The sequence below is a fragment of the Oryza glaberrima genome, chromosome 8 (assembly GCF_000147395.1).
Source record: "Oryza glaberrima chromosome 8, OglaRS2, whole genome shotgun sequence".
NCBI classification, from domain to species: Eukaryota; Viridiplantae; Streptophyta; class Magnoliopsida; order Poales; family Poaceae; genus Oryza; species Oryza glaberrima.
The window spans coordinates 16,758,327-16,813,808 of record NC_068333.1 but is presented as its reverse complement, the minus strand read 5'-3'; the positions used below and the strand labels follow the sequence as shown (position 1 = coordinate 16,813,808).

At 43.1% G+C, this 55,482-nt stretch overlaps 5 protein-coding genes and 1 long non-coding RNA gene across 7 annotated transcripts in view; 3 read left to right on the top strand and 3 right to left on the bottom strand.

Annotated features, from left to right (window-relative positions):
• Nucleotides 1-4,410: 4,410 nt before the first annotated feature.
• Nucleotides 4,411-6,127, bottom strand: LOC127782733 (uncharacterized). Its single transcript, XM_052310000.1, has one exon. The coding sequence runs from the start codon at nt 6,018-6,020 to the stop codon at nt 4,671-4,673; it is 1,350 nt and encodes a 449-aa protein (XP_052165960.1). The 5' UTR covers nt 6,021-6,127; the 3' UTR covers nt 4,411-4,670.
• A 4,377-nt stretch (nt 6,128-10,504) lies between these two features.
• Nucleotides 10,505-11,396, top strand: LOC127783006 (uncharacterized). The gene has a single exon (XM_052310301.1). The coding sequence runs from the start codon at nt 10,565-10,567 to the stop codon at nt 11,216-11,218; it is 654 nt and encodes a 217-aa protein (XP_052166261.1). The 5' UTR covers nt 10,505-10,564; the 3' UTR covers nt 11,219-11,396.
• A 4,451-nt stretch (nt 11,397-15,847) lies between these two features.
• Nucleotides 15,848-23,631, top strand: LOC127781439 (phospholipase D alpha 1-like). The gene is made up of 4 exons (XM_052308392.1): nt 15,848-16,079; nt 20,139-20,207; nt 20,719-22,570; nt 22,818-23,631. Exons 1-4 carry the CDS (start codon nt 15,957-15,959, stop codon nt 23,270-23,272), a joined length of 2,499 nt encoding a protein of 832 aa, XP_052164352.1. The 5' UTR covers nt 15,848-15,956; the 3' UTR covers nt 23,273-23,631.
• Nucleotides 23,632-25,489: 1,858 nt separating this feature from the next.
• LOC127782767 (uncharacterized) lies at nt 25,490-35,873 on the bottom strand. Of its 2 annotated transcripts, XR_008019226.1 has the most exons (4): nt 35,749-35,873; nt 35,624-35,661; nt 30,154-31,063; nt 25,490-25,719 (listed from the first exon to the last, which is right to left on the bottom strand). It is a non-coding gene; the product is annotated as an uncharacterized LOC127782767 (long non-coding RNA). The 2 variants fall into 2 exon arrangements; XR_008019225.1 differs by lacking the exon at nt 25,490-25,719 and having other exon boundaries at nt 28,977-31,063.
• Nucleotides 34,689-39,606, top strand: LOC127782766 (protein HOTHEAD-like). Its single transcript, XM_052310037.1, has 6 exons — nt 34,689-35,240; nt 35,796-36,150; nt 37,363-37,676; nt 37,765-38,153; nt 38,631-39,202; nt 39,299-39,606. The coding sequence occupies exons 1-6, from the start codon at nt 35,171-35,173 to the stop codon at nt 39,351-39,353; spliced, it is 1,755 nt and encodes a 584-aa protein (XP_052165997.1). The 5' UTR covers nt 34,689-35,170; the 3' UTR covers nt 39,354-39,606.
• A 14,420-nt stretch (nt 39,607-54,026) lies between these two features.
• Nucleotides 54,027-55,482, bottom strand: part of LOC127781354 (protein ACCELERATED CELL DEATH 6-like) — a 3,123-nt gene continuing 1,667 nt past the window's right edge. Inside the window, exons 2-3 of the mRNA XM_052308302.1 lie at nt 55,007-55,482; nt 54,027-54,903 (exon numbers count right to left, since the gene is read on the bottom strand). The exon at nt 55,007-55,482 is cut by the window's right edge and continues 156 nt beyond it. Coding sequence (XP_052164262.1) covers nt 54,202-54,903; nt 55,007-55,482 — 1,178 coding nt within the window. The 3' untranslated portion in view covers nt 54,027-54,201. The remainder of the gene's footprint in view (nt 54,904-55,006) is intronic.

Genomic DNA, 55,482 nt, shown 5'->3' with positions numbered 1-55,482 from the left:
AATCTGGGCGTGACAGGCACAGGCCTTTTGTAGAGAACTTTCCTTTCAAAGAGAGAGGTTTCTAGTGATCCTTGGATCCAAACGTTTTGTCCCTTGTGGCTTTGCCCATCTCTTGTGTTCTGATCGGAGTCTTGGGTAGTTACGAGGATTTAAAATCCATTGCTAGTGTTTCCAGGAACACAAAGTATATGATACTTGGATCTGAACGTTTTGTTCTGTTTCTTGGAAAGGCTTTCTCTGTTTTCAGGAACGCACATTCACCTCGCGACATCAGATCCTTTCAAAGAAAACTTTACAAAGACATTGGATGAGAGCATGTTAGACCTGAAAACACAAACTTTACAAAGACATTGGATGATAGCTAGGGTTTCCCTTACCGTAAACCACGCGGTAACCATTGGATGATAACTTCACTCCCCCGCGGTAAGACAGAACCGCGTGGTAACCGTCGGAAACCACGTGAAATTCGTTCTCAAATATTTGAATTAAAAAATCGATGGTTTCAGCGTGGTTACTGTGCAGTTTGGCGTGGTAACCATGAATATCGCGCGATTACCGCTAATTGTGTAGCAGAACAGAGAAGCTGTTAGAAAAAATTGAAAAAACATTTAAATTCATGTAGAAATTGGGAATAATTAGAAGAATATAGAGGAAACTTGCAAACCTAACTTTTGGGGTGTAAAATACAAAAAATCAATATGACCTTTTTCTATATTATGGACTTCAACGCAATTCAACATTTCGTAGCATAATAATTCGACAACAATAATTCAACAACCTCACATTTGAAAGCATTATGATGTCCACATGAAGCTGAAATAATAGAGTCCACAATAGAGAGAGCAATAGAGAGAGATGAGAGGACCCAGGAGATATTTTCTCCACTTATAGGCCTTAATGGACTGGACAGTAGTTCAAGATAAGACCTTATTATTTTTTTCATTTCTAATGTACTTTCGGTTTTTCCCTCAAAATTGAATTTATCTAATTCTTTTTCAAAAAAATTTCTTCACCATCCGCCACTAAAAATCAAGAACTATATCCACGATTTTTTTTCAGTTTTTTCAGAATTTTGAATGTGGGCAAAATTCACCAAACCCTACCACCGGTAACCCCTACCGTACCCCGCGATAAACGCGCAGTTATCGGCATTAAGAGAAACCCTGATGAGAGCATGTTTAGCCTTCTCCGTTTTGTAGAAGGAAATAATATAAAAATAGCTCCTATATAAAGATATTCATTTGTTTGTAATCCAATTGTGCACCACCACCGACAAACCCTAGAATAGGTGTAGAATAGGTGATATTTACTGGACCGGCGGCGTCTCCTCGAGTAAAGGCTTCCACCCAAATTGCATGATTAACACTGACAAACCCTATAATAGGTGATATATACTAGACCGGCGGCGTCTCCTCGAGTAAAGGCTTCCACCCAAATTGCATGACTAACAGGTCTTACGTGTAAAGGATCATGTACCCATGATTCAAAATTTCCTTGCCAAGCGACATAAAACAGATTACCCGAAAAGGCAAAAATGTTATAATAAAGACATTCCTCACTAATATCATCATGTCATTGGAAATTAACTAATATCATCATGACATTGGAAATTAATCTCGAAATCATGTGCGGTAGCGATACCAAACCAACAAAATAAAACCAGTAGCTAGTGGGGGTCCTTAGCTATGCCTTGCACTACTAGAAAACAGCTTTTCACAGGCGGCCTAAACAGGTTTTTGCAGGCGGACAAGTTGTCCGCCTGCAACTGAACGATTGTGAAAATAGTTACTTTTCACAGGTGGACAACTGGCCCGCCTGTGAAAATAGCACCTGGCATTAAAAAAAAATGGGCAGCCACCGCCCACCGCCGTTCCAGCCGATAGCAGTAGCTTTCCATTCTCCTCCCATTCCCCCATCCAGATTCAACATCAAACCAAATCAAATACACAAAAACATAACAGATTAACAGACATCGTAGTGGTTCACAATCAAATCAAATCACAAATTTTCCATGGATGTCGTCATCGCCGTCGCACGGACGCACCCCGCCGCCATCTGCCCCGAAGTCGCCGGCCGGTCCACCCGCCCGCCGGCCTCCCCCCTCCCCCCTTCGGCCAGATCTGGGAGGGAGGGAGGGAGGGGAGCCGCCGCCAGCCGCCTCGCGCCGTCCCGCGCCGCCGGCCTCCCCCCACCCCCCTCCGGCCAGATCTGGAGGGTAGGGAGGGAGAGAAGCCGCCGCCGGCCACCCCACGCCCGACGCCGTTCGCCCTTCACCCGACACCGTCCGCCCCTCGCCCGACGGCATCCGTCCTTCACCGCCGTCCGCCGGCCTCCCCCACCCCCCTCCGGCCAGATCTGGAGGGGAGGGAGGGAGGGGAGCCACCGCCGGCCGCCCTGCGCCCGGCCGCCGGTCCGCGCTTTGCCCGACGCCGTCCGCCCTTCCCCACCGGCTGCCGGCCTCCCCCCTCCCCCCTCCGGCCAGATCTGGAGGGGAGGGAGGGAGGGGAGCCGCCGCCGACCGCCCCTTCCGCCGACGGGGAGGTGAAGGGGAGGGGAGAGGATAAGAGGAGAAGGGGAGAGGAAAGACACTTAGAAAAATATCAGCCCACGTGCCACATATATATACCACGCTAATTTTCACAAGCATACTTTATGTGGTCCGCCTGCGAAAATAGCAGACACCGCTTAAGTGGTCCGCAGCGCCCTTCACCCCGATTTGCATTTTTGTAGGCGGCTATTTAGCTCTAAGGATCATGTCCGTCTGTAAAAATAAATACCTAATATTGGCGAAAATGCTTTTTCAGTAGTGTGGCTAAACCTGGGAAACACACAACTCATCTAGTTAAATAACATGTGCACTAACCCTCTTCCTAGCTTCAAAATGGGATTAATCGGTGCTACTCTAGTTAGCTAAGCGAGGTGGTATTATTGCCGCTACAGGTGTTACTGCTTTCTACCTTGCCGAGCTGCTATGCAGCTGCAACTACTGTTGCTCAACACTAGTTGGACAAAGGCCCAAAGCCTCTGTTGCTGCTGAAGGCGAGCTAAGCAGCCCACTACCTCAACATACCCTCATCCTTTTTTCTCTTTTTTTTTTCATCAATTGTTTTTGGGGCACACCACGGTTTTACTTTTTTTCAAGTGCAAGCGGTAAAAGTATTGCCGAATATATTAGAAAGATAGAGTTGATCCTATTTATAAACAAAATCGGGCCTAAAAACCATATAACTGCACGGTTTGTAGAAGTGAAACCTGCGAAAATCTTACACAGAAGACACAAAAAGCATGAGGCAAAACAATTACGAACCACAGAATGCCGAGGGAAAAGCAAGACCCTAAGACGAAGCCTTCAAGAATGTCAACACGACGAAGCCTTCAAGAATGTGAACAACGACATAAGCCATTGTCGACGCCCGCCTAGAATGGGTTTTCACCTAGGTGGGAGAGAGTCCATAAGGCAACACCTCCAAGGAGGAATCGGCACCCGCAGACGTCGATATTGCCAATCCTGGAAGAGCATGCAGGGCTTGAGCAAAAGCTCTCGCACCATGGAGGTAAGCACACTGCTCCAACCTCAGCACCACAACAAGCTCAGAAAGCCACAGTGCACGTGAAGCACCGGTGAGGCCTAAGAGCCCTATCTACGTACAAACAGAACCAACACCACGGACGAACAAACTCCTCAAGCACCGAAAGAGACCACGGCCAGATCTGGAGGTAGACAGCCAAGGGAAGGGGAGGCACCAAAGAGGCATGGTCGGCCCGGAGAGGAACTAAGAGCTGAACATAGGGCTGTGGCGACCACTTGCAACTTCACCACCAGTGCAGAGAGGGGAGCGCTGCGGGGGAGTGGGGAGAGGATGGTCTCCCCCAACAGTTTGTGCCGAGAGGCGGCATAGAGAGGAAGAGCAAGGAGGTAGAGAGAAAGGAAGGGTGATCAGAGGGGGTGGGGTGGGGGGGGGTGGGGGTAGCCAGCCAGCGCACACCCCCAGCAGGCCGACATGCCGTCGACCCGGAGCCGGTTGCCGCCGCCTGCTGCCTCACGAGTCGCCTCGCGCCACGACACGCCGCGAGCGCCGGTCACCGCCGGCCACCTCACGAGTCGCAACCGCCACGCCACCTCGCGCCCGCGAGCAGCGACGCCTCGCGGGCGCCAGCCATGCATCCCACGAGTCACAACCACCACGCCGCCTCGCGCCGCAGCGGCCTCCGCCGGCCGCACCGCCTCCACAACACGCTTCCAGACATCGCCGTCATAGATCTGGCGACAGCGGGGCCGGATCTACAGCAGCCCAATTAACCTGAAGGCCTCGCCGCCGCCGGCGAACGATGCATCCCCGCGCTGAGAAGGGGCACCACCGCGAGAAGGCCCCCCGCCGCCATCCTTACACAATGGATGCCACTGCCAGGAGTAACATCTCTTTCCCAAATGAATGGAACCAAGATACATTAATTATTATTTGGCAGTAGGATAATTACAATGCCAGATATATTCACACCTGTACCATATTATTATTAGCAAAAATACAAAAAGAATCTAATCCTGATATCAAATTGTTCCCTTGAACACTCGACTGAATTTTCAAAATTCTCTACATCATCTCCAAGAAAATTCCGAATGCATACCTCCTTCACATATGCATACGGACGAGACGATGATGACGGAACAATTAGAACGAAGAAACACCTAATCCTAGTCTGCAATGCGACGACTCGGCCATTTGAGTCGCATCACCTGCTATGATCTTGCCATTTTCCAGCTCCGGCAGCTCCTCTTTAACACCAATGTCGCCGTTCACGTCCACCACCGTCTTGACAACGTCGACGATGTCGGCGTTCACGTCAACCATTGTCTTGATAATGTCGATGTTGCTGTTCTCGTCCACCATTGTCTTGACATCGATGTCGGCGTTCATATCCACCATTTCCTTGACCTCGATGTCCGTGTTCACGTCCACCGTCTGCACTTGCTCCTCCTCCTGCCGAAGGTCGAACACATCGACGAGTGACGGTCCCGACTTTATCTCGAACCCCTTATCATCAATCTGGTTGTGCTCATCCACCCCTACCGGCATTTGGTGATCGGATGTGAGCTCAACCTTGTGTTCAGCATCATAGTTGGTGTCGAAATCAAAATGCTGCATTCCATCGACATTGATGTCGAGATTCGGCTTGCTACTGACGTCGTCACCGGCGGTCGAGTCGTAGTAGAAGTAATCGTAAAGCTGCTGTGGTTGACCGTGATGGTGTTCACGCTGACTCTCGTCCTGATTATGATGGCCGTCGGCGTGTAGGATCGCAGCATCGGCTTCTTGATTGGCATAGAGCGCATCAACGACCTCATGCTCCGCACTGAGTAGGAGAGGCTGGTTTGACGAGGTGACATCGAGATCGGCGCACGCGTCTTCCAACACGCCTGCCGGCAGCGTGGCGGCGACGCTACCGGACGCGCCAGCGGCATCCGCCTGACGACACATCGCCAGATGGTGGAGTACGGTGTTGAGTTCGGCCGTGTCGAGCTCGAGCTGGCGCTCGAGATCGCAGATGACGCGGCAACACCCGCCGACGGGGTCGTGGGCCCGCATCTCGGCCTGGTAGATGAGCGTGCGCATGGCGTCGTCGCACAGCTCGGGCTTGAGGTGGCGGAGCGTCTTGAGGATGTTGCTGACGCCGAAGAGGCGGTGCGCGTTGAGGAAGCGGCGCTGCTGGTCGGCGGGGAAGTAGGGCGCCATCGGGCAGTCCGGGTTGCACTTGCGCCGCTGGTACTTGCACGCCGCGCATGCCTGATTCGTCCCTCCCCCTCCACCTCCACCACCACCACCTCCTCCGCTCCCTCCGCAGCTGGCGCCGCGATGCGAGCCGCCGCTGCCGCTGCCGCTGCCGCTGGAGTGCGGAGGACGGGCGGCGACGGGAAGGCTCTGGCGTTGGTGGGAGGCAGTGGTGGTGGTGGTGGTGGAGACGGGGTTGTTGTTGTTGTTGGTGGTGGTGGTGGTGGTGGTGTTGGTGGTGGTGGAGGTCATGGCGGCAGCCGCGGCGGCAGCGGCGACGGGGGCTCTCTGGCTCGCCAGGTCGCGAGGTCGGAGGCGACGGTGGAGGGCTGGCCCTGGCGTCGTCGTAGGAATAGGAGAGGCCCTCAGCAGCTGTCCATGTCATCCGCCATTTTCTCCACCACTCGTCTCCATCGATCGCCGGATGCCTATTAAAAGTAAAACGGATTTTCGATCGAGCCTAGCATCGATCCATGCATGGTGCAGTTGCCAACAGCTGGTGCTTAACTGTGTGCAAGCTGTCAAGAGAGCACTGATATGATCGACTCAAAAGAGCTGCATGAAAAGCCATGAAAAGGGATATGATCGGAGAGGGAGGTCGATCGGTTTGGTGGCTGGTAGGCCTAGCTAGGAGATGGAGTTGCTTGATCGATTCAGAATTTCCATGGATCTCGAATGTGTTCGAGCATTGCGGGGATGTCACACTCGAGAGTTTGTTGCTACATAAAAAGGTTTGATGTGTCAAACTGCTACTACCATTAGAATTAGAATAGCTAAGACTGCAGCTAAAGATGTTAAGCTAGAAGTTTAGCTAGACTTTTCCTTAAAGATTTAACAGTGTACTCTCTCCGTGTTGAAAAATAGTTGTTATTTTGGACGAGACTATGTTAAACTTATTTGAATTTTGATTACGAATAATTTCTAAAACTAGAAAGATAGCCTGCGTATGCGCGGGCATCTTATTTAACTGTGCTAGAAATTTGATTAGGAATGTTTATGATTACTCTATTTTAAACATGTTTAATTTTTCAATAATTTGTGTGGTGTTTCTCTGAATGCTAGTAACCATCGCTGGTGTATAAATTCTAAACTAAAATTATTTAAAACCATGCAAATTAGGTTTTATAAGAAAAATATATATGTGAAACTATATATCACTTCTACAAAATGCACTTCTTTTTTTTAATATTTAGCATATCTTATTTTTGCACATTCTAAACTATGAGTAACAATTTTTCTTTTGTATACTATATATGTTTTTATGAATTTTAGGATATATTAATTGAAGATATTTTCTATTAAAAATATGGCTAATACGACTACATCATCTAACTAAATGAACTAAATATGTTGAAATATTGATTTAATTGTAAGTATATAGTATTGCAGTATGAATTTATGGTTTAGCAGTAAAAGTTTTTCTAAATCAGAAACAGAAAATATATTAGAAAATGAGACTTTTATTGTTCTCAAGTTATAGTTTAGGGTTGTATACTTCGAACTAATATTATGTTAGATTTTATTTCCAACATAATGCCCAAAATGTCAAATTTTATATTATATTTTATTTAGAATTTTAATTATTTTCATTGTATCAGTACTCCTAAATATTTGAACATTGCTATATTGCTATTTAGAATGGGTTTTAGATTAAAAAAAATCTTAAATTTAGAAAAACAAAGTTCAGTCTTCAATTATTTTTATCATGTTATTTTTTTTTCTAGATTTCTATTTCATCAAGCATCCCTTAAATGTTTTGGTCTCTGCAATTTGGTATAGAAATATAAGTGGGTTAAGGCCATACAACTTGGCATGGGATAAAGTTATCGCTTAATTGTTTTCAATCTATTGTCTATAACAAATAGATCCTAGACAGGGTACACGTTATGACATAAAAAAATGATATAATTAAAAGCTTTTTCTCTAATCCATTAGTGACATCAGATATCATAGGTATAATTTAGATGTTATGATCATCTTAGGAACATTTATTTATCTCTAAAAAGATCATTTATTCATAAAAGCGCATCTAGGATGAAGTATAAGAGAAATTAACTACTTCCATTGTTGAGGAAAGTATATCAATATTTACATCATCAAATTATTTTTATTGAATTCAGAATTGAATATGTTTTTTATAATATAATTGTTTTGTGTTGAAAATGTTACTATGTTTTTATAAACTAATTCAAGTAACTTGACATAGACAAAATTTAAAATGACTTGTAATCTGAAATAGAAGGAGTTGGAAGAAGGTCATTAGATATTTAGCATGGTATAAATAATAGGTTGACTGTTTATTAAAAACATAAGGTGGGATTTTTTTATTTTTTAATTAGAAATTTTAGTATTTTATTTTATTTATTGGAGGCTTCAAGGTAGATAGATGTGGTCCACAATGTACTGAATTATTGATTTAATTGAAAATTGTAATAGTTTAGAAATGTCATCAATTGAATATAAGATTTAAAAATTTATGATTATTTTATAGTCTAATTTATGTTGTTTCTATAAGTGCTAGCTTGAGAAGAAAGAGAAGAGAAGCACATGATAGAGTAAAAGGTTGCTAGATTTGTTAGGCGGAGTCTATTTGTAGGTGTTTTTTTTTCTTTTCAATATAATTTTGGATTTAGTTGCTATGTAGATAAAGAACAGAGAATGAATGGTAGGGAAAGAGGAACGGGAGAAACGGGAGGGAGGGAGTTTTTGGATTTTCGTTTAAAGATAGATCTAACTATATAAGATAGGATCCATTGGTTCAAGTGGAAACCAATGGTTGGATATTTTGTTTTCATTTGTCACACTTATAGATTTTTTCAATTTATTAGAGTGACACGTGGTGATCAATTTAGAAACATTTATGGGTGTACCATTAGGCCTAGACATTTGTAGTTAGAGGAGAGGAGGAGGAGGAAGAGGAAGAGATGGGGGTGAATGAGGAGGAAGAGATAAAGGGAGGAGGAGATAGAACTTATTAACTGATCCTGTGCGCCTCCTCCTCCTCGATCTCGCGCGCACGCCTCGCCCTCTCCACGTATGGCGATCATTTTTCCCGGTTGGTAACACCAACCGTCACTAAAGATAATAGAGGAGTCTGACACTGCCTGCCTTTTTTTAACCGGGACTAAAAATAATCTTTAGTCCCGATTGTTGTTACCAAATGGGACTAAAGATCAAAAAGTAGCTCTAAACTTTTGAACCGGGACTAAACATAATCTTATATTTAGTCTGGTTTTATTGCAACCGGGACTATTAATTGTGAAATTTGGTCGACCGATCAAAGATGGTTTTTGCATCTTTTTCCAGAAGTGCATTGATCACCCTACTAATTAGACTAAATATAACCCAACCTAACATGGCTAACTAAATAAATAATTTTTAAGACGTCATCTTTCCGACTGAATGAAATAAAATAATAAAATAATAATTAATACAAGCTAACTCCAAACCTAACCGCTACATGCAAATGTCCAATCCTAACACTTTGCTAATAAAATATTAATCCATCTGCTAAGAGCAAGGTTAATAGAGAAAGCTTATTGTCGGCACCAAAGAAGTCCAGCTCTGCTTTATAGCTAACCATATACATGTAGTGCGTATATTAGTAATATCCTCATATTATCTCTAAAAGCTATTTTATCTTTTACCGGACCCACAATTCTAATTTGATAGGCTCATACACAGAAATTATCTCTTGGCAGGCACGTGTTAACTAGCCGTTTGCTTTCTTCACCTAGGCGCTTGTGCTCAGCCGGCGCTTGTGCAATCGCTCACTTGCCTCTCTCTCATCTCATCTCCCTCATCCACGTAGGACTTATTTGACGTGGCTTGGCTATTAGCCAGCAGAGCTGGACTTATTATACCTGCTCTAATATTCACCATGCTTCCCACACAATGCGAGATTGTTATCTGATTCAAACCATGCTTCCCACACAATGCGAGACAGGGATTGTGTCATATTCAGACTACGCTTGATGCATAATGTAAGACAACCGGTGGATATATTGCCTTCTATTGTGTTTCTGAAATTTACAGCTTATGATTTTCTGAAAAAAAGCATGCTAGCTAGAAAACTTTTACACAATGTATTTGACCACTTCCATACCTTTAATAATGACACCCATGCATATAGACAGCGAGTATGTATAATTAAAATAATCTTTACACATTCCAACGCACGGGCATTTGTTTCTAGTATGCATATTAATTTTAAAATATACTTCAATAAAATCGAATTTCTATAATATAGAAAAAGAGTGATGAAATTTATTTTTTTAAATGTGGTTTTCTGTAAAACGACAATTATTTTCAAACAGAACGGAGAGTAATAGTTTAGCCCTCCGTCCATGAACAATCACAGTTCCAAAATTTTTTTTAGATAATATCAGAGTTGCTAATTTAATCATCGTTAACCGTTGTTGGGAATCTTCTCGTAGGTTACTGCCCGGCCGGCCGTGATTAAACTAAACACGGTCCAAATAAAAATTAATTCTCACCCACTTGCATGAATTACACATGCTTAAGCTTAATTAACAACCACGTACAGCTTAGTCCGTGTACGCTGAGAGAGAGAAGTGGAGATCCAATGCGATTTTCCACTCCAGATGATCAGCATGTCACGTGTCTCACGCGCCCGCGCGCACTGCTTCTTCTCGATCTTTCATTTGTTTATTGTTCGACACCAACCAAACCATCTCTCACAGATTCTTAATATACAGAGGTTTCGAGGACGAGCAGATCGCTGCAACTGCAAGAAAGCAAAGACCGGGGTGTAGTGAGAGTGTGTGACAAGATCGATGGCCGCGGTTGAGTCGTCGTCGTCGCCGTCGTTGTGGTGGTGGCCGCTGCCGCCGTGGCTCAGCCCGGGCGCCGCGTGGTTCGTCCTGTTCACCGTCGTTGTCGGCGCCGTCGCTGTGTCGTCCCGGGCGCATGAGCAGGCGCCGCCGCCGCCGCCGTCGTCGACCAGGCGCAGGCTCACTCGCAGCGCGTCGTCCATGGTCATGGAGCGGCTACGGTCCTTCTCCGCCTTCTCCTTCGTCCACGCGATCTCCGGCGTGCAAGAGGACGACATCACCGTAGGTCCACCGACGTCGCCGGCGGCGTCAGGGAATGCAGAGGCGGCGGAGGAGAATCCCATTGGATTGGACGAGGCGCACGCGCATCCAGCGGTGGCCGCCGTTCGGCCGCCGCCGCCACAAGCTGCTGCTGCTGCTGCTGCCACCGCCGGCGAGGTGGCTGCTGCTGCTACGGCGGAGGAGAGGCCGAGGAAGAGGAGGGAGGCGGCGAAGGGGAGGCGCGCGTTCGCGGAGGTGGAAGGGAAGGCGGAGGTGAACGCGAGGGCGGAGCGGTTCATCCGGCAGTTCAGGGAGGATCTCAGGCTGCAGCGCCTCATGTCCGTCCTCAACCGCACCCATGCGCTCGCCGGCGCCGCCTCGTCGTCCGCACCGTAGCGGCGTATAGTAGACGGTGGCGTGGCGGCCGGCCGGCCAGCTAGCTGCCTGCCACGCCGCGGCAACACCATTGTACTGCTCCATATATATTCCATTTTGCTTTGCTTAATTAGGATATCTAATTTAACCTTCGTCACATGCGAAAAGCAAGAGTTATGGTATATAGTTGTTTTTTCTTGTCGAGGTCAGCAGGGATGAAGCTAGCGCTCCTCAAATTTTCTTTTCTGGAATGACTAGTACAAGACGGTACGAAATTATAGTGATAGAGTAGAAAAAAATTATAATATTACATCCTGTAGGTCGTAACCAGAAAAAACTAAAAAATGTACTGCTGCCCACACATCGACAGCGCCAAACCACAAGTCCTGGAGAAGAGTAGCACCGGACTGGCCGCTGCTAAGCTAACAACAGAAACAACCGAGATCGCCCAAAACCCTACCCTTACAAACAACACAAAATCCAACTTTATCCACTTCTTTAGGATTTAGCGAGAGAGGGTGAGAGAGAAGATGGAACACCTCTCCCCCTAGGCCCTCCGCCGTGGCCAACTTGTAGTATTTAGGACGCCGCCACGAGAGGAAGAAATTTAGAGCGTGCTTGCGCCAAAAGTTTGGGTGGTTTTGGCAAGGGGATGCCTAGATGACGTCTCCAAGGAGAGAAGCGATGGAAACACCGCCGCCGCCGTCTGTCAAGGTCTCAAGAGAGCCGAGACTGGGCTTTCGCCTGGCAACAACCGTTGAGGGGTGAGACGGCACGACAACACCCTCAGGAGGGGAATGACACTTGAACGCCATCGATTGTCGGTCCGGCCGAGGCCGGGCTGGGTTTTCACCCGCCGTCCACCACCTGCCAATCTACCACAGAAACTCCATTGCTCCACCGCCATCAAAAACCTCTGCCGGCGCGTCGGTACACTGCACCGGCGCCCCCCACCGGCTAGTATCCGCGTGCAGCCACCTCACCGGGCTCCGCCTCCATGACATCACCTCCCGCTGTGTAGCCATCACGCGTCGGCCGTCCTCGATGCCGCCGACCAAGCCTACACGCGCTGCATGGCTACCGGCCGCAACTCCTTCGGTGAGCTGGCGCCACCTCCACCGTCACGGAGTCGAACCTCGCCCGCCGCCGCGCCACCGGGCACCGCCGTCGATCGCCAGCAGTAGACCCCGCCACCGGTCACTTCCCCGCCATTTCTAGGCGCGGATCTAGCGGTCACTTCCACCGCCGCCATCACCTCCAAACGCCGCCACCACCCCTGCCAAATGGCACCGCCCCACGGCACTACCCCGCCGCCAACTTCCTTCCCACCAGATCCGGCCGGACGGCACAAATCTGGGCGGTTCCACCGTTCCAAATGCCGAGCAGCCCCCTACCCCTACGTGGTGAGAGAAGCGAAGCCCCGCCGCCCCCATCCTTGCGGCCACGCAGCTTTGCCGACGGCCACTCAGGCGGCGGCGAGGCGGAGGAGGAGGGAAGGAGAGGCCGGCGACGGCGGCCAAGTCGCCTCCCGTGTCGCCCGAGGGGGATGGCGACGCGAGGGCCGTTCGCTCCTCAAATTTAACGGAGATCCATGGGTGGATGTCCACTCAACCAAATATCTATGAGAAAACTTTAAAAAAATTGATAAGATAAATTAATGTGTAATATATCACTTCATAAGTATGCAAATTCAAATTCAACTTCTAGTGTAAAAAAAATAAGAAATTTAATACAACCTTTACAAGTTGAATTTGAGGTTACTTTGTGGAGTGATATATTACCCATTAATCTATCGTGTCAAATTTTTTGAATTTTTTTTATTTCGTGGAGGCAATTGAAGGGATTGCCGATTTGTTAAGCGGTGTACACATTAGTAGAGGCCTGTGGATGAAATCATCACGGCAATGCCGCAACTCTCTAATCGATCGATTTCATCTATTATTGCTGCATGGGTATCCGAAAGATTACTTTCTCAGCAACCTTTACCTTCTAAAAGGATTGTTTTATGTATCTCTCTGACTTGTATCAGTTTAAAGCAACGTACATGGGAATTTATATTTCCCTACTCTTATTAATATATATAAGTCGAATATTCAAAAAAGCCCGCATGCCATCCAAAAACCTCATAAAAAATTAGTCATGTAATTTAAATTCGAGCTATTCAAATAAAAATATCATTGTTTTTATTCGTATATGCTTTTACTTGTATAGCATGTGACATCAGCGATCCAGAAGTTTCATAGGGCATGTCTTATACTCCCTCCATTAGTTTTTTAATAGATAATGTTGTTGACTTTTAAATACATGTTTGATCATTTGTCTTATTCAAAAGTTTTGAAGCATCCATGCCTAGATCCAGTAGCTTGAAAACTGGTCGGCGTCGGATGCAGCCCCAAGAGTGAAGGTTTGCCAGATCTGGGGCATCCGTGACTAGATCCGGCATCTTGTCGGCTCAGTTGGTGATGATGGGTGATGATGGACGCTCCATTTTTTTTTTGAGGGTGTCGGTGGCTGCGGTGCAGGAAAGTAGGTCACCTTGACACACTACGTTGGGCTAGGGCAGCTGTAAACACACCTGTGAGCAAGCACAACTGACAGTGGGACTGCTTTAACATTGGCAGCTCGGTGGAGGCCATGGTGAAAGCCTGGACGGCAATGCCTATGGGCGCTGTTCTCTTCTTGGAGGTGACATTTTTGTCTCCTCGTCATGCTGTGTTTCGATTCTTCGAATGAAAACCTAGCTAAGGCCAGCAATGAAGACGTGGTTTGGCATGGTGTCCTTCTTGAAGGCATCATCGAGAAAATCCTTCATATCTTTGCTAGTGTGGGAGTCTTGCTTTCTTCTAGCTTGTTGCATGGCCTTGCCGTTCATGTGTTGAGCATCGTTTGTTGACTGTCCTTTTCCGTTGCTATGTTGTTTAGGTTAGTTGAAGACTTTGTTGGAGTTGTGATTTTCACTCAGTTTTTTCTAATTAACTATGTGCTGTAAAATTCAGTTCCCTTTTTTTCTTAAAATAGGATACATTCTTCTTTATTTAAAACATCGGGAATGGGTTGACCGTTCGAAAAAGAATTTATAATCGATGATCAGGAAGGTGCAGATTGAAGACGTATTTCATTATCCCCTATCCCACAAAAGCTTGATGAGGCACGATCCTAAACATGCATATATGTTGTCATATCCCTATTATCATAAATATATGTTTCCTTTCACTAGGGTTATGGGCTTGTGTCAAAGCAGACCTTAGGAAGATTCAAATACATTATTGTTCTCGTCTCTCCCAACTAAGACTCAATACCTAACGAGATCTCATTTTAATTAGGTTCCTTTTGTAGTTTCCCAGAGAAGTTGGTATATAGAATTGTTCTTGCCATTCCTAATATTTTACCTGATTTTTTATTGTAAATTTGCGTACAGATATATTGAAAAGTACAATTGAATTTGATATGCAATTTTTGCTATGTGTAATTATATTTTGTTCACACAGCTATATGGCTATTTGCTCCATTATAATCTTGATACACCACAATATAACGGTGCCCATATTTCTATTTTTTAACGAAAAATATTTTTCTTATTTTACACCTCTAAGCTATTTCATTGGAGCACTTAACCTCTATAAATAATTTTCTCACTCATTTTATACCCCAGACTACTGAAAGTCATTCAACTTACTCACTAATGTTATTTCTTCTTTTTTTTCTCTCTCTCTATACAAGTCGAATTTTGCATTAAAATTTGGTGTGATTGATAGATGCACTATATAATATTTTTTTTGGAATTTTTATTTAAAAACTAGAACTCATTTAAACATTGAGGCTTTAAATTTCAAGTCAACAATCATGAAAATTTCGAAAAATATTTTACAATTTTAATAATGATGTCATCTATAGCTCTAAAAATTTTTAGCTTAAAATAAAAATCATATGAAGAAAAGAAAAGGAGAGATATCATTAAGAAGTAAAGTGGCCCATGTTTAATAGTTTATGAGGTATAAAGTGAGCCTAGAAAATAGTTTAGGATATTAAATGCTTTGGTGATATAGTTTGGGAGAGGAAAGTAGATTTTTTTTTAATTAACATGTTAAATTTTAGGACGCATATTAGGCTTTTAGAAACTCAAACTTTGCATATCTTGACCAATAATTAGTTGCAGCTAATAAAAGTCATCTGTAGCCTATAGGTTCATATTTTAGAGAGTTTTACAAAAGAACAACTTTTTACGAGTAATTGTAAATCAACACCTAATGCCATTGTTACTCTACCGTAGTAGTATATGTTGTTTGCATTAATTCATACCTAGGAAGTTTTTTTTAACGCAAAAGGTAGAGAGACTCTACCTTATAACCATTGTATTAATAGCTAGGAAGTACTACAACATAGATGCCTGTTTCTTCGCTTAAGATGGAGAAAAGCACAAAGCCAGTTCGAAAGAACACTGTCACTTATCCTTGGCTTTCCTTGTACGCCTCAGTATCCCTTGCTGCCAGATCACTTAATTCTGCAACCTGGTAATATATATAGGTATCTCTGTAATCGCTGGCTGGCGACTTTGTCCTCTGATTAATTGTGCTTCACGGAAGGAAGGAAGGAGACTGCAGATCACAACCCTGCACTGGCTAGCTATATATACACATACGCGCGCAAATCATTAAGTTCAGGACAGATACTAACAATAACAGAGAGAGAGAGAGAGAGAGAGAGAGACAGAGAGAGAGAGAGATCAGGATTAAGGTAAGCTGAGGGAGAGGTTGCAACCATGGCACAGCGGTTGCTGCACGGGGTGATGGAGGCCAAGGTCCTGGAGGCCAAGCTGTCGTCAGTGTCCTCAGAGGCATCAGATTATGGCCATGGGCAGCCCAAGCTGGCTGCCTATAGCAAGGTATACATATAAGATTCGGAGAGATCTGATAACTTGTCGCTGTTTGTTTGACATCCCGATCTAGATCTCACATACTATTCTAGCTCACAAGTATCAATTAAAGCAAATTGGCAACAGGAAATTGTCAAATTATCAAATTTTTCTAAGAGACATTGTTTCGCTTGGAGCTGACTGTAAGACGAAATTGCTTATTAAGGACCAATAAATAATTTATGAATAAAATTTAAATATATATGCATTCTTAGTGAATCAAAAGCTTATATAAAAATAACAAAATCAATTATAAAATTAAGATTCAAAATTTAAATTTTGGATATGGCTAATAAGCTCAACAGCAAATGAATAGCTTGTACGATGGCACTTATGTATAATAACAATTATAGCTAGCCAACGAAACTACCTGCTAGACAATTTCACTGATGTGAAAGAGGGAGTATAGAGATAGGAGGGGATTGCTAAACATTTGCCTGCTAGACGAAGTAATCCCTCCGTCCTAAAATATAAGTGAGATAGGAGGGGATTGCTAAACATGCTCCCTGTCCTGATTCGTAGCACTTAAAAAATGTCACATCCATTCAAAATCCCTTATATTTAGGGACGGAGGGAGTATATTTCAAGAATTTAAGATTGTATCAGAAATATTGTATTTTTAGAATATTAGGTGTCACATCAATCATCTCTTGTTTGAAATTATCTTCATTTTACCCCTAACTACCTCCCACATCCAATTCATTATTTAATGAAGAGCATATATGTCATTTTTCTTCCTAATACTTTACCTTCCAAGTGTTAGAAATGCACTTGTAACATAATAACAGATATAGTACTATATGAAACACAATTTTCGAGGGAAACCCAGTTTCAGCAGAAAACATGTCTATCAATGTAGCTAAAAATAACCATAGAGCCCATTGAAATAAATAAAGTGTACTCTTATTGGTGACAGTAAGTGCATTTCCAGTGGATAGTTTTATTTTGTGGTTTCCAATATTGCAACATAATCCATTGAGGCTTGTAATTATGAATAAAATTAAATATCTCCAATACACTGTTTCATTTCGTGGTTTCCAATGATTTAGTCACAATGGACTTTCATTCTATTTCCAAGACATAGTTAAGTGCGTAAGGTGGTGTTTGGATCTAAGGACTAAACTTTACTCCCTGTCATATCGGATGAATTTGGAGTATTAAACATAGACTACTTATAAAACTAATTACATAAATGAGAGCTAATTCGCGTGACAAAATTTTTAAGCCTAATTAATCCATAATTAGCGCATGTTTACTGTAGCATCACATAGGCTAATCATGGATTAATTAGGCTCAATAGATTCGTCTCGCGAATTAGTCTAGGATTATAGAATGAGTTTTATTAATAGTGTATATTTAATATTTATAATTAGTGTCCAAACATCTTATGTGATAGGGACTTAAAAAGTTTTAGTCCCATCTAAACAAGGTCTAAACCAAGTTTCATCTAGATGAAACCCACTTCTTGTTTCTCTTCATAAATTTCTTGAGTTTAGTTTATATGGCATTGGCATCTCATTTAATAAGATTGAAAACTCTTATGAAACTTGCACCGGGAATGGCCTAATATCCATTGAGCCAACTCTTGTGTGTTATTTTAGGAAGTGGACTCTCTTAATGAGATGGAAGACTTAAGGCTGACTTTGGAAGTGAGTTTGGAATATGATTTTTCAGGGTGCGCAAAATGTATCAAGCCATTAGTGTATAACTAATTGAGTATATATTATATTATTAGAACAGGTTTGAAAAGAGGCAACGCGTTCGGCATGGACGCTAGAAACTCCCACATTAATCAGAGAAAAAACAAGTTAAGTATGAATACATTTACAAATAGCTAAAATTAGAAATATTGAACAAAGAGTCCATATAGAACACTACTAGAGATTAATTAAAATTCAAAATAAAAAAATAAAAAATTGAAATTAGAAAAATAAAAATAAGAGTTCAAGTAGAAATATAATTTAGAAATAACTAAAATTCGGAATAAAAAATAAAGAATGTTGAGAGAATAGTCCAATTCAGAATAAAAATAAAATAAATTTCAAAATATAAAAATAATAATAAGAGTTCAAATAAAAATACAATTTATAAATAACTAAAATTAAGGATAAAAAATAAGGACTATTGAAAGAAGACCATCTACAACACAACATTATTTAAATTTTGGACAAAAGAATAAATTCTAAAATTAGATAAGTGAAAATGAGAGTTCAAGTAGCAATACAATTTAGAAATAACTGAAATTCTGAAAAATAAATAGTGCAAGAACAGTGCATATAAAATACAGTATGAGGCTAAATAAAATTCAAAATAAATAATAAAATAAATCATGGAATTCGAATTAAAAATAAAATAAATTCTGGAATAAGAAAAAGTAATATAACAGTTGAAGTAAATACAATTTATAAATAAAAATGAGAGTAAAAAATAGAGTTTTAAAAAACAATAGTTCATCTAGAAAATAACGATGACAAATGATAATAAAGATGAAGGAGTAATGGGCTCATAAAGAAATAGAGTAGTGATGGTCGACGGGACATCTAAAAAATATAAAATAAACCCCAAAAATGATTAGGTTTGATTTTTAGAATCCCAAACGATTAAAAATAGGACCGATGGGTAAGCCATTAAGCGACATGTATGCGACGGTTGGTGGGACTTCTAAAAGTAAAAAAATAAACCCTAACAATAATTATGTTCGATTTTAAAATGACAATAAAGAGGGGATGCCATAGAGGAATACAATGACGATGTTTGACGTGACTTCTAAATATAAAAAGGAGGCCAATGAGACAACGAATTCTAAAAGCTATAAGGTCCAATTTTTAAATGTTACAAGATAATGAATGTATATCCATTATATATATGTATGTGTGTATGTGAATCAAATTAATAGGTAATAAAGGAGTAAGGGATAGTGACTGGTGTGACTATTAAAAACTACTACCTCCGTTTCAGGTTATAAGACTTTCTAACATTGCCCACATTCACATAGATGTTAATGAATCTAGGCACGCATATATGTCTAAATTCATTAGCATATATATGAATGTAGGCAATGCTAGAAAATTTTATAATATGAAACGGAAAAAGTATTAAATTAGAAACCCGAGATGATAACATACGATTTTTTAAAGTCCTAAGGCAACATTACAGCTATTTAACAAATTGTAAGTAAAATCGTTTGTAAAAAATAGATAACTTCGTATAGGTGCTAGCCACGCAATTGCGTGAGCAACCCAGTTAGTTAATTATTATAAGTTAAAAATAAGTTGATTTGATTCTTAAAAGAAACATCTATATTAAAAAAAGAGCAAATTTCACGAAACTATATGTATTTTGATCAATCTATCATAAATAGATTTAAGATATTGTATAAAAAGAAACTACAAATTAACATCAGTTTTACCACAAAAGTACAATTTTTGTTACCTCAATAATGCTATGGATATAAACTCTAAAATTTGTAGTTCTTTAATAACTTCATCACAAATTAAAGTTGTAGACTTGTGATACAATGCTTTAGATATGTGGTTGTATCATAAATTCGACAACAAATTTGTAGTTTAAATCTACAATTTTACGATAGTTTGGTTAAAGTTCCTATAGCTTTCTAAAATTTACTTAAGAGAAACATTGTTTAGCATTTTGGGAAGCGTGTGTGCTAACGAAAATCAAGCAAGCTGCCAATACGGGACCTTAGTTTTGGTTGGGCTGAACTAAATGAATATGCCCTTATAAATTGATAGTTGTTTATTCTCTCACTGTGCCATATAATTAATGGATATCTCAATTATTTCAAGTCCTTAAATTAATAGCTGATCTATGGTGTATTCTGTTCCTCTTATCTCCTTAAGCTACATCATAATTAATCTAAGGAACAAAATTGAATAGAACACGTAAAGCCAAACCCATTCACCACGTTTACCATTTTGTCATTTAACTTAAGTCACACGCATAGGATTTCGATCTAGTGACATATTATAACCGTGCAATTTGAGAAAAGAAATCGACTTGTGCTTGTACCAGAGTCAGAAGCTGCCGAGGACAAAGCTCTTGTCACTAATCATGAAACTGCCGTTCATCTTCACCTGCCAGGTTCGAAAACTCTCCTGTCACTGGTCATGAAGTAGCCACATACGCCATCTAATTGTCCATAATTAAATTAATATTGTACTTAATTATGCAGTAATGCTTCTGTAACTAATTCCAGCTGATACTTGCCAGTACTATCTTCCTTCAATTCGTTGTTTAATAGATATATAGCATCGTTAATTTTTAAAGTTACCTCCTTCATTCCAAGATAAATTAATCTAATATAAAATATGACACATCTTAATTTACGAATTTGGACACATATAATAGTAAGTTAATTTATTTTAAGAGGAGGAAGTACATCAACCATTAATATTATTAAAATTGTCCAAATACAAAAGAAATGTGCTTTAAACATATTTAATGATAAACCAAGTTAATAAATAGTACGTACTATTTTAAATCAGACGAACAGTAGTTGTACATAAAGGTCGAAGGTATTTATGTATTGAAAAAACGGAGTAACTTCCTTGTAAAAGAAAATAATGATACTGGTTAACTGATGCACTCGCAGAGGTTCGACAAGTCCACTGACCAAGCGCACCACGGCGACGGCAAGCGCCTCGTCTACGCCACCATTGGCATGGACGCGGCGCGCGTCGCCCGGACGCGCGCCACCGACCAGCCGCAGTGGACTGAGGAGCCGCTCCACGTCTACTGCGCGCACGACGCCAGCGACATCGTCTTCACCATCGTGACGACCGGCGGCCACCGCGACGGCGATCCTGAAGACGGCACCGCCGAGGAGGTCGTCGGCCAAGCCTACCTGCCCGCGGACGACGTCGGCGGCGGCAAGGAGATCGACCGGTGGCTCCCGCTCTGCGACGAGAAGAGGAAGCCACTCGAAGGCCTTGACAAGGTTCATGTCCAGCTCCGGTTCACCGACGTGATGTCCGACGTCACGTCGCGGTGGGGCAAGGGCGTCGATGGTCCCGTGCCGCCGCCGCCGTACACCGGGCTGCCCCGCGCTTTCTTCGGGCAGCACCGCGGATGCAAGGTGACCCTGTACCAGGACGCGCACGTCGCGCCGCCGCTCGCCGGCAGCAGGTGCTGGGAGGACGTGTTCGACGCCGTCGCCAACGCCCGGAGTCTGGTCTACATCGCCGGCTGGTCGGTGAGCACCGACGTCGCGCTGGTGCGCGACCCGAGGCGGCCCGCGCAGACGCTGGGGCACCTGCTCAAGTCGAAGGCCGGGGAGCGCGTCGCCGTGCTGCTTCTGGTGTGGGACGATCGGGCGGCCACCGGCCTCGGCGCGGCGCGGCGGGACGGGAGGATGGGCGCGGCGCGCGGCGAGGACACGGCGAGCTACTTCCGCGGCACGGGCGTGCACTGCGTCGTGTGCCCCCGGGACGCCGTGTTCACGCACCACCAGAAGGCGGTGGTCGCCGACGGCCCGCGCGGCCTCGTCGCGTTCCTCGGCGGCATTGACCTCTGCGGCGGAAGGTACGACACGCAGGAGCACCCGCTGTTCCGGACGCTCGCCACCGCGCACCGCGACGACTTCCACCAGCCCAGCTTCCCCGGCGCGTCCGTCGCCAAGGGCGGTCCGAGGGAGCCGTGGCACGACGTGCACTGCCGCATCGAGGGCCCGGCGGCGTGGGACGTGCTCGACAACTTCGAGCAGAGGTGGCGGGGGCAGGGCGGCGCCGGCGGCGAGGCCCTCCTCGCCCGCCTCCCAAGGAGCTCCGCCGCGCGCGAGGCGGTGGAGCAGGACAACCAGGAGTGGCACGTGCAGGTGTTCCGGTCCATCGACAGCCGCGCGGTGGACCGGTTCCCGGACACCGCCGGCGAGGCCGCGCGGTGCGGCCTCGTCACCGGCGCCACCGGCGACACCGTGGAGCGCAGCATCCAGGACGGCTACATCCACGCCATCCGCCGCGCCAAGTACTTCATCTACATCGAGAGCCAGTGCTTCCTAGGGAGCTCCTACGGGTGGAACCGTGACGTCGCCGGCGGCGCCGCCACCGCCAAGAACGCCGCCGCCGCCGCCGTGGCGCCGCACACCATCCCCAAGGAGCTGTCGCTGAAGCTCGCAAGCAAGATCAGGTCCGGGGACTCGTTCAGGGTGTACGTGGTGCTCCCGATGTGGCCGGAGGGCGTGCCGGAGAGCGCCACCGTGCAGGCCGTCCTGGACTGGCAGCGGCGTACCATGGAGATGATGTACAAGGACGTGGCGGCGGCGCTCGCCGCGAGGGGCTCGACGCAGAACCCCAGGGAGTACCTCAGCTTCTTCTGCTTGGGCAACCGGGAGCCGTACGTCCCCGGCGAGCACGCGCCGCCGGAGCGGCCGGAGCTCGACAGCGACTACATGAGGGCGCAGCAGGCCAGGCGCTTCAAGATCAACGTCAACGCCAACATCATGATAGGTACTCCCCTCTGTCCCAATCTATATTACGTCGTTTAGTTTCCATTAACGTCTTCGTATGATAAACTTTTGAATAAAAAGAATGGTTAAATACTTAAATGTTATCTAAAAAATCAATGGCGTCATAAATTTTAGGACGAAGAGAGTACATTGTATGGACCAGGGACATTGACAAGATATGGACATTGACAAGAACACGATGATCAAAACGAAACCGTTGACAATCGATCGCCATGATTTTTTTGCAGTGGACGACGAGTACATCATCGTGGGGTCGGCGAACGTGAACCAGCGATCCATGGACGGCGGCAGGGACACGGAGATGGCGATGGGCGCGTACCAGCCGCGGCACCTGGACACCCCGAACTCGTGGCCGAGGGGGCAAGTGCACCAGTTCCGGCTCGCGCTGTGGCGGGAGCACCTCGGCCAGGCGGCGTTCCAGGCCGCCGCCGCCGCCGGCGACGACATGATCTACCCGTCGCGCCATGGGTGCATGAGCCGGGTGAACCAGGCCGCGCGGCAGCACTGGGACATGTACGCGAGCGACAAGTTCCAGGGGAGCCTCCCCGGCCACCTCATGGCGTACCCCGTCGGCGTCGGCGACCGCGGCGAGCTCTGGGAGGCCGTCCCTTTCTTCCCGGACACCAACGCCAAGGTGTTCGGCTGCAGCTCCGACGAGCTTCCACCGGTCCTCACCACATGAACTTGTGCTAGCCTCCAATCACAATAATTAATATATATATATATATATATATATATATATATATATATATATATATATATATATATATATATGCAGCGAAAATGTATTGCTTGTTGTACGAAAATATATGAGGTGGTGATTTGTGAATAAAACCATGGTGTATGAAAATGCATAAAATGCTTCTGCTGCAGTTGTAAACATGAACTGTACTAATTTATGGATTTGTGATATGAGCTATGAATTCGGATCTGGCGCCTCTGTGACTGATCTGGCTGCGGTCAACCGGCAGCGTGAAGATGTCCTTGGAGGGCGACACGATCTGAGCTGGTGGAGGCTACAACAGCAGGAAAACCGACGTAGGTGATGGCAGCGGGCGGCCGGTGTGGTTGACGGCAGCGAGAGACCTGTGCAGGCAATGGAGGCTGGTGGAGGCCGCGCGGTGTCTTGGCGATGGCCGGTGACACCAGCTGCTGGCATCGACGGCGGGCGCAGTTGCGACTCCAACAGTGGCGGCGACACCGATGGTGGGCGCGACAGTTGGTGGTTGCCATATGCACCAACGGTAGGCCATGGACTTCGATGGCGAGCACGGTGCACTAAAGGTGTGGGAGCAGCGGCTGGAGCCTGGGAACGGCTGGTGCAACAGCTGCCTAGCTAAGCTGATGGCGGTGGGTGACTTTCTATACTTAGTGTTTCTATAGGGTGGCATGTTTGTTAGAATCATATGGTAATTGGACCACCTATACATTTGTCGACAAATTTTCTCCTAAAAATTTGATAGATGTAATTATAATATAATCGTAGTGTAATTACACTGTAACTTGTATGTAATTACACTGTAATTTACATGTAGTACTACAGTATAACTTGTATGTAAGTTTCACGTAATTTTGAATCGTTAGATCTATTACAAGATTTGTTATAGTGAGGAAGAAAAAAACACAGCACACACATATGTGAAAAGATTTGTTCCCACGACCTCCATTTTACCGAAATAACATGTTACGGAGAGATTTTTGAAAGTTACATTATAGTTACAATGTAATTACATGCAAATTACAGTGTAATTACACTACGATTGTACTGTAGTTACATCTGTCAAATTTTTGGAAGAAAATTTATCGATAAATATATAGCAAAATCGTATTTACTAAGCAAGGGCCTAAATTATGTAGAGAAGGACTTCGTAATAATACTGTATTTTTACAAGAAAGCTAATTGGCACGCGCTAGCTGGCGGCACGGTCCCACCCCCGCACGGCGTTTTTTTTTCCCTTTTTTCATGATTTTTTTCTTTTGTTTTTGCTCTTTTTTCTGATTATTTTTTAAACATTTTTAGCACACGTATTTTTAAATAGTTTGTGTTAAAAGTATTTAAATCATGACTTGAAAATTTTTCAAATCTTAACTTAAAAATTTTCAAATCTCGAGTTGAAAGTTTTTGAATCTCAAGTTGAAAGTTTTTAAATCTGGGTTGAATATTTTCAAAGTTGAGTTAAAAGTTTTTCAAATTTGAGATGAAAAGTTGAAAGTTTTCAAAATTTGACTTTAAAAATTCAAAATTTAAGTTGAAAGTTTTAAAATCTGGGTTTAAAATTTTGAAAATTTGACTTCATATATAGATTTTCTTTTCAATTTGTTATTTAAAAAAATCTCGCGGGAAAAAGAAAATCTTATTATCTACTACCGTCATTATCTCAAACGGTTATTATCTAAGACTAATAGATTAGTCTAACTACCTTATCCCAAAGAAACACGCGCCGGCAGACACGCCAACTAGCGATCCCCGTATTTTTATCTCTTTTACCTAGTGAGCAGATTACCATTTTATTGTGTTCAAAAACAAAATTGTTCCTTAGCGGTGAGGGAGTAATTTCTTGGGTTATGGAAAGAAATAGATTGATAAATAGTGAAATGCACATGTACTTACATATAGTTACATAGATTAACAACTATATTTTGGGAGGGAACTATTGGGTGTGGAAAATAGAGTTGGGCTTATGACTATATTGTTGAAGATCAGGCCCAAAACATCTATATTGGCGGGCTCAATAAGAAGACAACATAAAAGGCTTCCCAGCCTTCTCTTTTTGAAATTTCAAGTTAAAAGGAAAAAAAAAGTTTATAGAAACCTCTCTTTTTCTGAGGATGCTCTATGCTACTACTTCCTATCAAGTAGATACCAAAAGTTGGTGTTAATATTGAGCACTCCCTGGAAAATGGGAACTAATACTTATAATAGTGATTAGTACAAAAGCATCAGTACCAGACTCTCAGTTGTCAATAGCACAGTATTCATGATCATTCTAGGAAAGAATCATATCGATCTTGTTTGAATTAATGATTCTGATTCATGATAGGCAGGTGCAGAGGTGCTGGCGTTCCCTGCAGGATATTGCAATGTTTTGTAGCTGCCAAATATCATCACACAGCATGACAACCTTGTCGCTGCCCCAAAAAAAAAAGCACATACTATTAGCATATACTCCATATAATATAAGACTGACTGGTGAACCTATTTGCTATAAATACCCTACTAAACTTCGAAGACTTTTCCATCAAAATACCCTTCGAAGCCTTAAATCTTCAGCCACTACTACGAAAACCTTTTTCATGGCGGCCATTTTAGATTTTCGCTAGCGGAATTTGGAGCCGCCACAAAGCAAAGGCCAGTGAAGATCACGATTTTCGCTAGCGGTTATCGACCGCCAGCAATAATTAAGACGACCGCCAGCAAAAATGGATCTTTGCTGGCTGTCGTCTTACACAGGCCGCCAGCAAAAATTCACTTTCGCTGGCGGCTGTGTTAAATCAGCCACCAGGGAAAATATATTTTGGGAAAAAAAATTCGCATGCAGCTGCCCAGCCGCCAGCGAAGATTTGGAGAAAAGCCCATTGATTCATTTTCAAAATTCAAATCCACATCTAGAGATGTAGATTCTAATTCATATACATATGGCTGCTCATTTCCAAATTCAAACACAATACAAAATCATCATTAGCACAAAATCATCATTAGCACAGATGTACACAGATCAAACATCACAACATGCACAAAACATTTGCATCATCTGGATCATCAGGAAACATGCAAAAAAAAAAATCCTAACTGAGCTCGTCAGATCTGTGCCGCTGCCGGTCTCTCGTCGTCGCCACCTCACCGCCGCCGGTGGGGAGGAAGGAGGCGTAGGATCCGCTCCCCGTCGCCTCCTCCCCCGCGCCGCTGACGCCGAGAGCCGCTGCCGCCGCCGCCCCCTTCCCCACGCTACTGCTGAGGCCTCATCGGCGTCGGCAGCAGATCCAGGGATCCGGCCTCCCCCGTCGTCGCGGCGGCGGATCCGGCCACCCCCGTCGTCGTGGTGGCGGATCCGACCTCCCCCGTCGTGGCGGTGACGGCTCCGGCCTCCCCCATCGATGTGGCTGCGGATTCGGCCACCCCCGTCGTCGCAGCGACGGATCCAGCCACCCCCATCGATGTGGTGGCTGGATCCGGCCCCAAGCCTACGGTGGAGAGGCGACGGCAGCCCCTAGCGGCAGTGGAGGACGGAGAGGGAGAAGGAGAGAACGCGAGTGAGAAGGAGAGAAGGAGAGACTGAGGTAGGGGTGGTAGGTGGTAGGTGCGGTGGGTTTATATATTCGCCTTAAAACTTTTTCCTAGCGGTCCCCTTTACCTACCGCCAGCGAAAACGCGAATTTTGCTGGCGGACACTTAAAGGTCCGCCTTAAAAAATAGAGTTATTTTTTATGGCGGACCTCTTAGCATGGCCGCCAGCAAAAATCGGTTTTCGCTGGCGGTCCGTAACCCCCCCTCCCCTTGTTACATTTTTGCTGACGGTTTTTGCGTATGGCCGCTAGCGAGAATTATAGGGTAACGCCATGAAAAATTATTTTTCTAGTAGTGAGCCACATCTTGAGCAAATTGAAGCTAAGAGCATTGGTTGTCCTTAATACCGATTTTGGACAGTTGTTACAAAGAGTTTGATAGGTTTGCCTTTTGAAATTGGACAAGATAAAGCTTGAGTGAAATAACAACGAAAGTATTGGCTGGATTGTTGCCATTTCGCATGATTTTCAAGTATCCGTAGCGGAATGCTAGACTCCGGGTATTGGCTGGATTGTTGCCATTTCGCATGATTTTCAAGTATCCATAGTGTATATTTTAGCGGAATTCTAGATTCCGGGATACCATTATTAGCGTTCATGACGGGGTCCTCTCCCAATCTCGCGTGGCTATGAACAAAAAATGACACTGAGAACACAAGATTTCATGGCGGCCATTACGGCGCAGAGACAACCGGATTCCGCGCGAGGTAGCGGTGTGATGGCGCGGTGGCGGACACCACCGTCGCACTGCGCAGCTGCCCGCGCCGGCCGAGGACAGCGGCGCTGCACGGGGCTTGGTTGTCATCGCTGAATCAAAAGGAGAGGTCTTGCGCCAAGGAACAGTGCAGGCTCGGTGTCGGAGCCGATGGATATGGGTTGTGGTGACGGCTAGGACGGAATTGTCATAGGAGTGGATAGACGTGATGGCTGGGACGAAATTGTCGTAGGAGTGGATAGACGCAGTGCGAGGAGGATTCGGCTACCAATGACGAGCTCCAGCGTGGGGCGTGGACTGTGGAGGACCTACTTGCGGAGGACGCAACCATCGACGATGAGCTCTGGAGTGCCGTGTGGATGGAGGACATGCTCAACGAGGAGGACGTGGCCACTGCTGACGAGCTCTAGCGTGGGGGCATGGACGGTGGAGGACCTGCTCCTCGTCAACTACATTTGTCGCCCACGTGGAGTATCATCTGATACCTCGCAAGTATCACCGACACTTCATACAAATCATCTAATACCTACAACTATGAGAACCCAAGTATCATGTAATACCTCGCCAAGTATCACCTGACATCTCATAGGAATCATCCAATACCTATAAGTATCAGAATCCGATATCATAAGTATCTCTTTGTACCTCGTAAGTATCACCCGATACCTCGCAGGAATCATATGATACCTCGCAAGTATCGACGAGTATCAGGTGGCATCAACAGATATCAACATCCGGTACCAACAAGTATTAGTCAATACCTATAAGTATCACTTGATACCTAACCAGTATCATCTTGTCTGAACGGGTTCGTTGTATAGCAGCCTCCTAATTAATTCTAACCCACTCCAAATTCAAAGAAAAGATGAAGGTAAAATATATGTACTCTTTGTGTTGCATGAATGTACTGGTGCTAATTGTACAACCTTACGGTCATAAATATTTAATGCTCGACTTTTTCCATAGCTATCAAAATACAACTCTGACCACAATTTTATATTGGAATAAGTTGATAAAATCTACTAATTTTATCATATTATAATAGTACTTGTCAAGGAAAATCTACAAATGCCATTATTATTTTGAACAAAGGAATTATTACTTCTGGCCTTTATACCAACTAAAGATACATCAACCAAATTTATATATACTAGGATTTGAACCCTGGTAAATTGAGCCATGTATCCACGACTTCACTACCACACTAATAGTGAAATAAGCATTTAAAAGTTATTGACCAAATTTTTGTTCTAAATACGAGTTTTGCTAAGCTCAACTATAAATGCTACTGTTGGTATCCTGTAGTAAGAAATGAGTGAATGGGCCTGGTGGGACACAAGAACATGCAGAGGGCTCAAAACTTCAAATGCTCAACTACCATGCCAGATATTGGGCCAGTGACAGATAAGTTGATTCTCAACTTTTCACATAAGAAATCATCTTGCTCTTCTTAAGTTCCAGTGATGCACAAAACAAGAAAGGCAACAACTTTTTTAGAAGACTAACCTTTACTTGGATACTTAACTTGGATCTTGCATTTGCAATACAATCTAAGTTCATGGTAACTAGCCTGTCCTTTCTTTGATGTATCTCAATTCTCAGGTCACAACTCACAAGTACAGCTTGGCAAGCTTCTCATCCTTTGGATTGTTCATGTTGGCCTTTACGGTTGTTGGCTATCACCATCCAAACCCCCAAAATATTAAAAGAAGGGCAATTTTGCCATGGATAATGACACAAACCTGTTAATTTAGGCGGAGTAGTATCTTTCCCCTGGTGTTATTGTGAAATGATGTACTTCGAATGATACTACTCTAAAGTGGTGAACTTTGGACGGTATAGGTCCAATCTTTCATTCGATTAATTACATGTGATACAAATCATATTAATAATAGTTTAATTCGACTGGCAAACCACACAAAATTAGTTTAACTCCTATGTTTAAATATAACAAAGTGTTTGAAAATAAAATATATATAGTCATTTTCTCCAAGCAATCCATGTATTCCAAGATTCCAACTACTAATTTGAGTTGTCTTACTTAGAAATATATAGAAACAGCATAGCCCAAAGAAAGTTGTGCAAGAATGAGATAAATTGGTACTAGCATTTTAGCAGCATGTAAAAAATTATGAGTAAATTTCAGAAAACCCCATATTTTGTCGTCAAAGTTGTGGAAAACCACAGGTATTATGATGTGTGGCACATCACAGGTTTTATGGTCTGAATGTTTCATAAAACTCCGCAATTTTTGAAATCTTGATAAATTTCAACATATCTTAAACAAAATTTTGGAAGTAGTAAAAAATTAAACTATCGATCTTAATCAAGAAATTAATAATTAAAATTTTCATTTGCACTCTATGTTTTAAAATTTTAAGTAAATTCGCGCTCGAAATGCATAAAGGTGGGGTTTTGTGAAATTTTAAAACCATAATACCTAGATTAGGTGTCACATTTCATAATACATGTAATTTTTCTTTAATTTTGACCATAAAAAAATTAGGTTTTATGAAATTTACTTAAAAATTAATGTAAGTATTCAAAATCAAGCTAGTACGTACCATCCAATATAATACCAAGTACACCAGATCCAGTACCAACGGCTACGACCAGATGTCCCTTTGAAGGTACGCTCGTCGCTGGCTCACTGCACATCGTAGGCTGTCTTGCTGTAGCTGGGCAGTTGTACAGCGGACAAAAACGTACTCTCCTCTTTCTTCCATTCACAGAAAGATTGAATGAATGAACACAGTGGTCCTTCCATAGCCACAGACAGTACGTCTGAAGAAAACAAGACAGTCAATGAGGGCACACTGGGTAGTTGCTGGAGTAAAATTCATCAGTTCTTGGACCCAGCTCTGATTCACAAAAGCCTCCATGAGAACTGGTAGTACACAGAGCTGCAGAAGCATCCACCACTGTTCTGGAATCTTGGATGATCAGGTCCCTGGCCACATAACCACCAATGCTATCTCAAATTCCACTGTGTGGCTTAAATGGCTTGCTGGGAGAGGCTGTTACCATCAATGAACGCCGGCCCTGCTCAACCACATCGAGTGAGTACTTCATGATTAGTGTCTTCTCAGGCTGTCTGCTAGGTGCTAGCTCCCTAGAGCTCACTGACATCAACATCGATCAAGCCTCCCCCCCTAACTCGTGCATTTGTGAAGGAGGTTAGGATGCAGCCATCAGCTCTGAGTAGACGGTCCATTTCATTGGGGGGGGGGGGGGGGGGGGGGGATCGGAGTCACCACCTCCTAACTGAGTTGCTTCATTCAGTGATGGACAACCTAGCTGAGAGGACAATGGGGAAATCAGTTTTCTGACGAATCACAAATTGCATCCTGAACATCTCACTTAAACATTATTGCAAGCTGCAATGCAGACAGATACAGGTAATATTTGCACCCTCTGGGCTGTCCTGTGCCGTGCTGTGGATGTATTTCGACCACAGCTTCTCCTGATTGTTGTCTACAAAATAAGCACAGAGAAGAGAGCATTCAACAGCAATGTGGTTTTAAATAACATGGCATCAAACTAGTAAAAATTTGTAGTCATATGATCACAAGAGGGATGCAAGACACAACTTCAGTTTAATGAGTTCGGTTTCATATTTTCTGCTCCTATGTTCCAGTGAAGTACTTAGAATCATCAGGCAAGAAAATTGACCAGCGTCCTTTGTCCCTTTTAATAACTATGTTTTAGGCGAAATTCCGAACTAAAAACGAAAAAGATAATCCCTTCTTTCTGACGCACTTTTCGTAAAGATTTGAACTGTAATACAGCTTGATGAGGACATTCAAACCAACATTACAGTAACAGGTAATGAACAAGATACACAAGTAAAGCCAAGCCAAACACCATTTACAAGAAATTCAAGTCCGATTACGCGCAGTCAGGCAAAGAAGCTACAACAACAGATTTACGCGCTACTTTCTGAGATGCATTTCCATATTGATGAGAATAATATACTACCTAAGTCATCTACACTTCTCTTACTCAGGTTTACGTGCGAGGATCCTCCAAAGGGAGTGGTTTACGAGAAGAACAAGGTTACCACAAGCTAATGGAAGCCTCTGCTTCCAAGAATAACTCAGCTCAGCCTGCTTCGAATGACCAAGCATGAAACATATGGATGGAAAGCCTATCAAGTTTACTTTTATATGCAACAAACGAATTGTCATTTGGACTTCTAAGGAGGGAGTTATGGCCATTCTACTGAAAACAGTCCAGCAATCAAAGAGCCGCGCGAGAAGCTGAAGAAACCTCTCGATATACCACTATAATTTGCCCATTTACCTCCCAACGTGATGAGTTGTGTTAACACTCTGTTGGGAGGGTTGTTACCACTATAAATACTTCCTTATAGCTACCATTTCAGCACTTTTTGATCACTGGATAAACCAATACATTATATTGCAGTTGAGTTGCCGAGTGACTTACTCCTATATTCTTGTGAGTTCATCCTGGGCTTGCAAGAGGTCCCTCCTGGATCCCCTAATTTGTGCTTTTGGCTTCTGGGTCTCTTGTGTGGATTAGTTTCGGTTTGTGGTTCTGTGGTCGTTTGGAGATTAGGTCGGAGTTCAGGAGGCTTCGGATCGTCCCTCCCCATCACTTGGTCGCAACCAACCTTAACAGGTATAAAGCTAGTTACCCCTGCTGTTCACGGCCAATTACCTGTCAATCGTCAACCTACTATCGTGAAGATCGGGCCATCCTAGCGTGTTCGCACCACAGCTGGTCCTTTGTATCCATCGTCTTCTGAAGGCTTCTGCTTGTGCCCTGTGTACGTTTGGGGGCAAGTTGCTGACAAAAACCAAAGTTTTCGGGTTCCAGTTGTATGAATGATCTGGTAGGTTCTCATGGTCCCCTACAAATTTCAAGCTATTTAATTGCATAGAAGAGGTTGAGATCTACCCTCACATAAACTGAGAATTGTATGCACTACACTCAGAATCTTAACAGGTACAGTAACTGTCTGTTACATGAAAAGAAAATCCAACATTATTAAATAATTCTCACCAATTCCCTTGAAAGACCACAAACCTCACTAAACTGCTGGGGTCATTCTTAGTCTGCTCACACTTTTCAGAAAAACACATGAACACCATCGTGGTTGCAAAGGACGAAAGAACAAAACAGAGGATGTTATGTATTATAGATAGCTGTTATACTCCAGATTGTTACTATTATAGTTTAGTTCTCTTCTTGCTGGCACCAAACAATTTTGGTAGTTGATGTCATGGCCATAAATGCAAGCTCCTCTCTTTATGAACACCGTTTCAAAGGTTATTTGGATGTCTAATGACATTTTTTTAATACACGGTACTTTCAAGTTCATATCAATAAGTTCAACAAATACGGTCCATCCATATCTATCATCTTTACCTCTGACAAATTATCTATCATCTTTACCTCTGACAAATACGGTCCTAAGCTTCTAAACGGTGCGATTTTTATAAAAGTTTTCTAGAAATAAGTTTCTTCCAATAATTTTTAAAACAACTTTTACAACTTTGTAATAGATAATTTATTCGTTTGTACCCCCAAAATATTATCACAAAATCAGATAATCCATCATCCACTCAGAACTAAAGAACAAAGAACAGGGCCAACAATGCCTTCATCTAGGGTGTTGACAGTGTTGTCATCTGCGCACTTAAAAATTATAGCGTTTTGTGATCTGCAAACTTCAAAGTTACAACGTGTTGTGATCTACGAACTACAAACTTATAACCAACTGACTGACTATGCAATATTACCATTATAGTATGATAATGACAACACATATGCTTCCGGAAATATTGACAATGCAATGGTAGTACAGTACCATTTTCTGTACTATGGACTAGAGAACCTAGCTTTACTAGATCCCAGATTAGTTTCGAACACCTTTTCTTGTAACACATGACTTAACCGATGTTTATCTTTACTAGCATGGAAAAGGGAGGTTAAGATCTGTACCTTTCTCCCGAGTCTCTCTCCTGCCCAGACAGTCATTTTATCAGCCTGAACATTGTCTTCTTTTGTAACAATCTCTCTGATTTTATTTGTTGAAAGCAACATCAAAATTTGAGGATAGCGAAGGTAGAGCAATATCTCAGTATAAACTGCTGAGCAACAATGCTGAAAACCCCTGTTCCGCCAAAATCTAATTTGGTCTAATGATGAAAACAGCTGATGACAGCAATAATTGTCTCCAGAAGCCCTAATATTAGATAGTGATAGTAATGTGGAGGCGTGGAGCTCAATAACTGAGCAAAAAGTTTTAACAAAATTCTATGCATGCTCAAACTTTAGTCTCATGAGTCCATTAAGCACAAGTTAGGACCTAATAAAACAATTTCGGTTCGTCTTAATAGAACATGTCTTTTTCATTTTTTTGCACCTGTCACAGTCAATCAACCAAGACTACTTTCACTGTATTTTAAACTATTTTCACTTGAGTCATGAGCTGGATCTGAAATGCTTGTCATATAACCTGTTTTCCCATGACGTTTCATTATAAAATGTACATATAAATTTGTTAGGTCCCTAGGAAACCGTTTATGAGTAGTAGAGTATAAGCTTTCTAAGGCACATCTTCAGTGTATATTCTATTGGGATTCTGACTACCATTGCACTATAAATCTATAATATAAATAACAAAAATGTTGCCTCCGGCACTAATGCAGTCCACTTTCATGCTTTTGAGGACCCATCCTCTTTAACAAGTTTTCAAGCATTCTGAACATAACGAATAGAAGTGCAGACATTAAGGCTTTGGACCTTTCGTACTGAATTGGTTATGCAGTCAATTTGAATATGATGCAAATACAGAAGGGAAGTAAATACCTTGGCTTTAAACTGCTACTCCCTCCGGTTTCATTTTAATTGACGCTTTGGACAATGACACGCTCTACAAGATATACCTTTGACCTTATTTTTCTATTATAATATATACAATAAATAAATGCATGTTTACTTTTATTATAGTGTTTTCAAAGACAAATCTATATATGTTTTTCTAGTTTCTTTAAACTAAATATTTTTAAAGTTATTGATGGTCAAAGTTATAAAAGTTTAACCTCAACCTTGTCGAAAACGTCAATTATTATAGAACCAGAGGGAAGTAACCCATATGGGCACAAAAATAGAAACATTAATTAGAGTTCAAATGAGAGTAAGAAATGACAGATAGGCATAGCATGTCCTTCTTACTATTGTTACATGTAATCAAGGGGTGATGGGCATATTCACAGTGGTTTAGCTGTAGTTAGTTGGCTGATGAGTCCATAAATCTAAGTAGTACTCGAAGTTTGCTGCCTCTGCATTGAATAGCACTTAATGGTATGGGTGAGCTCTCTTGAATGCATGCACACAGTAGCACTCCCAATCTCACAGTGCTGCATCTGTCTACATAAACGATTGGAATGCATTTGGGCAAGACTGTGAGGCAGAACAGAAATCAGAGAACTGAGGACAGAAGGCAAGTAGGAAGAATCTGAGCTGTCTGAATGGAAGGGAAAAACAACTAGGGGGAGAAAAGGAAAGGATTATCCAAGCTTTCGTGTATCATCCGAGTGTCCCTTGTATGCAATGGGTTTGATCAATAGAGGGGTCTTCTTCAAGATCTTGGCCTTCCTCTGCTTCATCAGATCATCTCAAGGTACATTCAATCTATTTCAGTTCATATGTTCCTTAAGCGTCAGCATGAATCATTTTCCTTCGACTTCCTTTCCACTAAAACGAATTCAGTAGGATTTTATGATGGTCAAAGGCTGGTTTCTCAGAGATGCTGGAATTTGATCACTCAAATTTCAATAAGCTGCTTCTATCAACCATAGCTTTCATCATGACATTTTCATATTTTTATAGCAAAAATGGAGTTCAGAATTTTGGCTGACACTCAGAATCATAACCATGCCATTTGCAACCAACTCCTGTTTATATTACTCTCTGATTTCACTATTTTTCGTTAGCCAGAAATCTTAGGTATAGAGCGATGCAATAAGAAATTTGCAGGAAGAGGAGAGGGCGAAAAAGACATACCTTATAATCTCGGCCTGTAGTGAATATTCAGAAGAAACCTGATGAATGGCAATGCAGCATTTAGCTTAAACCGATTGAGATTTTCTTATGTATAAAGATATAAAAGGAAGTGATAAAAACCGTACCTGAAACTGGGTAGCTTCAGATAAAACATGAATACTTGTATTTGCAGGAAGAAATCATTTTACCACATTGGATCTCCCTCCCCTACTGAAGGCAAGCAGTTTCTCCAGAATACAGCATGAGGCATATGACTACATCATTGTTGGAGGTGGCACAGCTGGATGCCCATTGGCAGCAACGTTGTCCCAGAAGTACAAGGTGCTCTTGCTGGAAAGAGGAGGGTCTCCTTACGGCAACCGGAACATCTCACATCTTGAGAACTTCCACATTTGCTTGGCAGATGACTCGCCAAATTCACCATCTCAGGGATTTATCTCCACTGATGGTGTCATCAATGCCCGGGCAAAGGTTCTAGGTGGTGGAACTAGTGTCAATGCTGGTTTCTACAGCCGAGCTGACCCAAGGTAAAGAACTTATCATGTATATAGCATTCTACACATGGCCTGTCTATCTGTTCAAATTTATTTTTCACTTATCTCTATGAACTTAACCATTGTCGAAGAAGTAGCTTCCATAGCGTGCATAATAACCTCAGATGAAAAATCAGCTGAGCTTGTGTCTAACCAGCATTTTATACTTGTGTCTTAAGCAATTAACATAAGCTTCCACTCTGAAGGTCTACAGATAGCCAATCAAAGAAGCCTAAGTTGTACCGGAGTCACTCTAACTATTAGGCAGTGTATTGGCTACTTCTCCATGTTCATGAACTTACTAGTCCAACCAAGCTATCTCAGTTTCCATTTATACCCATCAAAGTACAAAAATACTACCTTGAAGACAGTCATAATGGGCAGACCAAAAGGCAAATCAGGGAACCTACCCATAACAAATTCCAACATGTACCACAACAGATCCCATAACTGTACCTCACTGGGGGAATTATTATAGACCTTATGCCTTTTGGTTGAGTTGTGAACTCAGGACAAGATCTTGAATCAAATTGGAGATACTCCAGTATAAGGATCGCAATGTTGGATTGAGTTATAGAATTGAATATCCTATCAGATTCTACAAACAATACATTGTTCCAAATTTGCATGCTTTTCAACAAGGATATTTTCGAATTGTACTTCAGAAGGTTTTAGTTTTGCCCCAGATGTACAAATAATAGCCGATCCCATGTATAAAAGGTGAAGCCTTGCAAGTTGCAACTTAAAGGTCAGCTGCAAGTAACTATTGTTTTTCTAGGGAAGTGAATACTTATTTTCAATTACTAGGATTGGTATAATTGTGACCATGATCCAAAATAATCTGCTAGAAGCCCATGAATAATATGATTATATCAAATTAAGATCCTTCCTATGTTCAAATCAGTTCAATAACTGTAGGGCATAAGACCTGAATTGAGATTACAAACAATTGGTTAGGAATGGCTTGGCACAATTCATTAATATATGCCCCTTTTTTTGAAATTTTAATAAAGTAAGAATGTAATTGTTAAGGTAATTGCTGAAATCCCAACTGTAAGGTTAGCATAAGATGTGCTTTGCGCATAGCGTGAGCGGCTCTAATGGACTGATATTCTCATGTCAATATTACTTTTAGTGATACAGTAATGCTAATAATATATTAAGAATAGAAAAAAGGGTTCACTGATGAATGTGCTTGTCCTGTAGCTTTGTTCAAGACGCAGGCTGGGATGCAGAGTTGGTAAACCAATCATACCCTTGGATCGAAGAGAGGATTGTTTATTGGCCCAATATTACACCGTGGCAAGCTGCACTGCGGGACGGGCTGCTTGAAGCAGGGGTCTCACCTTACAATGGATACAGCTATGATCATCTCTTTGGAACAAAGGTCGGGGGAACAATCTTTGATGAGGCTGGGTACAGGCACACTGCTGCTGACCTCCTTGCTGCTGGAAATCATAACAACCTCAGGGTTCTCCTTCATGCTAGTGTGACCAGAATAATTTTCAACACAGAACAAGGTAAGAATTAATCCAAGGCAAGGCCTAGCTCTTATAATCCCTATCCACTTTAACAGCAGACGCGATAGTAACATCATCTCTTGCACAGAGCACAGGAAGCCAAGGACCATTGGTGTTGAATTCAAGGATGAGAATGGGGGGCAGCAGCATGCCTTCCTTACCCGAAACAGAGACAGCGAGATTATCATCTCTGCTGGTGCAATTGGCAGTCCCCAGCTATTGTTGCTTAGTGGAATTGGACCCAGAAAGGAACTTAAAAAGCATAACATTTCTGTAGTCCTTCGCAACGAACATGTGGGTAAAGGGATGTCAGATAATCCAATGAATTCCATCTTTATACCTACCAAGGATGCCCCTAAGCAATCACTGATTCAGACTGTTGGAATAACCGACGGCGGGGCGTTCATAGAAGCCAGCAGTGGTTTCAGCCAGTCACCAGATAGTATCCAGTGCCACCATGGAATCATGTCCGCTGAGGTTTGGCATCAATTTCAAAGACTTTACTTGCATAAAATTTTGAATTCTTTATAAGCATCATGGGGTGTTGGTGTATATCATACAAAAGCTTGTGTAGTTGTGTACATAAACAACATCCACATCAGCACTCTCAGAAAACAACACACGCTAAATTAGCTTGTCAAAAGCCATCTTTAGTTTTTGGTAAGCAACTTCATTAAGCTTATCTTCAGGAGCCCAGGATTAAGATATCAGAGGAACCCAGAATCTACCAACATGTACACAGAAATTCATCTCAATGGTTTTAAACTAGAGTAAATTAAGGTTTTAAAGCAGAGTTTCTTCTGGGATTATTTATGGACAAAAAATTGTAATAATAAGAAACTTCTTTGAATTTGTAAAAGCCAAAAAGAAAAAAACGTTAAGCTTATTTACTTTTGAGAAGCATGCTAACTTTCAAGCTTATCATCCCTCATGAATTTTGTCACTGCAATGTAGATTGGGCAGCTGTCAACGATTCCCCCAAAGCAAAGAAATCTAGATGCAGTCAAGAAGTATGTACATAAAAAATATAACCTACCCAAAGAAGTATTCAGTGGGGGTTTTATACTTTCGAAGATTGATGGTCCATTGTCTACTGGTAATCTAGTTCTTGTGGATACTGACATCAATAGCAACCCCACAGTTACCTTCAACTACTTCCAGCACCCAAAGGATCTCAGTCGGTGTGTCTATGGGATCAAGACCATAGAGAGAATACTGAAGACAAACCATTTCACTAATTTTACCCTCAATGGTGGTGGATATCCAATGGAAGTGGTGCTCAACATGAGTGTAACAGCAAACATAAACTTGATACCCAAGCACACAAATGACAGCACATCCATGGAGCAGTTTTGCAGAGACACAGTGGTCACCATCTGGCATTACCATGGCGGATGCCATGTGGGCAAGGTGGTTGACCAACAATACCGTGTGATTGGTGTCTCAGGCCTTCGTGTGATCGATGGGTCGACCTTATTTAGGTCACCAGGAACAAACCCGCAAGCCACAGTCATGATGATGGGCAGGTAAAGGCAAAAACAAACTATAGTACTCTCCTTTAATCTACAAAATTAAATTTCAAGGGTTGATCTTTCTTTTGTCATATTGTCTTTCATGGTCAGATACATGGGAGTGAAGATTCTAAGAAGAAGATTAGGACGAGCTGCTGGAGTATAACTGATTCTTGGACCTTATTGATTATGTAAGAATGTGACTTAGGAAAAGAAAAGTATATAGTAATTTTTGAAGCAATTCAATATCATATCACCACAGAAAGAAAATTAGGAGTTTTCGTTTGTGTTCTAGATGTGGAAATCTATGGCATGTAATATCATCTATTGACACCATTGTTTCTGCATTATGAACAAGTAAATTATATTACATTGTAATTACATGAACTGCAAAGTTCTACTACCTCCGTTTCACAATGTAAGACATTCTAGCATTTCCCACATTCATATTGATGCTAATGAATCTAGACATATATATCTATTTAGATTCATTAGCATCAATATGAATGTGGGAAATGCTAGAATGACTTACATTGTGAAACGGAGGAAGTATTCATCAATGAGCAGCATGTCAAGCTATGTAGAAATGTAGACTAGAAAAGATCATATTTTAAATCTATGTAGTAATGCAAAATACAGAAAAAAAAAAGGTTTTATTATGCCATTACTTGAAGTCTGAAATATCCAACATACGTCATAGTTAATATCAAACGGGGAAAAAAAAGATAGAAACATCATACCTTTATCTCATCAACAAATGCTAAGAAGTTTCTTTCCATGTCTCCCAAAATCGAGTCCCACTCCACTGAATTTCAGAGCATGTCCCAGAGAAAAGCTGCCACAGAATGAAACGAGATCATCACAAGGCCATCAAAAGCAGCACGACCTGGCTATGATCGAAGACGGAAGGGTCAAGATAATAGCTGCCTACAGCGCAGCTATCCGTTCCTGCTTGCTCCGCGTCGGTACGCCTTCGCCACCGAACCCTCCCGCGGTGCAGCAGCGGAGGAGCCACGGCGGCGGGATGATCGATCCAGTCGGTGAGGTGTGGTCGGGGCATTACAGCAAACACCTGGTGGGCGCGGCGCACCGGTGCTATGCGAAATCGCCAACCAGAGACTAGAGCCCGCCTCCTTCGCATAGCCTGGCGTGGATGGTGGAGGCGAGGAGCTATGTGAAGAACGCAGAAGGTGGGCACGGCGGGCAGAGCTGATCGGCGGCGGCGGCGCCACCGGCGCCGGCTTATTCATCAACCGAAAAAAGAAAAATGAAAAATAATCAGTTGCGGGGTCCGGCTGCAGCGTAGCGTGCGGTAGAAAGCCACCATTCGCATTATCTGTCATTAAGGGGTGAATAGTAGAGACGAACAGTGAAAATATGATACATGCTACAGTATTTTACTATAGCTATAGTAGAATTACCTTAAAAAAAGAATTAAATAGTGTTCGATGGTTCTACTGTAAATTACTGTTGATTAATCCCGTGCATTTATGCTGCAGTTGGAATGACAAAGGATACCATCCCGACAGCCACAATACTATATAACATTAGCTATTTTCTAACATTAATCAACAGTAATCTACATTAGACCAATACGGAACCATCGAACAATATTTTCATACGTTTCTACAGTAATTCTATTGTAGTATACCTTACATTTTACTATTCATCAATAACATTCACCCTCTAATAAACACTTTACTATTCGTCAATAACATTCACCTTCTAATAGCAGAGGGTACATACCATTTAGTTTTGAGATAAAATGTGAGCATGATGAGTGAAAAGACAAAATCTGTCAAAATCTCAATAAAATTCAAACAAAACTTGGCAACCAAAATTTAAACGATTCTTTTGAATGTTTTAACCAAGTGAAGTAGACGAAAATTGTTCATTTTTAGTTGAAATTCATTTGGTTTATGGAAAACTCGTTGCTTTTCCTATAAATAGAAGAAATGAAGAATAAATGTTACAGAATTGAGAGAAATGCTAAAGAAATTATGAAGGAATCGGAAATAAAAAAAATGCAGAATAAATTTTACAAAATTGAGAAGAATGGTAAGAAATGAGGAATAATCAGTTGATAATTAGTGTTACCATCCTGTTTTTCTCTGATTTTTTTTTAAGGCTACCTTGGTGATTTACACATCGCCCCTTTGTGCCCTCGGCTCCTCACGCTCGCGCGGGTTACCACTCGTATGAGGTGCGCCGGTCAATCCGATTTTTAGGCGAAGTGGGATGTGCATGCGTGCCGGTCCCCGCTGTTGGTTGGTACTGGTTTCATCAATAGGCTATTTTGTAAAAAAAAAATCTCGTGTTTGCATGAAATATCATATACGTCCTAGGACAGCCTACCACGCTGTTATGTTTCTTCCAAAAAAACTCTTCGTCTTTTAGAGAAATACAACAGGAAGAAGAAAAAAATCTTGCTTATAAGGAATTAATAACGAATAAGGTTAAGGGACTAATGAGTTTTATTGAGATACTCAGGTGATTAGTCCTTAGGTGAGCAAGAGATGCTTGGAGACCTCCCCCCCCCCCCCCCCCCCACAACAATCATTCAAGCGGTATTAGAACTCGAAGGGCGCATAGGATAGTTTAATTTTGCAATCGAGTCTTAGGAAAAACCATACTATTAGGAGGGGTTCCAAGTATGGTTCTGGGATATAAAAAGTACTCTTAGTGAGATCTTAGTATCGAAATATTTTTGGGAGCTATTTTTGGAAATAGCCCTGCCCCGGACAGAGAAGGCTGGCCGAAAGTTCCGGTCTCTGGACCCGGAAGTTCCGGACCTTCGAGAGTGAAATTTTCCTAAGTATTGTCCGGAAGTTTTGGGTGTCAGGAAGTTCCGGACTCCTTCCAGTTCAAAAATGTGAGTAACAACTAGATGACGTCACCTAGCCGTTATATATATCCAGATCTCACCCAGCTCACCTTTTGGCCATTTTCACTTCAGTTATTTCATGCCCTAGGTTTCTCTTGAAGTTGCATTTATCCCCCTAGTGGGTTTTGGTGATTAATGATGAATAAGGTTAAGGGACTAATGTGTTTATTGAGATATACAAGTAATTAGTCCCAAGGTGATCTTAGGTGATCAAGAGATGCTTGGAGACCCCTACAACATTCATTCATGCGGATTTGAAGCTCGAAAGTCAATAGGATAGTTTCATTTTTGAAATTGAGTCTTAGGAAAAACCGTACTATTAAGAGGGGTTTCAAGTGTGGTTCTGAGATATAAAAAGTGCTCTTAGTGGGTTCATAGTGATAGAATATTTTTGGGAGCCATTTTTGCAAATGGGTCTAGACCGGACAGAGAAGGCTGGCCGGAAGTTCCGGTCCCTGGACCCGAAACTTCCGGACCCTGCATTGGATGAAATTTGCCTAAGTGTTGGCCGGAAGTTCCGAGGGTCAGGAACTTCCGGACTTCCTCCATTTCAAAAATGTGAGTAACGGCTAGATGACGTCACATAGCCGTTATATATATCTAGATCGCACCCAGCTCATTTTTTGGCCATTCCACTTCAGTTCTTTCATCCCCTGGTTGTTCTAGCCTCTCCCAAGATCCCTTTGCTTCCTCCACTCAAATCTAGAGCCTTTCTTGTGAGATTGTGAGAGTAGATGAGAGTGTAGGAGTGATTTGGAGAAGCTTTGAAAACTAGGTGTGGTTGAGCACTTTGGATATCTTGTGGGCTGTCACTTGGGGCTTATTACTCTTGGAGATCTTCTCCTATACGGATAAGTGTCGCCCGCGAGCTTCCGAAATCTTGTGGATGTCCCGGGAAAGTTTGTGAAGGTTTTCCTCACCCCTGCAAGGAAACAAGGTAAGTGATTAAGGATTCTTGTGCTGAGTTTTCAGAGGTTCTCCTAGGTAGAGCAACTTGCGGTTGTGGTCTTTTCTAGAAGGATTTGTGAGTTGGATCTTGGTGGTTATTCAAATTCTAGAAAATGACCTAGGAGTGTTGAGTTAAAGGCCTTGGACTTCCTTCCGGTTCTTTGTACAAGTGAGGCAAGAGGTTAATCGAGACCCGGCTCTTTGGAGCACCTCAATGGAGAGTAGGATCCCAAGATCCGAACTTCGGGGAAAAATCATCTTTGTTCCCTCTGTGATGATTGTGCATGTTACTGTGATTGTGCTTTTGTTCTGTCATCCTGTAGTTTATTTCGTGCAAATTAGCTCAACTCCCTGTTAGATCTTCAGGTTTTTCTGTTGCCTGGAACTAGTTATCTCGTGCAAATTAGCTCAACTCCCTGTTAGATCTTCAGGTTTTTCTGTTGCCCGGAAGTTCCGGTGCTAAGAACACCGGAAGTTCCAGACTGTCTGAGCAGACCGGAAGTTCTGGTGTTCTACACCAGGAGGTTCTAGGCCTGTTGAATTTTACCACTACGATTTGTTTGTGATTTTCAGGAAAGCCTATTCACCCCCCCCCCCCCTCTAGGCTACATCTCTGCGCGTTCAACATCTACCCCCAAACCCTACTCCGACCGTCTCCCATCTCCTCCCCACCACGACCCACCCGGATCTGGATCTGGATCGTCTGCCTTTACCCGGATCTGGATCGTCTGCATGAGCGTGCCTTCAGCACCCATCCACCATCCAAACAATCTGACGGCTCACATGGGGCACGCCATAGCTGACATAACCAGCCATCGAAGCCCACGAAAACCTAACAAGAGGCAGCAATGACGTGCCCACGCCCATCGCCGCCTGCGCTGGGGATTGGCCCGGAGCTTGTTCGATGGTATGTGCTGCCGTCAGTCGAGTGACCTGAAGCTTTTCCAGTGGCACACGCCACCATTGGCCGCTCCGAGAGCCGGGCTGGACGTCGTGTTCAATCTCTGCCAGCGGATCTTCCATTGAGGACAAGTTTGTAGCGGCGGCAGCGTAGTAGCAGTCGGAGGCAAGCATGACAAGGTCTTCTCGTTGTGATTCCGCAGAAAACCTGATTGAGGGCCTGTTTAGATCAATTTGCTACGGCAATTTTTTTTGTAAAAGATTTGGCATTGCAATTTTACAACTAGGTGTTTAGATCCATTTTACCCAAACAGTGGTCTAAAAAGGGAAAACTTTTGTCATTTTGGAGAGTCTAAACAGGCCCTGAATGCATACGTAATGCGTTACTTGCTACATGGTCGAATCAGAACACAAAGCTTTGCTTGATGCTTGGTGTAACTATAATCGTGTTATGCTACTACCAGGATTCCTAATTCGCGCGTACGCGCCGCGGGCGAGCACTTCCGGCCCACACGGCCCGTACGCGCGGTGCCGCCAGCGCTGATCGAGATTTTTTTTCATAGCGCACGTTTAATGTAAGTAACTGTTTAAGGATAATGATAATAATTAATGAAAGATTTTTTTTTCTTTTTTGAGATTTTTTTACTAATAGATAGAAAAATTTTAAGTTACATTTGAAAACTTTTGACTTCAGATTTAAACTTTAAAGTCAAATTTTGAAAACTTTCAACTCATATTTGAAAACTTTCAACTCCGATTTAAAAACTTACGACTCGAGATTTGAAAACTTTTGACTCAGATTTGAAAACTTTCGACTCAGGTTTAAAACTTTCAACTCGAGATCTAAAAACTTTCAACTCAAATTTTAAAAATTTTCAACTCAAAATTGAAAACTTTTCATATTAAAATCGAAAACTTTCAACTCAAAATTCAAAAACTTTTTAACTCATATTTGAAAACTTTCAAGTTGATATTTTGAAAACTTTCAAATCGTATTTTCAAAATTTTCAAGTCAATATTTGAAAATTTTTAACTCAAAATTTCAAAATCAATTGTTTTATTTTTTTATTGATAAATTACTGTAGCATTTTCGTTAATCACTAGTCACGTTGTTGTTTTCTTTCGAGAAAAAGCTAAGCGCTACTTAAAGCGAAGGTCCACGTGCACGCGACTTAACGTCCTCGCGCGTGCGCGCGAGCTAGCCACCCCCTGCTACTACTCGATCTTGGTGCATCCATATTTTTCAAGTTTCACAGACAGCAAGCATGCTGAATTGTTTCCAATTGCTGCATCCAATCCTAGCAGGAAGATCGTCTGCCTTCACGGGGTCGTCGTCCGTTCCCGGCTGCTGGTGGTGGCGCATCCCGACGGACGAGTCCCCGCTGTGGACGGCGGCGGCTATAGCGACAACGAGGACGCTGCGTGGGGTTCGGTGGGCTGGTTCTATTGGTTAGGAATGAGCTTAGGAATATTAGTAGGTGGGCACACACCCAGAGTAACATAATTTAATCTATAACTTCTATGACGGATTAAATTTATCACACATAAATGGATTAGGGACTTGGAAAAAAAATCTCGTTTCACAAACTATATGGGGTAACCTCACCACCCACCAGAATAGATATTTACACACAAAATGTATCTATCCAACCAAACAACATCTTCTGCATGCTACCATTCCATCCGCCCCATGCTGCAACCAACCAAACAACATCTCATCATATCCAGGTTCATCTCATCCAAGCAACCAAACGCCTGCATGTGTATCCCCTAAACCAAGCTAAACTTAGCCTGGATAAGAGAGATGAGCTAGACTAGAGGGATACGAGCAATCAAACACACCCATGAGCCAGGCTAGAGGGATACGAGCAATCAAACACACCCTTAACTGTTTAAGGATACGCATCATGCGATAGCCGTCGGATATTTGGATGGCTTGGTGCAGTCACCCCGTGAAGGCAGACTATCTTGATCCGCCCCACCCGCGGATAGACTGTCTCCGCCGCCGTCTACCCTCCCCGCGACGCCGACTTCCACTCTCCCCCCGCCGCCACCTTCCGGCCTCCCCGCTGCCGTGCGCCACCACCGCCCCTCGCTGCCGCCACCACCACCGCCTCCTCCCACCCTCTTCCTCCTTCCCCTCCTCACCTCCGCCCTCCTCCGCTAGATCGACGACCGCAGCAGGTGCGCCTCCTCCTCCCTTGATCAGAAGACGACAGAAGAAAAGAATTAAGGCAGGATATAACTATAAGTGGCCAAATGTTACGGCATGAAACCAAATCGCTCCAAATGTGAGCTGAGCAATGTAGGAAAGGCTGTTGCTACAACCAGCCCGTAGCTCCTCATCCTCCTCCTCCGTCGATTTGAGAACAGCCTAGCTCCTAGCGCCCGTCAGACCAGGGAGCAGCAGCGTCCTGTTGGCCCGGCCTCGTCCCAGCGAGCCATATGTTACGACTCGAGATCTCAGCAAGAAGAATTAGAGATAGAATCTGGAATTTAGAAGGAACAGAGAAGAACAGAGCAGATACAGACTTGGAGAGGGGGAAAGGATTGGTATTCAGAATATGTTTGTTCAATACAGTTCACCTCTTTTAGTACAAGGGTAATCTATCTATAGACCTTGCCCGAAGCTACTGGACCCAATCCTTCCCCTTCACGTGTGGGTTGTCACGCCTCTCCCGTCTGGGCCGAGCGGTAGCCGACGGCCCACTTGATTTGATCCTTCCTCCCGCGCCTGAGCCTGATGACGAATACTCTGGCGTGACATTCCTCCCTCTTGAGAACCAGCTTGACCCCAAGCTGGTGCAGCTGGAAACTTGTGACGAAGTTCCTCAAGATTCTCCCATGTAATAGCTGGAGAAGAAGTACCCTTCCATTCAACCTGAACTTGTTCAATTAGTTTGGCACCCCGTTGACGAAGGCGGCGTTCCAAAATACGATGATGAACAGCTAACGGACCAATTTCAGAATCTAGTGTGGGAAGAGAAGTCTGAACTTGTTCAGCTGGTGCCAATGCCTTCTTCAATTGAGAGACATGCACAACAGGATGGATCATACTTGTAGACGGCAAATCCAACTTATAAGCCACACTGCCCACTCGTTGCAAGACTTGAAAAGGTCCATAAAATTTGAAAGATAATTTCCGATTGGCCCTGGTCATGACAGATTGCTGCACATATGGTTGGAGCTTAAGGAACACCCAATCACCCACTGTAAAGACACGCTCCGATCGATGTAAATCTGCTTGATGTTTCATGCGTTGCTGAGCCCGCAGCAAATGATGATGAATCAAAGCACTCATGTTATTGCGATCAGTCAACCAGGAAGCCAAACTCACAGGAGCATCAACGGCAGTAATAGTTAATCCGAAATAGGATGGTTTATGACCAAACAATGCTTCAAAAGGAGTCATAGCAATGGCTGAATGGTAAGAAGAGTTGTACCAAAACTGAGCCATTCCCAACCAATGCTTCCACTGTTTGGGGCAAGAGTGCACAAAACAACGAAGAAATGTCTCTAAACATTGATTAACCCTCTCCGTTTGTCCATCAGTTTGCGGATGATAAGAAGAACTCATTCGCAATTGAGTGCCAGCTCTTAAAAATAACTCCTTCCACAAAGTGCTAGTAAATACCCGATCTCGGTCAGAAATGATGGCACAAGGCAGACCATGAATGCAATGTATGTGATCCATAAAAAGTTGAGCTACAGACAAAGCTGTGTAAGGATGTCAAAGAGCCAAAAAATGAGCAAACTTCGAAAATTTGTCCACAATGACCAAAATAACATTGCAATGGTCTGATAATGGTAAACCCTCAATGAAATCCATTGAAATGACTTGCCAAGCATGATCAGGTACTTCCAAAGGTTGTAATAGCCCAGGTAACTTGATATGCTCAGACTTAGCTCGTTGACAAACATCACAAGCCTGAACAAAATTGTGCACAGATTGCCTTAAACCTGGCCAAGCAAAAAGTTGCTTCACTCGATGATAAGTAGCCAAATTACCAGAGTGTCCACCCACAGCTGCAGTATGCAAATTGGCCAGAATTTGCTGTTGCAAAGATTTATTGTTACCAATCCAAATCCTTTTCTTAAAATACAGGATATTAGATTGCAATTCATAATGTGCATGATGCTTTCCATTATTAAGCAGAGAAGTAAGAATCCGCTGAGTGTCAGAATCAGTAGCATATCCCAGAGGTACCTCCTGCAGCCAAGCAGGAATACTGACAGATAGCGCCGAAATCTCCACCATATCAACAGGAGATTGTCGAGATAACGCATCAGCAGCTCCATTTTCCAAACCCTTTTTATAGACAATGCGATAACGCAACCCCAATAACTTGGTAAGAGCTTTCTGTTGCCAAGTGGTGGACAATCGTTGATTATCTAAGAAGGCCAAACTACGGTGGTCAGTCCGTATTACAAATTCAGCATGTTGCAAATACGATCTCCAATGCTCCATAGCCAAAATAATTGCCAAACTTTCCTTCTCATAAGTAGAGAGACCTTGAGTGCGAGGTCCTAATGCTTTACTGAGGAAAGCAATAGGGTGATCTGACTGCATTAAGATAGCACCAATTCCTTTGTCAGATGCATCTGTTTCGACAACAAATTGTTTCTGAAAGTCTGGCATGGCCAAAACAGGAGCTGAGATCAAGGCAGATTTCGGAGTAACAAAAGCCTCCTCATGAACAGATGTCCAGACAAACAACTGTCCCTTCCTCAACAAGTTAGTCAATGGTTTACAAATAATCCCATAATTGCGCACAAACTTGCGGTAATAGCCTGATAACCCAGGAAAACTGCGCAATTCTTTGACTGATGTAGGAGTAATCCAATTCCGAACAGCCACGATTTTGTCCTCATCAGTAGCTACTCCATTGGCACTAATCACATGACCCAAATAAGCCAACTGGGGCTGAGGAAAAGAACATTTTGATTGCTTAACCTTCAAGTGATTATCAGATAAGATCTGCAAAACTTGGCGCAAATGCACTTCATGCTCTGCCAAAGAGTGACTGTAAACAAGGATGTCATCGACAAACACCAATACACTGCGACGCAGATATGGAGCTAGAACTGAGTTCATAATACTCTGAAATGTTGCTGGAGCGCTAGTCAACCCAAAAGGAAGCACACGAAACTCAAAATCCCCATGATGCGTCTTAAAGGCAGTCTTATGCTCATCATCTGGATGCATGCGTATTTGATGATAGCCGGAACGCAAATCCAATTTAGAGAACCAACAAGCACCCGCTAATTCATCCAAGAGTTCATCAATGGTAGGCAAAGGATATTTGTTTTTGACAGTAATCGCATTAAGATGGCGATAATCAACGCAAAACCGCCAAGAACCATCTTTCTTTTTGACCAAAAGAACCGGAGAAGAGAAAGGACTTGAGCTGGGTTTGATGATACCTCTGTCCAACATATCAGCAACTTGGCATTCAATTTCATCCTTCTGCAATGGTGTATAACGATAAGGGCGAACATTAACTGGTTGTGCACCAGGAATTAACGGAATGGTGTGATCACATTCGCGAACAGGAGGAAGTCCTTGTGGTTCTTGAAACACATCCGCAAAGCTCTGTAACAATTGCTGAATATTGTCCGGAATTGGCAAATCAGAACTAGACTCAGAATCAAGGGTGTATAACTGAACTAGACCTTCAATAGAACCGGACTGATATAATTGATGTAATTCCAGGACCGATAAGACAGGATTAGCAGGTACTGATGGAACCACCCCACATAAAGTAATCAGCTGACCATCCAATGTAAACCGAATTGTTTTCTGCTGCCAGTCAATATCCATAGGGCTATACCGCTCCAACCAATCCATTCCTAAAATCATATCATAACTCTGAAGTGGTAACACCGTCAAAGCAGAACAAAAATGATGTCCCTGAACTGACCAAGAAACATTAGCCAATTCAGTTTCACAAGACAACATTTGTCCATTAGCCACCTTAACTTGAAAAGAAACAGGTAACTGTATCAGATTCGACAACTGAGGCATCACTGACGAACTGATGAAACTGCAGGAACTACCAGAGTCTACTAAAATTAGAATATCATAGCCCTGAATAGTCCCTTGCAAACGCATAGTTTGAGCAGTAGTTGTACCCTGAATAGCATGGACTGACAAAGAGAACAGAGAATGAGGCTCAGTATCCTCTCCCGAAGAATTACCAGAATCACTGTCATTTTGTTGCAGTAGAGCAAACACCTCCTGAACAGCATTCAACTGCACAGAACCTGAACACTTGTGAGATGGTGACCATTTCTCTGCACAAAGATAACAGAGACCTTGGGCTCGCCGATGAGCCTTGAGAGCTCGCATTCTATCCGCAATAGCAGTAGTCTTGACAGGTTCAGATGAAGACTTGCTAGCCCCTGCACTAGATTCCGACACCTTGGTAGGAGGAAGAGGAAGAGGATAAGCTCCTTTAATCCGCGGAACATGATCACCCAATTTACGAAATTCCTTGGGCTTCTGAATCTCCATCCATTCCTCCTGTAAACAAGCAATAGCCAGAGCAGTCTCTAGGTCGCGAGGACGTTGCATCATAACAGCATGACGAATGTCAAAACGCAACCCTTCAGTGAACCTATGCACAATCATGAGCTGATTGTACATAGGATCATAAGCAAGCAATTGATTCATAACATCATCAAAGCGCTCATAAAACTCCTCCACCGTCCCGGTTTGCTTAATCTGCTCTATCTGACGAATCAACATCTGATGCCTATCTCGATCAAATTTCCTATCCACTGCTAAGCAAAAATCCGACCACTCAGAAAACCGCAAATGAGCCTTCGACGAGCGTAACCACGAGGCTGCTCTTCCCGTAAAGTAAATGGTAGCCACCCTGACCCAAAGTATTGGAGGAGTACCATAAACCCCAAAGTAATGCTCACATCTCATACGCCAATTTTGTGGATCTACCCCATCAAACTGTGGAAAATCCAATTTCGGAACCCGATGATTATAGCCTCGATCCTCAGAACCCCCAACTTCATCCCGATGCAATGAATCACAAGCAAAGCGATGGGGAAATGGAGAATTAGTCGTACCCGTGACCGGAGGTGGCACAGGAGGAATAATCACTCCTGTTGCCTTCCCCCGGTTGTTGATTGCAACGCGGTGGCCATTTGAGCCAGAATCTCCCGCCGACGTCGAAGCAACGAACGACTCCGGCGTGGGAAGTAGCGGTGGACGTTGATCGTTGTCGTCGCCTTGCTTCCGCGTGGAGATGGCACCTGCCTGCAACATGTTCGACGAATTGCCCAACTCGCCACGAAGCTTCTCCAGAATCTCCACTTGTTTCTTCAGCTCACCCATCTCAGATTGAAGTCCCTTGACTGCTGCATCCACTTGAGGTCGCCAGCTAGCCATCGCTTTATCCATCTGGAGCACCACCGCTTGTGTTTCATCCTGCTTCACCGCAACGGCGCCGATGGCGTTCTGGATTCCCTCAAGCATCTTCTCGAATCCTCTCGCTTGTTTCTCCATGGCATCGACTTGAAGCTATAGCCGCGTTTGGAACCTTGGCTTCTCCAGGATGGAAACGAGCTCTGATACCAAGATGTTACGACCCGAGATCTCAGCAAGAAGAATTATTAGAGATAGAATCTGGAATTTAGAAGGAACAGAGAAGAATAGAGCAGATACAGACTTGGAGAGGGGGAAAGGATTGGTATTCAGAATATGTTTGTTCAATACAGTTCAACTCTTTCAGTACAAGGGTAATCTATTTATAGACCTTGCCCGAAGCTACTGGACCCAATCCTTCCCCTTCACGCGCGGGTTGTCACGCCTCTCCCGTCTGGGCCGAGCGGTAGCTGACGGCCCACTTGATTTGATCCTTCCTCCCGCGCCTGAGCCTGATGACGAATACTCTGGCGTGACACCATAACCGCTGGCTGCACCATTGACCGTCCTTCCGCACCTATTTGGCCCAGCGCCGTCCCGACAATGGAGCAAGGGGGTGGCTCTGCGCGACCTTCTCTTTACTCGCTTTATCTGGCTGTAGCCATAGCCCAGACGATGGATTAGGAGCGGCTGTCTTCAGTGCTCAGGTATTGCGCCCTATTTTCTGTGTCTTAAATTGGGATTTGTTGTCTCATATATGCAGGATTAATTATGCTTTGGACTACAATTTATCCTCTGTTGTATCCACACTTGATGACTTTACTTGCTGGATTGCTTCTTGTTTATTACATTCACAAAAGAATACGTGCTTTCGAAATGCTTTAGATATGATACGCTTTGCATGATATGAAGAGGTAGCTGCCAGTACCATATGTTAAAAATACACGGAATACTTTTATATAACACAGGTTGGTTTCCTTGATATTTTCCGTAACAACAATATGGTACTGGAATTGATTTCTTATCATGCTACTTACAGTTGATTGGAATATATTGATATCTCCTTGAGCTAATTAATTAGATCCAACTTAGACATCACGAGCAGATTCAGTTCAACCTGTTTTTATTATAATCATCATATTATTTTGATAATTGGATTTCATTAATTCTATAAGAGTGTGATGTTCAGTTCCAAATTATTGGCCTGTACACTGTATATCTAGCTGCCTAGCATCTGATGTGAGAAGGATGTTGATGCAATGGAAGTTTGATCTATGATTGTTCAAGAAATTAAAATGCTGGACCTTTTCTTATATATCACTAACTTTAGTATGACTAAATTCGTTGCAGGGCGCGCATATTTGTAAGCAAGGAGGTAAGCATGGACTGTCTGTCTAGCTATAATTTTTTTATGAATTCTTGACATTGCTACTTGCTACCTGCCTACCTCCATGTCTCGAAAGTTGTATACACCATCCTGTTTACAGACTGTCACCTCCTTATTACTCGCTGACTAGCTTCGCAGTTCACACCCTATTGGACATAATGCTTTAGTGCTTATTATTACTGTCATGGACATGTTGTGATGTAATTCTTTGTTCTGAAACAGAGTGAAACGCAAATTCGTCCTAAACTAGCATAAAAAAAGAATTTCATGAAGTTCATGCATGCTACCTTCATTCATAGAAAAAACAAAATGCAGGGTTGATTTTCTTTAGAATGAAAGCCAAAAGTTGCTGATATATTTCTTTAAACCATCTGTTATCAGGGCAATTTTAAGTTCAGATATTCTTCATGTCCAATTTATCGCATATGCATTCCAGGATAGATCTGCAACTGCTGTAAAACTATTTCAGAAAGGTTGGAATACACTCAGGCAATCCTATTTTTAAAAGCCTTTTACCATTTATTTTGGTCTTCCCTTCTCTAATACAATGTTGGACTTACTGTCTACTTGCTTCAGGGAAGAAGGGAATGCCATTCGAAGTGAGCTGAAACAAATAGGTGATACTGAAAAGAAATCAGTAGTTGTGTAATAATATCTTGCGTTATTGCCTTTTTCTATGCCAAATGGAATTTGAGAATGGAAATTGCCTCATCTTGAATTTGTCATATATTAGATGTGTGCCTGAATCCTATCAGGTCTCACGAGCATTCTCGATCAGATTCCCATGTATCTGGGTTTTGATCAGGGGTCACCATATTTTCTGGTATCTGAATTCTGAACACTATGATGTTTACTGAAACAATTAGGTGATGTTGAACCTGTCACTGCAATTTGTTTTTCCCCATATGCATATCTGTTGGCTATTTTTTTTTTCGATAGGAAAGGGTATATAAGTTTTATTCAGTCATTGTCGGCAACGATATTATAATTAGTGTGCAGAAATTATTTTTCACGGCTTCGTATCTCATAATTGCAGCATTACATTATTTTATCATAAACCAATTTTTACATTAAGATAAGATAGTATTTTGAAGATTGGAATTCTGTAATGTTAATTTATAGCAAGGTTATTTTTCTATTGCAGATATCTGGCCTAGCTTCTCAGGTAAAGAAGAAGATAATACTAACACCCTCTTGATGATTGTGAACTATGGTGTTCCTATCTAACTGTCCAATGCCAGCTTCACATATGGCATTATCTGCTGTCGGCAAATTTGAAAGCAAATGTATTGGTCGTAGGAGCACTCTTTGATAGCTTACGTTGATGATTGCTACAACTTTTTCCCTCAGCCCATTATATATTTTGTTTAACATGTGAATACAATGTTTTGGACATATTGTATCTTGCATATGCTTCTATTTTGCAAAAATGCCTTTATCTCATCTAGTCTCATTAACAGAGGCAGAGCCCGGCGAAAGATAATCTTATTAGCAGATAAGATAATTACACAAAGTCATTGGGTTCCACGAATCTTCAACACCGCCGGCAAGCCAAAGATAATTACATAGGACCAGAATCTTTTCCCGATGAATTTTAGGACTGGCGCTGCCTGATACCTCGCTGCCCAGATTCCAACTCTAATACGCACCGAGTTTGCCACGATAAGGGGCCTCCGGACCTCCATACATGCAGACAAGAAGGAGAGAAAAGTGATGGCGCAGACAGACTTTGCCATGGTGAGAGCAACGGGAGCTAGCACGACGTACATGCCCAAGGCGAAGGCGGCGACCAGGCTTGTAGCTGAGCTCCGCATCATGACCAACGATAGGGACTGGTATACGTAGCGGATGGAGATCTCCCGCGACGGCATCCCAGAGTAGAGCAGGCTGACGGTAGCTAGCAGAGAGCAACTGAATGCTAGCGTGTTTGCGGTGATGAATGCGTTGAAGGAGTAGCTCCCAGCAAGCGTCGGTGTCCCGCCGTTCGCGTGGTCGTCTGCTCTGTATCCCCCAGGTAACGTGAAAGCTGCTGCAAATGTCACCGTTGCAATCAGAACAGATGAAATGCCGAGAACTGAAGTTGCGTTCGTCAAGTACTCTGAATCGATTTCTTCATCCCTCCTCTTTGAATGCTTCTCATAGAAGTGGTCCTGGCGACTGTGACCAACTGGAGCTCTGGCAAGTGCTAATGATTGGTGTATCATTCCTCGTGAATTCTGCAGGTTAACGTATCGTATATAGTGGGGACAGAATCAGACAACTTCATATATGTAGCTAGGATAAATTGACACAATAGCCAGAAAAAAAAAACATTACTACCTTTTTATAGTAGAATCTTGCAGGAATCATAATCCATGAAAGATCACGAGGTGTCAGCCCGTCTTTGTTTGGTAAATTCAAGCTCACCTCCCTATTCCGAAACAAGAGGTTGAAAATTGAGACAAGTCCAGCTTTGACAGCAAGGTGCAGCGCGGTATCCCCCTGGTTGTCCTGCACATTTAACACAGATGCAAGTTCGGGCCTTTTGCACACAAATGCAACAATACTATGCCTCTTCTTCTCCACAGCAACGTGGAGGAAAGTCTTTCCTTGCATGTTCCGCAATGCGATGCAGCCAGGGGACCTTCCGAGCAAGGTTATGACAGCCTTGAGCGTCCCATTGGAGGCAGCAACATGTATAGGATATGATCCTCCGTTATCCGGTTGGTACATAGCAGATTCATTGGCATCAAGCAGCAGCGTGGTTGGACTTGGTTTTGGATGGAAATATTCAGACCATCTTGACAAACCTGTGG

Excerpts from the sequence above, each read along its gene's own strand:
- LOC127781439 (XM_052308392.1), top strand. The coding sequence starts at position 15,957 with ATGGCACAGCGGTTGCTGCACGGGGTGATGGAGGCCAAGGTCCTGGAG. Across the intron at positions 16,080-20,138 it reads AGCTGGCTGCCTATAGCAAG|AGTCAGAAGCTGCCGAGGAC; the intron begins GTATACATATAA and ends TGCTTGTACCAG. Across the intron at positions 22,571-22,817 it reads CAACGCCAACATCATGATAG|TGGACGACGAGTACATCATC; the intron begins GTACTCCCCTCT and ends ATTTTTTTGCAG.
- LOC127782766 (XM_052310037.1), top strand. The coding sequence starts at position 35,171 with ATGGGTTTGATCAATAGAGGGGTCTTCTTCAAGATCTTGGCCTTCCTC. Across the intron at positions 38,154-38,630 it reads ATGGAATCATGTCCGCTGAG|ATTGGGCAGCTGTCAACGAT; the intron begins GTTTGGCATCAA and ends ACTGCAATGTAG. Across the intron at positions 39,203-39,298 it reads ACAGTCATGATGATGGGCAG|ATACATGGGAGTGAAGATTC; the intron begins GTAAAGGCAAAA and ends TTTCATGGTCAG.
- LOC127783006 (XM_052310301.1), top strand. The coding sequence starts at position 10,565 with ATGGCCGCGGTTGAGTCGTCGTCGTCGCCGTCGTTGTGGTGGTGGCCG.
- LOC127782733 (XM_052310000.1), bottom strand. The coding sequence starts at position 6,020 with ATGACCTCCACCACCACCAACACCACCACCACCACCACCACCAACAAC.